General features: G+C 41.1%; 1 protein-coding gene across 1 annotated transcript; it reads left to right on the top strand.

The window, feature by feature from the left end:
* Positions 1–67,045: 67,045 nt before the first annotated feature.
* Positions 67,046–69,674, top strand: lim2.1 (lens intrinsic membrane protein 2.1). The gene is made up of 4 exons (XM_028596459.1): positions 67,046–67,220; positions 67,954–68,103; positions 68,271–68,405; positions 69,613–69,674. The coding sequence occupies exons 1-4, from the start codon at positions 67,046–67,048 to the stop codon at positions 69,672–69,674; spliced, it is 522 nt and encodes a 173-aa protein (XP_028452260.1).
* The last annotated feature ends 2,415 nt before the right edge of the window (positions 69,675–72,089 follow it).

Raw genomic sequence — 72,089 nt, 5'->3', positions numbered from 1 at the left:
CTCTTTCTGTTGTTAGATGTAGTGTTGTTTTCGTCTTCAAAAATTATGACTAAATATCGTCGTCATTGAACCTTTATCATGTGACGAAAACGAGACGCGACCTAAATGCTGGTCATGTGACGATGACTATAATTAAATGTGTAATGCAATATTGTTGACGAATAAAAGTGAGACTAAATGTGGTTTACAAAATAAAAACTATGCTAAAATGTCTCTTCATTTTCGTTGACCAAAACAAGACGAGACGAAATGTTATAACGTTATTTTGTCTCGTTTGCTTGTCGACGTTACGTCCTCAAGCCCTGTCACAGCATTATTTCATTTAGAAGATGCTGCGGTGAGTTAGAGAGTGAGACGAGTGTAAACAACAACAAACAAAATGAAGTCTGACACAGAGAAAGCTGGGACCGTGGCCGGCCAGCCGGAGTTCGTCTTTGGGAGAAAAAGAAGGTTAATGTGTCTCATTTTAATGTTAGCTTTAGACGTTAGCCACTGGAGCTGAAAACTCTGTGTGTGTGTGTGTGTGTGTGTGTGTGTGTGTGTGTGTGTGTGTGTGTGTGTGTGTGTGTGTGTGTGTGGGTTCTTAGTTCCTACCTGCCTGACTCCATGTGTACTAAGCATCCCTTGTTGGCCAACATTTTTGTTTTGTCTATACTACTAGGTACTCATAATATTGACTGGATTCAATAGAATTGCATTACTAAAAAGAGATTTTAGTAAATAAATACAATTTTCATTGACTAAAACTAGACTAAAATTTCATCAGTTTCTGTTGACTAAAACTAGACTAAAATAGTCATGGATAATTCTGACTAAAATAAGACTAAAATGCTCAGACCTTTAGTCGACTGAAACTGTGCTGTTCACCCTGTTACGAGTTGATGAACCACTGAAAAGATTTTGGAAACATTATTTTAAGGTACAACAGAATCTTTAATGTTGCTTTAAGACATTGCATTGGGACAAAATCATAAAATAAGCAACTTGCTGGGATGCGTAGGATGCTCACATCGTTGTTGTTATAGTTATTGTTTTTGGTGTGGATGGAACTAACATTTGGCCTATATATGGTCAGCCGATGGTGAGGGTGTCTGAATTCAAGTAGTCTTTCCTGTGTCCAGGCTACATAGCAAATATACATGGAGATTACATATCAAACACTTTGAAACAAAATGCAATAAAGTCATAAATCTATTACAAATGTGACTAGGGGGGCAGACAAACAGCATTAATTGACACTTATAGGGCGATATGAGGTCAACAATATAGATTATGGTTGCAGCACTGACATCACTGCAAAAAGTGAATCGACTACAGCATAAAACATTAGAGGCTATTAAGTCAACAACCATTAATGCATTAGGCAGAGATGCTTACAAGTCTCTGAAGTTAAGTCTAAAGTCCAAGTCAAGTCTCAAGTCTCTGAGCTAGAGTCCAAATCAAGTCTCAAGTCTCTGAGCTAGAGTCCAAGTCAAGTCTCAAGTCTCTGAGCTAGAGTCCAAGTCAAGTTTCTGAGCTAGAGTCCAAGTCAAGTCTCAAGTCTCTGAGCTAGAGTCCAAGTCAAGTCTCTGAGCTAGAGTCCAAGTCAAGTCTCTGAGCTAGAGTCCAAGTCAAGTCTCAAGTCTCTGAGCTAGAGTCCAAGTCATGTCTCAAGTCTCTGAGCTAGAGTCCAAATCAAGTCTCTGAGCTAGAGTCCAAGTCTCAAGTCTCTGAGCTGGAGTCCAAGTCAAGTCTCTGAGCTAAAGTCCAAGTCATGTCTCAAGTCTCTGAGCTAGAGTCCAAATCAAGTCTCTGAGCTAGAGTCCAAGTCAAGTCTCTGAGCTAGAGTCCAAGTCAAGTCTCTGAGCTAGAGTCCAAGTCAAGTCTCAAGTCTCTGAGCTAGAGTCCAAGTCATGTCTCAAGTCTCTGAGCTAGAGTCCAAGTCATGTCTCAGGTCTTTGAGCTAAGGTCCATCACCTGCTGTGTTCCATCCAGGCTGCTTAGTACACTGCATGGCTATATACATAAATAATGCAAAGCATGTAATATGTTATTATGACTCCTATCTAGCAGCATACTGTATAAGCTGTAAATAGGTGTTTGGTATATAGTCAGTGTAAACAGGCTATTGCAATATGATTAAAAAAAAAATGCTTTACTTTCAAGTTAACTGTATTTTTCCTTACACATGCAGTACAGTACAGACCACATATTGAGGTACTAAAGAAGAAAGGACTTAAAGAATTATTTGTTATTTACTAAGTGGCTGGATTAACTACCAAATGCTTAAAATTGTTCAGTGCTTAAACTGCGTCTATAACTAATGACAGCTTATAAACTACTGTAAGTCAACACATCCCCCCGACTCTCAAACCCAGTGTAACGTTAATTAAATAACAATAAACCTGTTTGCAGCCAACGTTAAGAATTAACGTCCAGCGGGACGTAAATGATTACATAAATCGACTACCACAATTTTGGCAAACAAACGCTCATTCATCTTTTCATAACTAGTGAACGACGGTCGGAGTGGACCTCCCGTCGGTCGTAGCTAAAGCAAGAAGCAAGCTAACATTAGATGGCCAATGCTGAGCTAAACATGTTTGCCTATCAGGGTGCATTTTCAGGTGCCTGATGAAATTAGATGCAGTTGAGCAAGAATCCTTTATCTTGATACCACATGCATTCAGCTGGCCGGCCACCTTAAAGCTGCGTCAATAGAACTAGCAGAGCCATGTGTGCCTTGATAACTAGAGTTATTCATTCATCTGTATTTTAATAACATAAAATGTAAAGCTTTCATGAACTTACTATAGACTGACTCACTATCATGTCATAGGAGTTGGCAATAGTAGCAAATCAGATGTTTATTTATATGGAAATATTATGAATTATTAGTTTTAATTGGGACTTTGCATTCCCTTCACACTCTCCCACTTTCTCTGCTGATGTCTTTCAGACAGTTCATTTGTGAGGCCATCGGATACATTATTGATGCACTATAAGTACCACTCTGCTTTGAAAACACAGCCATCTCAGTAGATAAATATGCAACGAAAGAAATCATTAAGCTGCCCAGCCAAGCTTGACTGCCACAAAGTTCAGCAAAGTGCAACAGCAGTCAAGCCCGTGTGTCTATAAAATCCCCTGGATCAATGAAAGAAATCAGAGACCAATCCCAATAGGAATAGCACTGCTGTTTGGCAAAAAGTAAGTCACTAGGGTGAAATTGATTATTTGACAATCCTGCTAAACTCTCCACGTCAAGCCAAGCCTTATGGATTATCTTTACACTCATGGACAATCACTCACACAAATAGTGTGCTGGGCAGCCTGACGATCAGTAACAGTTATGTCTACCACAGCAGATAACCACTGGTGGCCTACAATCTGATCTCTACATGTTAATTGAATCACAAACAACCAGCTTAATCCACAATATCAGCCTCCTTTCAGCCTCTCCAGTGCACAGAGCACATCCAGAGCAGTTAACAACTGAACAATTAACTTTACTATCTTTCTTTTGAACCTACATGGAACTGTTGTATGAGTTCCCCCAGTTTGCCTCACATACTCTCACAGAATCCATACCGCTTCTAAGACAAGTCAAAAATGACAACAAACAGACAGACAGTTGGCTTGGGTACCAGAATCCTGAACAGTTTTCTTATTTGATTACAGTATAGCCCTAACAGTTGAATACCAACTATGCAAGCATGTTTCAGTGACATGCGGGACAAGAACGGGACATGAACCTCCGGTCTCCTGGGTGAAAGTCCTGTGTTGTTTGACCCATCCATCACCCTAACCTGCCTCCTCATGTTCAAACAGATGAATATTTTCATTTTATTTTTCGCATCCATGTCCAATTTCATAAAAAGGTTTTCCTAAATTTCGGTTACATCCTATCAGTGTAATGTTTTCAGCTTTGCAGATATGGCTTGTACAATCAGAGATTACTTTACAAGGCAAGTTGGAGAGGAGAAGGTGAAACAGTGTACACATAGATAGATAGATAGATAGATAGATAGATAGATAGATAGATAGATAGATAGATAGATAGATAGATAGATAGCTTTTTATTGTCATTCAACTGTACATACAGAGTGCACATATGAGCGAAATGTTGTTCCACTGGCTCATAAATGCTGTATTTTCACTAAAAACAAAGTTTAAAAATAAAAATAAATAAATGTATAATAGTAATACATCATCTGATTATTACAGGCAGTTAAATAGTAATGAGATTTTATTTTAGTAATCTCCTAAAATTTTAAAACGTTGCTTGTTAAAAAGTGTTTGCTTGACACATGTGTGTGAATACAATCAGCATGGTAACCTACCACCTCCGCCTCATTTTGAGTCAGGAAAACCCTGGACATCCTTTGCAAATAGTTCCACTCTGTGAAGAATGAATGTGTCCGAGACAAGCACTTTCTTAATGGATGAAGGAGAAAAAGCTTTTTCATTAAAAACCACTTCATCAATGACAGCATGCATGCATCTTTAACGGTTTCTGCCTCAGTGAAAGGTCTCTTCTGTCTGGGCAGTGTCCAGACTACATGCAGGGATGTTATCATGGCTCTCTGTTGTTGATGTGAAAGCGACCACGTGCCACCTGACTCAGTTGGAAAGGTGCGAGCAGTCCCTTTATTCCTTCTCCATTCCTCCGAGTCCTCAGGAAAACTGGCAGAAAGTGAGCCATGATTTGACATGTAGTGCCTCTTCACATTGTACTCTTTCACCACAGCGATGCATTTGTTGCACAATAAACACACCGTGGAGGCTGGTAGTAAATAAATGTTAGTCCATTCGCTCTGGAACTGGCGATTTTCACAATCAACTATATGTCTCGTTGGCTTCGAGAGAGACATTTTGAAGCCTGTTGTTAGCTTAGCTAATGTGAGTTTCTCTGTGGCCCGCCAGCCCAGAGTACAACGTGAGGCTTGACTGAATGAATGGCAGGTGTGGAGCGGGTGTAATCCTGTTGCAGCCAATCACAGCACATACCTGTGTAACCTAACCAAACCAAACCTAATCCAATGAAGTAGCTCAGATACATGTGCGTTAGTTTTATTTATCATATCACACACATGCCAGCGTGATTTACAGGCAGCCTTTTGTGCTAGTGAATAGGCCAGCATTAGGCTATGTATGCTTCTGCATATTTCAGCTGTCTCCAGTGACACTGCATTGCTTACAGTTACTCAGCCTCACCTGTCATGGCAGTCACACTACAGACAGAGGCACATATGTCATGCAGAAACATTGAAAACTGAAAAATAAGGTAGCCCCTGTACTTCTTATGATTCATGCCCACGGGCCTCCGGGAGAGTAAATTACACTGTGTCAAATTATTTGCTTGTATGCCAAAGAAATAGTATCCAGCTATCTATTCTAGCAATTCTTCCAGCAGCATTGCTAGAGAAAATTGTTACAATATTTCAGAATTCTGGTTACTGTGCGGAAATCCAGCTGGAGAGAAAGAGAGGGATTGGATGATTTTCAACAGACAAGTTTTGTTGTGCACAGTGAGAAAGAGAGCACAAGATGAATATGCCAGCGGCTCCAACTCCAGGGACCTGGGGGAAGAGGATGGCATATTTAATGCCAGCATTTTCATGCATTTTTATTCACCACCAGCATCTTTTGTATTGCATACAAAGCGACCCCCCCAGTCATATTAATCCACATGTAAATTTCAGTGTCGGTTTTCTTTCATAGGGACTGCACTGGGATTTGCAATGACTCCAAGAAGAGAATGGTCAATGTGAGTGTAGGGAACTGTAAAAAAGATGTGTGTGTTTTGGGGATTTAAAAAATCCTACAACGCTGAGCTGGATAGCAATGTTTAAGTTGAACAGTTTAAGATGTACAATGCACCTGAGATGGAAGTTGGGGATGGAGGGATGGGATGGGGTTGGGAGTGTGGTGTTAGTGCTGCAGAGCAGAGGAGGGCTAGCTGCCTGCTAATGAAGCCCTGAATTGCCTTTGATGAGTTGACGGCTGCTGCGTCCTCATGCTGGAACCTTCTCCAGTCATAGTTTATCTGTTTTATGGTAAATGACGCTCCCACCCGAGAGATGGATGAATGGGCTGACTTTTTCTGACATTTAATTGTGTTGCTGTTTGGCATGATAATCACTGCTGGCCATCGGATATCAAATCAGACCTCACTGACAGCAAGGTCACATAAGGATTCATCAAAGCTCCAGCTTCACGTCTAACTAGATGTTTAATAATGGGACTGCAAATGATGACTGTCCTCAACTGAAGAAATTTTAAGTTTACTAACACTCATATGATTTTGTAACTAATCTATTAGTTGATTTAATCGACAGATCTGTGCACTTTGAGTGGTCGTTAAGACTAGAAAAGCCGATATAATTGCAGTCCACTTAACATCTTTAAAACTGAGTTTTTCCACAAACAATCATTCAAAAGTGCCCCCTTAAATTGTGTGTTTACCAGAGATGTGCTCATATGTTTCTGGGAAATAAGTCATTCAGCATGAATAAGCATGAAAAACGACGACTAAGGCCAAAATGACAGACAAGTTGACTAATCAACTCAGAGGGGGCAGCACTTACCTTAAGGCAGACAGTTCAGCAATATTCAAGTTTTGGCAAGCATTAACAAGAGCTCACAGGCATTGGCACTGCTGGCTTTCTTCATATAAGCACAACAAATCACAACCGGGACTAACAGCTGGAACACACCAGGCGCGTAAGTGTTGCGTAGCGTAGATACGTGCTTGATCGCGGCTCGACACTCTCTCTCAGATAGAAAAAGACAGGATGAGTGGGGAAAACTGTGGTAATTGTAGCTTATATGTGGCTGTGTGTGTGTGTGTGTGTGTGTGTGTGTGTCTCTCCATGTGCCTGATCGCGTGTCTCGCTGTGAGAAGTCAAGACAGCCAAAATCACCATGAACCTGGCTGTTTTATTTTGAAATGTTTTATTTTGTAAAGTATCCAGCAGCACTGTGGTCTTCCTGTATGTGATTATCTGCCTGGCGTGACACATAGGCTCGCGTCTGGCGCAAGAAATAGAGGAGACGCCGAAACGATCGCTGCAGTGGGCGGGCCGACGCGGACGCTATTGGATAACATGGGCGCTGAAATAAAAATAGCTGCGCTACGCTGCTATATATGTCCGGTGTGTTTAGGCTGTAAGGGACGGAGTTCAGAACTCATCCTATCCACTTACTGTAGGTGTAAAGGCTGTTTTATGGTTCTGCAGAGGCTCCACGCAGAGCTTTCGTCGTAGCCTACGTAAGTGGCCTGATGTTTATACTGGTGCACTGGTGTGTGCGTTGAGCCGGCATGTGTGTGTGTGTGTGTGTGTGGTAGAGCGAGGTAGAGAGACATAGTGACGGTGATTATCTTCAGAGTGAGTACCGACTCTATCTTAGTGAGAGAAACAAAGAGTCTCCCCTGTTCTTTCTGACCACGGTGGGAAACCTGGAGCAGGAAAAGTTAACCCTCTCCTTGATCTCATGTTTATGGAGGAGAACCAGGAAATGAGTCGGGGGGGAAATGCAACACTACCAAGCCACGGCCAAGCCACGACGTGTACGTCAGGCTACGGCGTAGGGTCCAGTGTAAGTTTGTGTCTTCACGTACCTACGTGCGTATCAAGAAGTATAAATCAGCCTTAAGTCATTGTTGTAGTGAGGACAGCTTGAGCTTATAAATGAAAGGTAATAATAATGTGGTGAAACGTGTTGCTATTTTTATGTCCTCAGGCATCAGGTTGCCTGAGAGGCCCAGCACACACATGACTAATAGACATTCAAACGCGTCTTCAAACTAGAGCTCTGCTCACAGAGCCCAAGGCGAGAAACCTGCGCTTTTACTGTTTTCAAGAGGAGATAAAAGAGGAGTAATATAGATTCAGGCCTATCCACAAACCACTTTAAAGTTTAAAAGTATTAATTTAAGATGATTTTTTCATTTGGATTCTTGTGAAGAGCCTCGCTCCTCTAAGGATAAAAACAATTTGTTGTTTTAACATTGCATGTCTACCTCAAGAGGATTTGTAACGTTCTAACACAATCTAATTGAAGTGATTTGCTTTTAAAGGATTCCCACTACTAATGCAATGAAAAGGTTTTCAACACCGTCACACTTCAGCCAGCAACTGCTGTCACTTTTGTTCCCTAAACTAAAGGCTATTAGTCAATTTTATTCATTTGGCCCCAAATCACAAATTTGTCTCAAAGGACTTTACAGTCAGGCGCCTGGGTAGCTCACCTGGTGGAGCGCGCGCCGATGTGGAGAGGCTTAGTCCTCGGCCCTTTGCTGCGTGTCATTCTCTCTCTCTCTCTCCCCTTTCGAGTCTAAGCTGTCCTGTCAGATGTAGGGGCCTGGAATGCCCAGAAAAATCTTTAATAAAAGGACTTTACTGTCTTTACGGACAGCATCTGTCTTTCAACCCTCGTTTTGGATAAGGGGAAAAACCTTACAAACCTTTTATTGTAAAGAGGAGACCTCAAGAGGAAGAGCAGCAGAGGAGGGATCCCTCTTCCTGGACAGACAGGCAATAGATGCTGTGTGTACACAGTAAACAGAAATAACAACAGTAAAATTACAATATGAAGAAACAGAATGACAATATTATATCATAACAATATAAAGAATATGTGTCTGACAGGACACAAGCAACCAATGTTGTGTAACTGCTACACAATCTCCTCTGTACCACAGAGATGTGGAAAGAGGACACAATCCATACAGAAGGACAGAGACAAGGACACATGTATTGAGTTGAAGTTTATTAAATGTTTATGCATTTGTACTGCCACTGAAAGGAGGGGTTAATGTGCTTACTATATAGGTACCCGTCTAATGTATATGAGAGTATTACTATATAGGTACCCGTCTAATGTATATGAGAGTATTACTATATAGGTACCCGTCTAATGTATATGAGAGTATTACTATATAGGTACCCGTCTAATGTATGTGAGAGCAGGTTTTGTGTTGCATGAGAGTATGTGTTGAGAGATGCTTATTTTCTGTATTTTGTGTTGTCTTTGTAAAGCTGCGGAACGGACCGAGTCCAAACTAATTTCCCTTCGGGAACAATAAAGTATATCTTATCTTATCTTATATACCACTTTAAAAAGCAAAAGTTTTGCACCAAAATGCTAAACATATACCAGCATAAAACACACACAAACACAAACACAAACACACACACACACACACACACACACACACACACACACACACACATATATATATATATATATATATATATATATATATATGATTTGGTGGAAATAAAACAAGATTTAAATAGAAGTTGAAACACAAATGTGATGTGTGTATTGTGATCTCTCTCTGTCAAAACCAGATTTTTCACTATTTATCTTGCCTAGCTAATTTAACCTCATAAATAACATTTTAAGCAACGTTTAGTTTTGATAGGCTGGTCATGCTTTACAGCACCACCATCAGGCCAGACTTTCATTAGTATTAGAAGTTTGCTGTGAAACATGCAGAGAAGAAGAATGCATAATTCAAAAGCAGGGCATGAAGGGCTTAATAATGTGTCGTTATCCCAAATTGGCCCTTTTGAAATGGCAAAATGTCAGGACCTTTATCATATTCTATATTTTCCAGCTTCAAGCTTTTCTAAAAGGATAAATAACGCAAACAATTAAACAGAATTCCCAGTAAGTAGCATACAGTACATGTTAAATGTTTTTCATACTTCTCTTTTTATGTACTCCTACCTACACAGTCTTGCACATTTAATGCAAGGCATATCAAGAGTGTCAATGCCTATTAGGGACCGTTCGGTATTTATGGGATGGACCACCGGAGGAAAATAAGGGAGGGTCATGTCTTTTTATTCTTTGTTGATGGGAGGGTCACCCAACATGTTTTAGTCTAGGGGGAGGGTCACCCAACTTTTGTATTCATGAAAACAGCAACATTTCAAAGTGGCTTGTTTGGTGCAAACTTTTCCCGCTGGCTGTCACCCGCCGGCTGTCACGTCAGACTGTGGAACTTCTGAACTCCATATTCGGACCAAATTTGCAATGGCCATCATTTTTTTGAAAAACGGCCCACATTTGAGCTCTACATAGTTGATTTCTCGCATAAAAAAGTGAATTTAAAATGAAATAGCAGACGAACAATGTATAAAGTTTCCAGTTGTAGTTCCAATGAGACAACCTGTAGTGGGACCAAAGTGGGAAAAGTTCTCGAGTGTTGAATTTCTGAATGGGTGGGCCAGCTGTCAATATGGGTTATTACCCAGTGTGCTTTGTTGAATGGTCTCAAATGTTTTATTTCAAATGAATACTAGTTTAGTAGAGGAGTGACTTAGTATAGTAATGCAGTAATGCAGGAAGTGTGCATTTAGTTTCCATGCTTATTATGTTTCCACAACAATGTTAGTGAGTAAATCTACTGAAATGGCCACCACAATAGTGGAGTGTGATGTGTAAGATGAGAAAGCAGAGGTTAAGTCGTGTAAATCATGGTTGTAAAAAAATGGTGGTTATCTGTATATCTTGCAAACTCGTATAGGCATAATAAGGTATAAGGCATCAATAAATTGTTAGGGAGGGTCATCCTTTTTTTCCCATTCATTTTGGAGGGTCATAGAAAAATGTATTGCTGGTGAAGGGAGGGTCAGGTGTGTTTTGACTATAGATCCCAAAACTCCTCCGGTAGCCCTTTAAATAAAAAATAAAAAAACAGTCCCTTAGCTCAGATTTCCATGTAAATATATGTGTGTAGTCTGTTGTATATGTGTAATCAGTTGATGAAATGAATATCGCTTGCTGTCCATGTGGAGTCTTTGCATCAGTCACTGTAAACTCGTGCTGAGGAAGATTAAAAATAGTGTGGGTACTGTCAAAGTACTGATGGTAGGGACGAAATGAGGACGGTGAATGGGGAGCCTGAAAATTGGATGGAAATGAGAAGCATAGATATGATTCATTATAGAGCCTGAATAAGATAAAATGCTGGCTAAGGAAGTGTTTGGACTGAGAATAATAAATGGTGGACAGTTGGGGGTCAAATGAAACACTGATGGATCGGATGCATATGTGATGGCTGGGTGGACTCATTCCAGGACCATTTAACCAACCCTCACTAAGTTCACAGACACTTTGGAGCTTCAGTTCAAATCAAAGTTATCCACAAATTCCACATAGGTTTGGCCCTATTCATACGTTTTAAATTGTGCCCCTACTTATACTGTTCCTTTTTGTGATCAATAATTAAGTTGTCCCTGCAAGTCAAATACTGTACCACTCAATGGAGCCATTAACAAAGGCTTCTCTGTTCAGAGCAGAGTATTACCATGTGCGTAATGGTCCTGCTGAATCCTAATGCAGGGACAACTCAGATCTATATGCATCAAATGGAAAATGAGCACAGTATTAAAAGCCTCCACCAACAGCGGTATAATGGAAAATGTTACAAACTGACATTCAGCAGTGAACCACAAGCTAATAGTGCTGCAACAATTTTACCTTTGTCATAATTGTAAATTTGGCTGTAGCTAGTGATGGCCCTCTTTATTTCCTCTCAAAACGTAAACCTGCATTGGAGCCAAGCTGTGACTTCAACTGGGACAGACTTTAGAACCCAAACCAACGTTTCCTCACATCAACCACTGCAACAACACAATCAAATATCCTGGCCTAAAACCTTGCTTGTGTTGGGAACAATTTTCTATGCAGCAAATATCTGGGTTGTTACTTTTAATTCACTGATTAACAGCTCAGAAGTCCTGCCCACACCTGGTGTTAAAATCCGTCCTGAGTGATCGGATCACAAGTGGACAGCTCTGAGTACAGGTGGGAATAACCCCAAGGGTGCTTTGAGGACACATTGAGATCTGATCACTCAGACCACATTCAGAGGTGGTCTGGACCACATGTGTCCACATTCCTATAGCAGTGTGTATGCGTACTTCTTCTTTTGGATTTCAGGCAGACTGGGTGCCTTGAAGGCTCAGGGATAGATAGATAGATATCAGCATTATACACAGGCTAACTACCCAGAGGCCATCATTCCCTGCCAGGGTCTCAGTCATGGTAAAACAAATAAATGTAGATTAAATTGACACTAAATTAACCACACGAAAATAAAACCCAGATTACAAAATGGACAACCAAATCATTAACAAAACCTTTAAAAAAAAAAAATAAACTAGGACAGGAACAGTTCAGAACACAGCCTTTGCACTGCTTAAGACAACAGTCAACAGTCAATTTAGGGCGCAAGGTGGCCTGCCGGCTGTTACTATAGCCTAGTACAGTGGTTCCCAACCTTTTTTTCCTTGGCGCCCCCCCTCTCATGTCTAGGAAAAGCTGAGCCCCCCCTTTTTTACCTCAACCTCAAACCAGATAAAGACTTGCGCACCCCCTGTGATCTTTGTCGCCCCCCTGAGGGGTGCCCGGACCCCAGGTTGGGAACCACTGGCCTAGTTATATTGCAGTTTGTGGCGTAGCCTACAACAACCCATAAATCCCTCTGTTTCAAAAGCATCATAGGCTATTTTTGCTGCAGACATGCTGCAACAACAGATTAATGCTTAAAATATAAATAATTTATTTCAATTAACACTCTTCTAAAATCGGCACAGAAAATAACGTGACATAACAAAAGTTAGTAAATCAGTCTACATTGAAGGCCATTCAGTATTTGCTGTCCACAGCTGCTTTGTATTGGATAAAAAGTTTCTGCTTCAGTTCATTTAATCCCGGAAGCATTTAAACCCAGCTGGACTGATATGGTGATAAAGCCCAAGCCTCTGAAGTGCCGCGTCAGAGCGCAGTGCCGTTAACGCACATTCAGACCCTTACACACAGACTGGTCAGTTATGTCCATATTCTGCTTGTTTATGAAGGCGGTGTCCAGTTACCATGGCTCAGCATAGCCTCTTTTCCAACGTTCTCTTTAGCAAAAGTAGTGTCTCACGTTTTATCCTTGACACACATTGTAGTGAAAACGCTGTTGTGTAACATTAATTACCGGTACTATGTGACCATGTACATGTACGTGCTGAAATACATTATCATTAGTATTTAATAATCACCACACCAGTGGATCTACAGTATATTCACCTTCACCCAGCCTGTTTGTATGTTACTATGTTGCACATAAACCAAACTAGAAGGTGGGCATGGAGCCTCCCTACAGTCTGTGGCCTAACCACCCTGTACTGGGCCTTTATTACTGTATTAAAACTAATACTAAGGGTACAACATTTTCAAATGATGCATGCAATGCATGTCTTTTCAGCCAAGCCAAATATCGTTTTGTTTTTTTCTTTGCTGTTGTGTTTTGACCTTCAGGGCCACCGTACTGTAGGCAGCGCTTTTTCACGTTTCTGTAATAATGCATGATTTACGTCAGAGTAACAACTGAAATTTACACACACACACATGCACGCGCACACACACACAAACACACACTAACAAAAATGATTTTCCGTTACAATATGTATTTTTCTATGTGCAAACAGAAATGAGACATATTGTCAAACAAACATTATGTAATTGATTTTCCATATTAGTTTTTCATATTAATAATATTAAGAAATTAATCTGTTGGTATCAAGTGGATCCCCCTACACTTCCACCTCATGTTAGACCTACTTGTTGCCTTCCCCTGTCTTTCCTGATCCACCATCCTCACACCTGAATGAAATTAACTCACTGTTAAATATAGCAGCCTAAATTCAATTCTTATGAGCGTAGTGATGGCATCAGATAAGACAACTATTATGCAGTAAGGTTGTGCTGCTGTTGAAATTACATTCCCATTTTGGATTTTAAAAAGTACAACATGGAGAGCCACTTAGCACGGACCTTTAAAGAGAGATGGGATGTGACCCTGTACTTACAGCTTCCATGTCACCCAACAGATGTATCTATAGCCTGTGTATGTCTGACAGCTAATGGTAAAACAAAATCTATTAATGATTCCATGGTAAACCAGAGTTATTGCATTTGCAAAGTTTATGTTTTCCAGCTTCTTGTCATTTATTGTGCATGCTACCTTATATTTACCAGTTGTTATTTTACCTTAATAAAATTGATGCATGGGATTGGTACCATAGGGTTTAGCCAAAATCTAAATGTAGTTACATTGCAGCAACATTGGTTTGCATTAAGCTAGCCGTAAACCCCACTTTAGCTGCTAGTGTTAGCAAACACTAGCTAGTCTGAGAACAGTCTGTTAACATGAATATTTGCAAGCCTCCAAGTTTGGTAGCAAGTATATGCATGATTCCATAGTAAACCAGAGTTATTGCATTAGTTGTTTTCCAGATTCTTGTCATTTATTGTACAAGCTACCTTATATTTCACCATTCACTTATTTAACTGTTGTCACATCCGTTGACATGTCATCTCCTTTTCTTTCTTTCTTTTTCTATTTTTAGCCCCCGACAGCTTTTTTGCTTTGGCCATCTTTTTCCATAGACGACAACTCACTACTCGTACCTGCTCGCTCAGCGCTCACGGCGCCCCCCCTCCTCCCCCCACTGACTATGAATAACTGGACCATTACAATGGGCTCTACTTGATTGCCATTTCTAATATCATGCTAGACATCTCACATGATAACTTGCTATTGTTCCTTAACAAACACTGACTAAGCAGGTCTCTGTACTTTATCTGCTGTGCAAATAAAACCACTAAAGAGCCACTTTTATTAAATTAGAGCATCATAGTGTACTAGTATTTCCACTATAACAGGAGCACAGGAGCAGTCAGTGCAGTGATTAGAAAACTGTCTGATGAGGGTGAAGGATGAGCCTCTAGACCTCCATCATGCGGACATGAATCCAGTGAACTTCATAAATCAATCAATATACTAATAATCAAATCATTAATCTAAATACCCTATTATAACACCTAAACGTGCTGTAATAAAAAAAATGCATAAAATTCTGTATTAGACCCAAAATATACTATAGTGTGCTTAGAGACAGATTATTAATTATGAAGAATTCACAACTTCATCTTCAGAGACTTTTTGAAATGTTGTTTGATATGTGTTTTGGGCTAATTGTTATCCATGTGATTGCATTTTACTTTAAGGTACAGTTCTGTTGTAATGTGTTTCAAATTACCCAATAATAGATGTGAGAAATAGCCTCCATAGCCTAATGTTACTGTGGTGACATTAGCCTTACCCCTCATTTCCACCAACTGCGGTACGGCTGCGGCTCGGCTCCGCTGCGTGTCGGCTCCGTGCTCCGTCGTCCGTCAATACCCACCAGGTCCGGATTTGTTGCGGAATGACTGACAGCTAAAGTCACGAGGACCCACGAGATCTCGCAAATTCACATAGAATAAAACCACAAAACCAACAACACTTAGTTTGCATCCAGAGGAGTAGAGGGGAAACAGCTCTGTGCTGTGTTTTTAAGGTGTATTGCAGGGAAATTTGATCCGCCGTGAGCATGCTGGATTTTATTTTGAAAATTAACCGCATGTTTTATTTTGCTTCTGTGCTCGACTTCCTGTCCCGCACAATCTGCCGTGTGCTGAGTAGCCTGCGGAGCTCTCCGGTGTCCGGCAAAAATAGAAGCTCTGCGTATATCTGCGTAGGCTAGACCTACTCTATCTGTAAAGTGTCTTGAGATAACTTGTGTTATGATTTGATACTATAAATAAAATTGAATTGAATTGAATTGAAAACCCAATCACCCAAACCCCCCGCACACCATACCCCACTGATCCAACCTGGGGACACTGACATGACATGATAGAACTGAAGCAATTGTCTTCAGGATTGCCTCATATTTCTACAAACAGAAATTTCTACCAACAGAATCATTTGAACATTCTACAATCACAACAGAATTCTTCATTCAGTAACTTTAGAACGCTGTAGTCAACTTCCAAATGTGGAACATTCATGTGTGAATACAAAAATGGTATAGTAGTTGTAAGCAGGGCCACCGACACCGGTTCAGTCGTCATGGGAGGGCCCAACATGGCCCTTTAACCTTTAAGTAATCTGCTGGAATAATTTGTCAAAAATACATATTTGTATAAGACTTTATATAGCATTGTGTGTCACATAAAAGCTGACATAGTGGTTGAAAACAATTTTACTTTCATTGCACATAATAAATTTTTTTTTTTTGTCCAGGCCTATTTAATTTCCAGCTGCAGGCCACATCTGGCCCAGAAGAAACCTCTGAGTGGCCCAGCAGAATCAAATATTTTATATCATATATAGACTTAACACGCTCAACTCACATTGAAACTTAGAAGACTTTGAGGACTGGGTGCTGCATCCTTATTTTGAATAATAACATATAAAGGTACTTTAGACAGCACTCCAATTAATAGTTTTTTATTGCCACACGGATGTTTCAGACTTTCATATAGCTATAATATAATATAGGCTTATTTATAGGCAGAAAGCACTTCCCGGCACTTCTGCCTCCTGTATCTACCACTACTGCATCTACATAATTTCTCAGAAATAGCCTTGTATCAGAGTTGTTTCTGATTGTGTTACAAATTCCACATATTTGTCAGTTTTGTTAAAGCCAGAGAGACGAGCCCCACACACACACACACACACACACACACACACACACACACACACACACACACACACACACACACACACACACACACACACACAAGCAGACAGACAGGTTTTAAATAGGCTGCTGAAAATGTCTGTCTAATATTCTGGCTTAAAACTGAATTTATATTCGAATAGCCCTGGTTTAGTCTAACAGTCATATAAGGTCTTCTTGTCCTGGGCATGAGCAAGAAACACGGTGGGCCTGGCTGTAGGTGTGTGAAGTTATGTGTGTGTGGGCTAATGAGGCAGAGTAATGTAAATGCTCAAAGAGACAGGCTGGGAGAATGTGAGTGAGGGAAGTGGGTGAATAGTGTTCTCTTTTCCCACATGAGCTGGTTTCCATTTCTCCCAGTGTTGAGGAAACAGTAAGCAGTGCCTTTACTCTGACAGGAGCCACAGAAGTCATCCTGACAGAGCAGAAAACTCACTCCTCAATGTTTGGTTTTCGTGCTGAACACATGAACTGATTGTTTCCTCGTCCTAATAACAATCCTACTAATTATGAAAAAAATGGATGTGGAAAATATTCTTTATATATATAAGTATTAAGGGTGTGACAAGATCTCGTTTTAACGAGATCTCGCGAGATTAAAACGTGACGAGATTTCTCGTCGAGGTGAAAAGTTGTCTCGTGAGGCGTTGTGATGTCAGCGTGATGGAGCGTGGAATTACTATTGAAGATCCCCCTGCCACTTTTAAATCATTTGTGTGGCAACATTTTGGTTTTCCTCATGAAAATAATAAACGGCGAAAGAGTGACAGACAAGACAAACACAATATGTAAACATTGTAAGAAAAAAATGCCGTATACCGCGGCTAACACGAGCACTATGCAAAAACACTTACAGCACCACCACATCTCTCTACTAACTACTGTACCCGCGACGAAAACATTAAAAGGACAAACAACTCTAAAAGCCTTTGCATCCGGTAAGTGCAAGAGCCACGGCAGTAACGAGGGACATAGGCGTTTTCATTGCAGCTGATATGAGGCCATTTTCTGTGGTGAAAAATGTCGGATTTCGGCGACTCCTCCACACACTGGAAACGAGGTACGTCATCCAATCACGCGCGCATTTAACTCGCACTGTAGTCCCAAACCTCTACAAAGAAGCCAAGGTCAGTTGAATAAAAAAACTATTTTCCATTCATATATTTCATCATTGAGGATTTCTTTACATTTTTTTTAAAAATCTCGTCTCGTCTCGTTCTCGTGAACCCAATCTCGTGATGTGTCTCGTCTCGTGGAGTAAGCGTCTCGTCACACCCCTAATAAGTATATAAGTCTCCTGAAATGTGCAATGCCTTAAACCAGCACTCAGAGTTCTAAAATGGAGAGTCATCCTTATCGAATCCTGTTCTCATTACACTAAAATGTAAAATTACTAATGTAAAATGTTTATTATCTGTAACACAACTGCCATATATATATAATTAAGAAGTGTTTCATGTCTGCATGCTGCATGCCACAGAATGAGAATAGACTATACAACAGCGAGTATTTAGTATAACAGTGGGGACTTGGCCATCGGGAGGACTGAGATTATTTCCAGTTCAGCCTGCTGAATGAGACGATGCAGAAAGAGCATTGTGGTAATCTGTCCTGTCTCTGCCAAGTCATTTGTGAAAATAATTGAAGAGAAGGACCTGCGGTCATAATCTTTCCTCATTTGACTACTGATGAGCCACACCACATTTGGGAGGGGGGCTGTTTATCTCTATAAACCAAGGTGTCAAGTAGGATTTACCTAAGGAAACTGCCCCACGTGAGCAGCGTAATGTACAATAAAACTGGACAGAAACAGAAGAGGTATGGTGGTTTTTAGTTCCATCAGCCGACAGTGACAAAGAAATCATGAGTTGAGATTGGTTTGGGAAGAATAGTGTACTCAAGTAAAAGTACTTGTGTAAAATGAAGAATATCCAAATCCCAAAATTATAAACCAAATACCTACTCAACGATCTAATATCTGAATAGTCCAGCCCTACTGATGCAAAGATTTGTACATTAGCAGGAATGTAGCACAACATGAAGCTGAAAGCAGTGCTCTGTTAATTTACATGTTTTCTTACATGTGCAATAAAAGTCTTTTGGCCCTAAAATCAATAAATTATCGTGGAAATTATCGTGATCTCAATATTGATCAAAATAATCATGATTATTATTTTGGCCATAATCCTGCAGCCGTACCTCTCCGTGATTCCGATTTGACATGTATAATCGGCGGGGCGGGCACTGCCAGCAGTAGGACTCAAATGACCCGTCTGATTGGTGGGGTGCTAACCCAGAAACGGGGAGTGGAATGAGCGTGACTAGAGTCTCTCAAAATCTGACGAAAATCTTTGTTGAGCTGAAATGAAGACAGATTCAGCAACTGCACAGCCTGTTTCTCGCTTAAAATGTTTTCAGAAACATGTTTCGGTGAACTATTTTAGTACAATATGAGATCATATTCTGAACAAGCTGCAATGACAGTCTGGCTTTGAATTTCCGGAGAAAACAAACCCACATGACGTGTTCGTCCAATCATCGTTTTCATTTTTGGGCGACAATACAGATTATGTATGTTATGTTGTTATGGAGACGTAACGTCTCGTCTCTTAGGTGTGTTCCGAGGCACTTTTTGGACCAACTCAGGGCGACTGATCAGCCTTTTCTCCCGACGGTCGGCCGTCTAGTCGGTGTGTCTCGATCATTAGACGCTTCGCTTCATTCATCAGTGGCCAAATTAGCTAGTAACTTTAAAATATCACCCGCCACAGTTCATTTTTAATTGTATTTGCCGGGTTGGTGGGTGTCAATGTAAAGCCCTGGGTATGGAGGTAGGCAGTGTAGGGGCGCCAGAAGTATCTTTATAAGAAAGGTGCAGCTGACGTGCTGCTGCAACTTTATTTCTAAGTGAAATGACGCTTGCGCCCATAGCGACACACACATTTCGAAAGTTCACATGAATAGGGACTCTCCAGTCCGTCTACCGCCACACACACACACACACCCACACACACACACACACACACACACTTTTGATCTTGGGATGGGAAGAGAGAGGACCTAGACTTCATACAAAGATGGGTGATGCAGAGAAGCTTCGGAGTGCTGAGCAGTAAAACTGGACCTGGATCAGTCGTGGGTCATTGAGTTTGCTCAGCTGCCGTGGGAAAAAATCTTTTATTGGGTTTTCTTGATTAAACAAATGAAGTTCTCATTTGAGAGTGCTGGTGATGTTGGAGACTTAAAAACTGCATGAATCTGCTGAAAACACAAATGAGCAATTTCCGCTGTACTCAGCACCTTTCCACTTCAGAGTTCAAAACTCAAAAAATCACAAGTTCTCCTAAACCTAACCTTGTCTTCTCAGTGGCTTCTGGGGGTAGTTCTAGTCCAGCGTTCTTGCTGCTGTTAAAGAGAAAGTTAATATTTAGCTCTTAGGTTGTCATTCTTTGTCTCTTGTGGCTGGAGAACATCAATCAACTCCAAAATGTAATTTGGTGAAAGAGGCAAAATCTGGCATCTCATTCAGCAGACTTGAAACTTGGAACCATAGCTTGTTTTTTGACAGTGAAGTGTATTCAACTTTTTAAAAGAAAAATCTAACCTCTATGGGTGGATGAGCAAATGAGTTTGTGCAGAAGTCAGCCTCGCACGCCACAGTTTGGATGTATATTGATCTCCAGCTTCAGTCTGTCTTCTACATGAGCTTTTCATTATTGGCGATGAGACCTCCAGGGTGCTAATATTCACAAAGCTGTAGTTTGACGGACAGCTGGCATTAGGTACAGTCACTGAAGTAAAAGGCAGCAGGGAGAGCATACAGCCATGATGTATGTGAGGTCACAGTTATGTAAAACTGCTTCATATGTGACTGATCCTGGATCTGATCCCCAGCTTCACTTCGCTTCTCTTCACTGGCTTCCAATTACATTTAGGATTCAATACAAGATCATCCTACTCATCTATACGGCTTTGAGTGGTCTTGCTCCAGAGTATATTAGTGAACTAATGCCGTATACCTCTGCTAGCCCCAGCAGGTCTCCTGAACAAAGCCTGTTGTTGGACCTCTTACAAGACTGGAAACACGAGGGGATTGTGCGCTTGCTGTCCTGGGTCCCAGGCTGTGGAACAGTCTCGCCCCTGGGACTCAGGTCAGCAAAGGTGTTTTAGGTCTCAGCTGAAGATCTCTTTACTAGTCTCGCATTGCCAGACCTTCCTACACAAGCGCTGTGAAGGAAGGTCTGGCTAGTCCACACAGCATTCAGGGATGGGAGAAAATCGTGCTCTGGTTTATTGGCGTTTCTTTAAACCAATCACAATTGTCTTGGGCGGCGGAAAGTGCCAGACGGAGCCACGGTGCCTCTGCTAAATAGCCTCAGGAAGGAACTTGTTTTGGTGGAACATGTGTACGTTCAAAAGTAGTTTTAGTCGTGCAACAGAAAACTCAGATTGGACAGATAGTCTAGCTAGCTGTCTGGGTTTACCCTGCAGAGATCTGAGGAGCAGTTAACCATAGTCCTCAGAAATCCACCGGAGGTTAGAACGCCAACACAAAGGAAGAGGAAGGGGACGGACAAAAAATATCAAGTTTTTGTGCTTGAGCCATGTGCTTTCTTTTAAGTAGGGATGCCTCGTTGTTCTGATGTAATGTTTGTGTTGTACTCGTCTTTTGTTCTTTTCACCTTTTTCACTTTTGTTAAGCACTTTTTACGCTAGGTTTTGAAAGGTGCTATAGAAATAAAAAACTTCATGTGACTTACTTTCTTACTTCAGTTGTTCTTTCAGTGGCGACTGAATGTGCTCATTCCCACGCAGTCTGTCCCACAGTCCTGACACCTGCAAATACAGATGAGTGGGTGTTCACCTTGCAGTGGACATTACAAAGTGTTCTCTACATGAAAGAAACATGGAGCAGGAAAATCAACGTATAAACGTATTAGCCTTCAAGAGCAATAAAAACAACCCTAAGGTAGAGAAGGAACGCACACTGTAATGTGAGGCTCTTGACTGCCCGGACTTGCTTCACTGGAGATAATCTTTCTCTACTATAGAAGTCTGCCTTCATTTGTTCTGGTGTATTATTGATAAATCCAGTTTCATGCAAAAAAGGTATGTGTTGTAAGGAAAAAGCTCTTTCCTCTTTGTTAACAAAAGGAACATTTCTCTCTACTCATTTTTCTCATTCTGGGTTTCCGTTGTGTTCTGCTAAAGCGCTGCCAGGGTTGTTGTCTTGTTATGTTTGAAACACATTTAAAAAGCCTAATGAGATGCCTCATTTGACTGTCTGTCTGGAAGGAGTGGAATATGATCTTTCTGACTGCAATAACAAATGCTAGCCTTTTCTATTCTTTGAGCATAATGAGGCAAAAGTCTGTTTATGTATGTATGTATGTATTTATATCTCGCTAGTCTGAGTATGTTTCTCTGTTGTCATGGAATCCATCAAGTCTGATCATTAATGTTCAGTTCATTCTGTTTAACTATTGTGGTTTTTACTAGAGATGGCCCGATACCACTTTTTTGCTTCCCGAAAACCCGATTCCGATACCTGAACTTGCGTATCCCTGTATAGATGTGATATTATTTCTATCTTTGTTGTCGGTCTGGCTCAGGTTAAACTCTTTGTGAAACATGAACAAACACAAACAATGAATGCCCCAGAACTTTCTTTTATTCTCCAGTTTGACAGTCAGTTATAACGGAAAAAGAACATAAATAAACTACTTCAACGTAGATTTTCTTCAGGGCTTTATTACGTGGTATCGGATCGGTGCATAAACTCCAGTACTTCCCGATACCGATACCAGCGTTTTAGGCAGTATCGGAGCCAATACTGGTATCGGTATCGGAACATCTCTAGTTTTTACGCTATTGTTTTTGACTTTATCTTCATTAATCAATGTCAAATGTATTTGTATAGCACATTTAAACAACTACGGTTGACCAAATTGCGGGTAAAGACAGAATATCAAATACACGTGATCACGTAAAAATGCATCTTTTACAAATAACATGAAACAACAAAGGCACATTTGAAGACATTTGACGCCCACACTCAGCTAGGACCAAAGGCCAGAGTACAAAAAGGTGTGTTTTTAGCAGGGACTTAAGAGTCTGCTCCTCTCGGATATACAGTGGAAGGCTCTTCCAGGGGATGGGAGCATCCATCACAAAAGATCGATCCCCTCTACTTTTCACACCCATGCCTCATTTCACAAGACGTTCCATATAATCTTACTTATTCTTTCACTAAAGCTGTTGTCACCCATTTTCTTCCCATGAAGGAGTCAACAGACGCTGTCATTTTCAAAGATTTGAGCTGTGCGCCCTCTGCTGCCCTCTTCCTGAAATAGCACCTCTGATGAGGCTTTGTCTCGGTGAATCACACCAACTGTGTAGCTCTGGGATTAGGAGAGAGGAAACTCACCTGTGCCTGTTTCGACTGGCAGGAATCAATTGATTTATTTCTATGTTTTTGCATAACGTACCACGATTTGATTGCAATGTGCATGTCTTGCGTGTTGGTAAATTGTCAAAAGTGCTGCTGAGATCACAGAAGGCTTGGTTTACTTTGGCTCCTGTGTCATATTTGCTCTTGAAATTAAGTTTTGACATTTCTGCGCAGTATGATCTTCACTGCTGCTAACCTTTTCTCTGCCCCTTCCTACGCCCCCCCCGCCTTTCCTGTTCAAAGTTGATGTAAACGTTATTTAACAGCAGCAGCAAGAGATTGTGAAGGTGGAATAAAGCCGTGCATATTTAGGCCATTTAGCATCTCAAGGGTATTTTTCATGCACTTTAACAGCAGCTTGGAGTTAATGGGAGCTGCGAGGCAGGCATAACTTAGAATAACGACTCGCACATGGGTTGAAATAGTAAACAATATTTCAAATAAAAGTAGACAGAGACATGATGAGATGAGGTAAACGATTTGTAATAACAGGATGATGCTCTTTGATTCCCAGGGGAAATAACAGGTGAAATGCCCTCTAAACTCAGGCTGAAGTGATGGGTGTCTGTATGTTTTGTTCTGTGGCACTATAACAGTATAGGGAAAATAGAAATATGAAATGAAAAACATCTATGAAGACTCTCTCTCTATCTCTCTCTCCCTCTCTCTCTCTCTGTCTTCCGTGAGCATTAGGTTGTACATTTGCATTCCTGTTCTCCAATCAAATCTCTTCACTCACGAGTTATTCAGAGATTTCTCTAAGCTTCCCATTACTCAAAAGAAATCCACAGCTTCCAGTTTTAAGCAGATTTTGAAATATTATTTGTTCAACGTCTCAAAGTTGTCTCCTTTTCAAACCTCCAGCCAATATCAAGATAAGCTATAGGAAAGAGAGGGATTACATGAAATTAGTAGATTTAAATTTAATTTAATTTAATTTAATAAGCACCTGCAGGAAACTGACTTGCTAAAGCAGCAGAGAAAAGAAGAGCATGACAAAAGTGAGGAAGACTAAAACATTTAATGAACCCTTTTGTTGTCTTCCTGTTGAATGAACTTGTCCTTCGGGGTAAAAATTTAACTTTTGGTGTTTTTTTTCTGTTCTTTTGATTCTTTTTAAAACGCTTTTGTCACTTTTTAATTCATGGTCAATAAACCTCATTTCTATGACATTCAAAAGTTGCCACACAATAGGCTACGCAGTGAGCACAACACCAGAGATATGTTGAGGAACAATAAACAGCTCAAATACAAAGGCATTGTGTATATCCTAAATCAAAACCGTTCTGTCAAGTTTGCTTTCAGGATGCCTACAATGTTCAGTCCGTGTTGACACCGTCATGGAGGCGTTAATTCAAAATGACGTGCTGTGGAGATAGGTCTGGCAATGCGAGAGTAGGAAGTCCGTAATCCACTTGCAGATGGGGCGAGGTACCTGCAGCTTTAGCAGCTTGCTGTGCAGACGACCGGGGAAGATAGTATTAAAGGCTGAGGTGAAGTGATAGGTGGTGGAGGCTGAGGTTAACCGCATCATCCACAGAGTAATAAAGGGTCCAGAAGGGTCTGTGATTGCTTTGAGAAAGAACAGGATGAGTCTTTAGAAGCACTTCAAGACTACAGATGTCAAAGCAATGGGTCTGTAGTCATTCAGGCATGTAATTCTGACCTCCTTTGGAACTGGGACAGTGGTGGATGTTTTAAAACAATGTGGCACATGACATTCAGAGATGGACTGATAGCACTCCATCACTGGTGAGAGCTGGGTGGCGCAGTGCCTCAGTGTGGCACCGTCAGCTGTGTGAAGAGCTTGTGGACATCCTTCTCTGTGAAGGTGAGATACAAAGGCGCTGGGGCGGGGATGTGGGCTATCATTGTGTGTGATGGGGACCTCTCAACCTAGTAAAAAAGATGTTAAGTTCATCAGCCAGCCCGGGACAGGCTGATTGCAGGGCTTATCTTATTTTAGTTTGTGATAGTTCTAAATCCATCTCAGATATCCATCTCATTACTGTAGTCCTGGAGGGTTTAGCAACAAAAACACTGGTGAATTCTCTGGGCAGATAATATGGCTGGCATCTTACATTAGAAATTCAACATCAGGGAAACATTGTGCCAATCAACTTTGACTATGTTTCAGCACCCAGCATCCACGATGCAAATACAGAGTCTGCCTCCCCTCGACCCACTTGAGTCCTGTGCTCTGTCAGTGTGGAACACACCAACCATGGAGCCAGGGCTCTGCATGACGTGGGCCCAACAGTCTCAGATCTCCTGTTGCTGGGCCAGCCCAATTCCTATTTTATCCATTCCACTTTCCTGCTCCTTCTCTGATGTTGAGAGTGCATCTCTTTGATTGGCCTCATGTACTCCAGTAACAAAGGCAAAAAGACAACAAATTAAAACAAAAATGTAGCAAGTTCATACTGGACTACATTAAACCTATATTGAGAGGTGTTTCTAATATTTTGACCATATGTATGTAAATAGAAAGGACAAATATTAGAAACATCTCTCAATATCATGTAGTCCAATAAAACACCACTATAACTATGACCTTAGTAATTAACATATATTTGAATTTACATATTTCTGACAAGGTCAGCCTCCTCAAAGTAGAATTGAAAGCTGAAAACAGAAATGCAAAAGGAAGTCTAACTGACAAAAGAAGGCAACACAACACCACTAGGTTATATGACCAGGGTTTAGCACTGATTATCTGAGCAGCTAGTCATTCTGATCTGCACTCAGCTTTTAAAGCTGTTTAATGTTTTCATCTGCATCTAAACTCACATTGTCACAAAACGTTCTATATGTGCAGAAGGGACATTGACAGCTTTTGTAGATGAAAATCAAGAGAGACGCAAAGCTATTTTCACCAGCCTGTAAACACAATATTAAGCCTTGGCCTACTTCTACTTTAGGCCTACTTTATTTACGTACAATAAACAATGGATCTGTATGAACATGGGACACATTGTTCAATTTGAACACAAGCAGTTGTTTTAATACACCAATTCATTTAATCTCAAGATACTGGTTGGCCAAAACTAAACGTTTTGTGTTGTCTGATTTTATTTGCTCTTGGGTTGGAGTCATAGACTGTATATTACTATTAACAGTCTATGACAATCAGCGATTGCAAGGATACTGCATTCTTTTATCCCAAAAAGATGTTGTAATCTATGCTGTATATAACATTGAAAACCTCACAGCAAATGGCAATTTCAAAACTCCTCCCCAATGATTTATGCTTCTGACCCCACTTGCATTTCTGGGGAAGTGCCCTTTAAAAGATCATGGCCTCTCTCTTTTATTAACACTACAAGAGGAAAGAAATTCAGAGCAGACGAGGGATAGAGGGATGTCACAACCCACACAGGTTTCAGGCCAGTTTTGAAACATTTCGAAAAATGTGCCCATGACCTTTAGAGACAAAATGTGTTACATGCAGACCCACCAGAATATGAACAGTACAGAGAATGCCCAACCAAAGGCATAGTTAGCAATATAGTAAAAATAAATATTGAATTTTATGCATAAGAGGAAACACAGATCTTGTGCATTTATACATACACCTGCTGTAGTTTGCAGCAGTGATTATTTGAAACTCTAAGCTGTTCCATAAGCAGTTAAGGAGCTTTGGAGAAAAAGACTTTTAGTGCAAAATGAAGACAAAGAAAGTGCAAACTCTCAGAGAGAAACGTTTGAAGGATGCGGAGGAGGACTGGGCCTTTATCCTGGCAGGGCAGCCGCGTTGAATCAGCTGATTCAACAGGCAGAGATTTTTACGGTGCATAAAGGCTTTTCTTATGATGCCCTTCTGTGTCCATCTATTAAGACTGTCAACCAGGGCTTCATTGCATGAATGAAATTGCTGAAAGGTTTCAGGAAAGGTAACCAAAATCTTTTGTTAGAGAATTGAGCTCACACACCGAGTACAGTAATGAGGATACTTCACCTTCCCAATTGCATCGCGTGTGACTACCAGGCTCTGGCCTGTGACAGTAGACTGCCCTCTACTGGTGTTAAAGGTGCAATATGTAATATTTCTGCATTAAAATGTCAAAAAAAAAGATGATACGCTCGAGAATTTGTAAATCATACAATGTCACAGAATTATACTCAGTATACCGTAATACAGCTTTTTTTCTGCCACACAGCATCATTTTGTCATTGATTACATGCTACTTTGCAACACAGTCATACAGCAGAGACCTAACTTATTGATATATTATTGGTATGATATATTATTGGTATAATAGTCCATGAGTAGTCTTTGCTTTCAGCTGAAACAGGTCCATTCCAACCTTTCTCTGCTCATGTGCTCTGTGGTGTGTTCTCATTGGCTCCTTGGGTCACTCATACCTGTGGCGCTGGCAAGTCTCACCACTCTGTACCAAAGCCTCAATGTCTCCATGCATGCACAGCCAGTCTATTACATCTCAGCCACATCTTTTGCACTTTAATACACAGAAATATCCTTCACGCACTAGTCTCAACATCTGTGATCTCACGGAGGTCAGGAAGACTATTTTTGTGCCTTTTAACATAACTTTGTCTAACACAGATAGCTAACCCTTAAAGAGCTGGTATGGCTTTTCCAGCTTCACTTGACCAGGCCAGTGGATCTGTTCCATTAGCCTACTCTCCTCACTCTTTCATCCTTCAGCATCTCTCTGGCTATTTCAGCCCATTTTCTGTCAGACTGGCTTCTATACTCTGTTAGTCCATGAATCTCCACATCTTCTTCTGTGGTGCTTTTTGTGTTGCAGAAGCTAGCCTCAGTCATTGTGTCGACCACTATTAGGTGCTTGCCAGACTTGAAATCAAATGGCAGGTCATACTTTTGGAGTCTCAGCATTTAACATATGCACGGCGGCGCTTCACACAGTGGTTTCTAAAAGAAGGCTATTAGTGGCTCATTATTATGATCTGTCTCCAGAATTACTGATTCCTTTAAACACCTCATTGTACTCTTTAACCCGGTCACTGTGTGAGGTGGTGTCTTTCTGTCCACAAGGTGTCACTTTTTCCTTATTTATGACGTGGACTCTTTAGACCTGGTCATATACAGGCCTTTTAACCCCGGTATAGCTTTTCTATTTCCCTCAACAAGTACAAAAAGAGCATTCACTTTTTGTCCATTGCAAGCCTAACTCCACACACTTCTGTAGTGGGTATAGGCTTGTTATATCATATGTTTTCAGATAGGCTATATCTTCTTGTCACATACCTTGAGCTTTTTTTGTCAGTAGTTGAAAGTCACACTCGTCCTCTGAAGCACTCTCTCTGTCTTTAATTGAGTCCACGTAGAGTATTTCCTCATCCTCACTGTCCCTCAGCTGTTCCCCGAGCTCAATTGTTCCCACGAACAACAGTGTCCTGTCACTCAGCTTTTCCACGAGCTGCACTTTTTCTTTTGAAAAACAGCAAGGAGCAAAGTGATGTTTTCCTCTGTATTTTCTGCAGTCCTTCAAGAAAGCTGGCCACGGTTTTGGCATCCAATATTTGAATTAACAAGGTAGTTGGTAGTGGCTTCAAATGCCAGAGAAATACACTTTTTAGCTGTTGCTCTTTTCTCTTTAATGTTGCCGACGCCCTCGTTTTTGGAATGCTAACCTGCGTCCACTTACACGTCCTCTTTCTCATTACATAAAGTATTCGGTTTCTGAAGACGTAGCTTTCATCGGTTTTACTCTTCAGCAGTAGTTTTCAACTTGTCCTTTTTACCTTCCATGAAGACAAACATGTTGACACGTCCAGTGCGCTGCGGCCTGCTAGCGTTAGCATCCATGCTATTTTCCATCGTTCATCATCTTCCAGTCCGATAGTGAGTGCATAAAGCTCAAATCTCGGTCTGAAGCTTTCAAGTTCTCATTGACGTCACCTGTAAACTTCAACTCGTCTGGTTGACGGACAAAATTTTCCATTTGTGTTTGATCCTAGTACCATGTATTGATTAGAAACACATCCTGCGGACAGTTATCTTAATCATACAGTTATCTTGGAGTTATATCATAATATGTATCGCTGATCCGCACATGTTTCTTTCAATTGAGAAACATTGAAAACACTGGTTTTATATCATCAAGGCTTTATTACTGCAACTCCATTTTCACCTGCCTCAGCAAGTCGTCCCAGGACCACTTGCAACTGGTCCAGAACTCTGCTGCAAGGCTGTTGACCAGGTCCAGCACGACGTCGCACATCACTGCTGTTTTATCCTCGTTACATTGGCTTCCTATCAAGTTCAAGATCCCATTTAAAGTTCTTGTTCTGGCTTATAAAGCCTTGCATGGTCAGGCACCTGTTTATATCTCTGACCTGCTCCATCCTTACATTACTAAGGGGTCACCCAGGTCTTCTGACCAGGGATTACGGGGGGTCCCACGCACTAAAAACTAAAGGTGACTGTTCCTTTGAAGCTGTGGCTCTGACTCTGTGGAACGCCCTTCCCATTGTCTTACGTTCTGCAGTCTCTGTTGATGCTTTTAAAAAGCAGCTGAAGACTCTCTTCTTTAAACTCACTTTTGTCTCATGTTTGAAACTTTGGGTTTTTAAGTCTTTAATATTTTATTTCCATTGGTATTTTATTTATTTTTTTGCTTGCTTCTGTTTGGATCTTACTGTATTTTAACATCATGTTTATCATGTGAAATACTTTGTGACTTTGTCGATAAAGAGTGCTATATCAAATAAACGTATTACAGTATTATTATCAGAATGACACATGTGGTTTTGGGTTACTAGGCCTGGCCTGTTACATTAGACTGCCCTCCACTGGTATTGACTGTATACATCATATCAATACACCCATAGCACACAATGGCACCAGTATTTTACCAGGAGACAGCCGATCAATACCCAAAAATTGTGTGTTTTCACTCCATTCACTCTAAGTCTTAATGTTTCCAGTCTCAGTGACAGGCACCTGAGAGCTCACCGAGCTGCTGGTGTCATTGCTATTCCCACTGGTCAGCAACAGGGCTTAATACAAATCTGTCAAAAATCACTCACCTCTTTGATTTTCACTTAGCAAGACACACTACAGGCCTGAAAATGACATAATTCTTCTTTTGGGAAATACACTCATGGGCTTTCTTGAGAAGGTTGATACCACTCTCTTTTCTGTATGCTAACTATGACTGCAGGCAGTTAGCTTTAACTCACCTACCAGCACCTCTAGAGCTCACTAATCAAAGTGCATATTTTTTAGGGGGTTATACACTGGAACTACTTCTCACCATGCTTTGGGTAGCCCTGTCCCCTAAAAATGACTTTTCCAAACAACTAAACTCCATTCTCAATTATGTTTCTAGGGAAATGTATTGTCCCCATAGACATATCACAAATAAGTTTCCAATTTATTAAAGTCTGCATAGGGAGGAGGTCAGGGTGGATGGATGGCTCAAACAAATGTAGGACTTTCACCCATGAGACCACTGTAACAAACATACTTATTTTAACCCAAGCTAACATCTTGGTATCTAAGTATTTTTGCGTCTGTAGCGTGTAATCCAAGAGAAAATACATTTCCCTTGAAATGTAACTGAGATTGCAGTTTAGTTTGTATAGATAGGTAACTTTTTAGGAGACAGGGTTGCTTAGGGATTTTGGATTTAACAAATGAGATATAACATGCTAAATAGTCCAATTAGATTGTCAATGTCAATTCTATTTGTATAGCACCTTTCATTACCCAAAGTGCTTAGATTAGATTAGAGGTGCTGATAGGCAGGTTTTGCTGCCTTTAGAGAGAGCCTGGCTAGCTTCTAATAGGGCAGTTGTCCAGCTTGTATTTACCTTCATTAAAGTGCTCGTTTGGCCTCTGACAGGCTCAGATCATTATTTTAAGTGTCTGACAACATTATGGAAAGGATCCCTTCAGAGACAGACCTTTAAAATCTCTTTGAGACCTTTCAGTTTAACCAGAAACAGCTCTGAAGTCGCTAGTGCTAAACCCACCAGACTCCTTATTTAAACCAAAACTAGAGTTGTGATGGTTGGAAAAGTGGAAAGACAACCCAAAATGGCTTTTCATAGTTTTATTTTGTTTCTGTTGACTTTAAAGTATATTTCAAGATGCTAAAATTATTGTTAATTTACATGGAGTCTGGTGGGTTTAGCAAACGCTAATGTTTTTATGTTTTAAAAAAAGGATCTTACTCTTTAACATTTAGAAATCCTTTCCATAATGTTGTCAGACACTTAGAATATTAATCTGAGCCTGTCAGTGGCAAAACGAGCACTTTTGTGTAGCGAAACAAGCTACAATGTAAGTTAATAGGGCAATTGTCCAGCTTGTAACTGCCCTATTAACGTACATTGGAGCTTGTTTCTCCTCTGCCGACTGCAGCCATCTTGCTTAATACTGTCAAAGATTGTTCTTTCCATCAGTCACTTAGACACAAAAACATAGGAACATAGGGTTGAAAAAAACAGTAGTAATACTTTAACATTCAGTCATCTTGCTATCTTGCTGGCATCAGAGCAGTCTTGCTTCTTTATTGTCTCCAAATGAATCAGATTCACAGACCTTTTTCACAGGAAATATTTTGACTTGTCGCAGCAAAAAAGGCTCAGGTTTAATTACTGTAATAACAATGATGGCTCCATTCCAGCAATGATTGCAATGTAATGAAGCGACAAGGACGTAAATCCCAGGGGGGTCGGGGTTGTCCCCCCTTAGAAAGATCATTAAAACAATGCTGTGTATTGTAATTACATAATTATGTATACTTAAACTATCTGTGTAAGTAGTAAAACAATACAAACCCCAAAAAATGCTTTTTAAAGTGATGGCTCGGAGTAATTTCACCCTGCACCATGACCTCGAGCCAAACACCCCCCCAGAAGCTTTTTTCACCTGGGTCTAACATTGGGAGAGTTAGCGTTATCAGCTGAATAGCTTAGCGCAGGAGCTAATGGATCCAAAGTGTCTCTTAACATTACCACACTAATAATGCCCGAAATGATACCAAACTTCTACACTAGTACATATAGGTTATGCACTCATAAAACGATGGATTGTAAAGTTTGTAAGTACACCAGAAGTTTATGTAAATAACACTTGCCTGTTGGCTTCTGCTCTCTGCTGTTGTTGTTGCTGCTGTGAGACGAGTGCTTAGGGACGTCTACAAATTACAACACCGAAAAGAGATACAAAAAAAATATTTATTAATTTTACTTATTTTTTAAAGTAAGTGCTGTAGAATAACTAGCAGGAGACAAGTTATAATTGAGGTAAGTTTGGAGACATTACCTTATTTAACCATTAAATCAATAAATAGTTTTGTTGCATCTCTTTTCGGTGTTGTAATTTGTAGACGGCCCTAAGCACTCGTCTAACTGCCAGCAGCAGCAGCAACAACAGCAGAGAGCAGAAGCTCTCATCAGGTAGTGACAGGAATGTAGTAAGTAGGCGGGTCAAGGCTGTTTTATTCACATTAAACATCGGAGGAAGTGTTTCTTTTCTCAAATAGAAATGATGCTGAGTAATTAATGAATAAGTCATGACAAAAAGGTTTGCTATGCTAGTGTACAATACTGTAACGTTACCTAGCTTGTTTAATAACTTGTTGGGTAGAAATGCACCAGTTGAGAGAGTCTCAGGGAGACCAGGGACAGTCAGGTGGAGAGTCTCAGGGAGACCAGGGACAGTAAGATGTAGAGTCTCAGGGAGACCAGGGACAGTCAGGTGGAGAGTCTCAGGGAGACCAGGGACAGTCAGGTGGAGAGTCTCAGGGAGACCAGGGACAGTAAGGTGTAGAGTCTCAGGGAGACCAGGGACAGTCAGGTGGAGAGTCTCAGGGAGACCAGGGACAGTAAGGTGTAGAGTCTCAGGGAGACCAGGGACAGTCAGGTGGAGAGTCTCAGGGAGACCAGGGACAGTAAGGTGTAGAGTCTCAGGGAGACCAGGGACAGTCAGGTGGAGAGTCTCAGGGAGACCAGGGACAGTAAGGTGTAGAGTCTCAAGGAGACCAGGGACAGTCAGGTGGAGAGTCTCAGGGAGACCAGGGACAGTCAGGTGTAGAGTCTCAGGGAGACCAGGGACAGTCAGGTGGAATCTCAGGGAGACCAGGGACAGTCAGGTGGAGAGTCTCAGGGAGACCAGGGACAGTCAGGTGGAGTCTCAAGGAGACCAGGGACAGTCAGGTGGAGAGTCTCAGGGAGACCAGGGACAGTCAGGTGGAGAGTCTCAGGGAGACCAGGGACAGTCATGTAGATGCTCTTCAGAAATGTTATGTTTATTGTCCCCCCCTACTGTTAGATCAGATTTACGGCCATGTGAAGCGATACTGTTATTAGTCATACCTTTTTGACAAGTGAAAATGTCTGTAGTGAGAAACTTCTTCTTTTGCAATTTCATTGGAGCAGCATTATGTAAACTTTTCAGTTTATTTCTGCACCCTGCCTCTTCCTCCACCCTGTACTGATTTATACTATCCTCCATCTCTCATCTCTCCAGCCTGACTCAGCCCTGCTGTTCTCCTCGGCCCACTTTCCACGCAGCCTCTGTGTGTAATCTCATTATCGACTTGCCAGTGGAAAGGGGATTTACTTAATGTATTTGAGGAACAAACTACCAGAAGCTTAAAAACACTGTCTCCGGGGGTTCACGGTGTTTCCTGGCTTCTTTTTTTTTGCTTTGTTTCCCTAAACCATTTCAAGCCAAAGGCTAAGCCTGACTCCCCTACTTTCAGCATCTGAGGCCTCTGTGGCAGCCACCAGCAAGTCATCGCAGGATGACAAGCAAAACCTGGAGAAAGAAATATGACACGATTAACTCATAGTCACTTTATTCCCAATCGAAGAACCTGCCAACGACTCCCATAAAGCCGCTTTCTGTTCTTCTCAGAGGGTTTAAACATTCATCTCACATTAGAGGAATGAAGTGACTCACATCCTCCAATGCAAAGCCTGTTTGACAACTGTCAAAGGACTGTTGTGGCAAGAGAAGATGAGCTAAAAGTTTCATTAGAGTGCGTGTGTTTGGTTGGTAGTTCATGGGTGAAAGGTCTGCTTGTTTCCAGACATGAGCGCTAGATTCCAGTCTCAGGCGGATCCGCAGCAAAGCAGATCACTGCAGAGAAGCCTTGACTAAGGCGATTAGAAGGAGAGGCACTGCTCGGATATCTTATCCCTCTGCTTTTAAACTGGATGCCTAATTGGCCCGTCTGTGTGTTTTCAAAAATGCATTCGTGGATTCACCATGTTTTTACAGTTGGTGGTGGGAATGTGAACTTTTGCTTCTTTTAAAGTAACAACATACGATAAACAGATTAATTGGATTGCAACACTTTCCAGAGGGAAAACTCAGTGGAAGTGATGTGTTTTATACAGCAGAAGAAGAACTGGAGCATGAGCGGTGACAAACAAAATAAGACCGCAAATCAGTAGAAGACGCCATAGTGCCTGAAAGAAAAAACACTCTGTAAACTAGATTTTCCACAGCAAGGAAGCACCAATGGAAACTATGGTTGAACAGTTCCCTGCATACGTGTATGCTGTATTTCAAAGTCTCCGTCATGATTTTAAATGTGCCACCAAAGGCTCACCGCACAAAACAATTAGGGAGGAAACTGTGAAATCCTGCAATCCCTTAATGATGCGTGAATATATAAATACATAAATATTCCTTATTCATTCTTCATGCTCTAGACTGCAGTAAAAGGAATTTAATAAAATGTATTTTACATTGGAAACTGCCTCAGAAATTGTAGGTATCCTACAAAAATATAGTTTTAATTTTCATCATTTTTTTTGGAACAATCTTTTAGGACAATGGAATCTAGCTCCTTATGTTATTGTTGCTTTATCTGATGATCCTGAAATACAAATACTTTCAGAAGTAATGAAAGCCCACCCTGCCTGTCTAATGAATTACATCTTCATCCTCTAGGATGGAAAGACCCTGGAAATATGTAACAGCAGGTGGGTTAAATATTCACTTAGATTAATATTGAATAATGGTCTTTACTTTAGATCTAGGAACTCTGAAGAGAAATGTTCCATTTCAGCTGTTCAGTGAATTGGGATTTGACTTGTTCCACTTTCACTGTTTATGCACCAGAGGGCACTCCTGCTAAAGCTTTGAAGATGGATGGACCAAGATCACATAAGGCACTCACAACCCATACCTGGGTCTACCTCATGGGTAAATGGACTGTATTTATATAGCGCTATATAGTCTTAACGACTACACAAAGCACTTTAACGCCAGTGCAGATACCATTCACCGTTCATACACATTCATACACTGTGGCCGAGGCTGCCGTACAAGGTGCCACCTGCTCATCAGATAAACATTCACATATATTCACACTCCGATGGCGCAGCATCGGGAGAAGTTGGGGGTTCAGTGTCTTGCCCAGGGACACTTCGACATGTAGATTAAAGTGGCAGGGATCGAACCACCAACCTTCCGATTGGTAGGCTACCGACCGCTCTACCACTTGAGCCACAGCCGCTCAAAAGGTCAAGGTCTGCTCTTGATCACTCTGTGTTCTCAATAAATATACACGCTTGTTTATGTAGTTTTTTTTACACATACATGCTTTTTTCTCAGAACAACCCCATTATCAGACAACACACTCCAGTCAACCCCTCAAGCAGTGGTGTAGTCTAATGTATTTTAGTGGGTATACTGTACTGTATATGTATGGGCCTATATATATGGGCCTTGGAGGGGGGGGCATCATAGTGGGGGGTCTGGCGTCCTCCCCCAGGAAAATTTTTTGCATCAAAGACTTAATTTCTTGCATTCTGACACACTTTTATGCATAAAACAACAGCCATGAACTTCTTTAACTTCCCTGTTCTGTAGTAATGGGAAGATTAAAACGGGCAGTGATCTCTTTAAAGCCTTGGTAGTCCCTCCAACACTCCCTGTCTTATCATTATTATGATTACCACCAGGACTGATGCAGGAACATCTGCTCTGAGGTTCTTTAATTTGGTAGAGAAGACCAATGCATACCCACACATGTTCCACATCCATCAGGGAGGAGCTACACTGTGTAAAGAAGGTTATGTTGTTTTAAAAGTCCAATGTGTGGGAATTTCTCCCATCTAGCGTTGACATCATATATCACAATCAACTCTCTCGCCACGCAGTTCTAAGTAGGTATTAAAGCTACGGTAGCCTTCACGCTTTTTTTCTGATGAAGCCGGTCTCTTGCTCTTTTTGATATCCTTTTTCTTTTTTCTGGGTGAAGATGTAGACTCCTGTTCCTGAAATTTGGATTTTGAATACGTGTGGTCCTCCATGTTTCCTTCTTCAAACTTGCCGGGGCCGGGAAGCTACGATACCCATTAGCAGCATTAGCAGCACCTGGGAGTTTATCATGTGACATCAAAAATATGAAAGGTGGAGCAGTATGTCCTGTATGTTCCTAACATATTTCAAGATGGAGCATGAATATGGAGCATCTACCCCAGTTCATGAGAATGCAAATGTTAAATTTCAAGCCAATAGGAATACTTGGAATTGATGGTGGAGGTAAATATTCATGAAAAAGGACAAGTTTGTCGGGCAACATAGATTTAGATAATGAACAACTAAACACATTACACACTGGACCGTTAAAGTTAGTGAGCATATATTAGGCATTTTCTCCAAAGAATACACCCACGCAGCATACAGTGAGATGAGTCACTGTTGTTTTATCTGGATTGGTTTATCTATGTTTATATGTAACAGATTTCTTAAAACATTCACATGATCTGAAATGAAACATAAAAGAACTGTATACTGAACATGAACATTAAATCATACACATTTAGGTGAACTGATATTTTCAGCATTTTGAAAGCATCAGCACTCACTGACCCTGGTCCAAGTCCGTCTGTGGAAGAGACAACACAGTTTTGACACGACTGATCAACAACAAAATCCAATAATCTCAACTTCATCATACACTACCCTGTGTTCAACAGGTTGATCAAAGTCACCCATTACCAGACCTTCCTCCACAGCGCTGCAGAGGAAGGTCTGGCTAGTCCACACAGCAATCAATATGAGGATATTATTATTATTTGTTGCAGATTTCTTTTTAAATTAAGTCATTTGCGATAGACTAGAGAACATAATATGAGCTGTTAAAAGATGAAAATGATCTGGTTTTATTCATTTGAATTTTGCATGGCAGAGAGAACAAATTGAAATGTAACAAAATACCTTACAAGACTAAGGGCCCTATCTTGCACTCAGCGCAATTGACTTTGTACATTGTACATGCATCATTCCTACGTTGCACCCGACGCACAGCAGACTTTTCCCTCCACAGACGCACGTCGGTAAAATAGGGAATGTATTTGCGCTCCCCCGGGCGGTTCAGCGAAAAGAGGAGGCGTGTTCCGGCGCAAACGTTCCCTGGTGCTATTTTGCAGTTTCAGAAAACAATTCCGCCACTGACCAGGAAAAACCTGGTCTAAAGTCAGTGGTCCTAGTCTAAAGTCAGTGGTCCTAGTCTAAAGTCAGTGGTCCTAGTCTAAAGTCAGTAGCGCGTTATTCAGATGCTATTTTAGGGGCGCATGCTTGGCCATAATGTAGCGTGTGCACAACGTGCATACACTTCTCTCATCTAAACGGACGCAGCAGTTCCCATTTTTGTAAACCATACATAATTACAAGGAAAAATATTACTGAAAATGCGCTTTAGGTGTTTGGATAGATCAGGAGGCACTTTACAGTACAGTCCTCAAAAAGTCCCAGCATTCTTTGTGGCTTGTTGTGATTTACACAACATTTCCATGAATCATGGATGTGTTGATGACATAAATGAGGAAATATTAGAGGACTTAAGGAAAGTGATGTTGAACTATGGTGGGATTGGACACTACGGCGGGATCTGGTCCGGGAGTAATGTGCGATGTGCTCCTGGTGGAGCGGGAGGCGGGGATGGAGTGGGGGGAGGAGGAAGGGGCACAACAGGAGCAGGTGGTGCGTTTGGAGGCCCACGCTCCATGGCTGCAGCAATCCTCTCCAGACTTGAGGAGATGCGCCCGAGAGGCCGCAGCAACATCGCCACCCGGCCAAGACGGGCATTTATTACTTTGCCGCATCCCGGAACGCTCCTGCTTGCGTGGCAAATCCGCCGTCATAATAGCAATCCGCTATGGAACAAGCGCACCTGCTCTTAAAGGGAATGTGAGATGACGCTCTGATTGGTTTATTGCACGTTACGCCCAAACCACACCTAGCAACTTCAGACCAACCCATTTAAGATTTGCGTCGGGCGCAAGACTCATTTATCCCGCCGGTATAATAGCAACAGCGCTCGAGATCCGCCCACAAAGCTACTTGCATTTCATGTTTGATACTTGCGTTTCAGATCGTTAAAATGGGGCCCTATGAGTTGCTAATCAGCTAAGAAATATGAAATATCGGTAGTTGTTACACTACATTACGTCTAACTCACTGTGGGTGCTGGACAGGCACTGAGGTTGCCACGAACATGACTGTGTGTCTACAGGAACAATTTTCTTCCCTTTACTTTAAAGTGTTCATATTATGCTTTTTGGCTTTTTCCCTTTCCTTTATTGTGTTATATATGTTTTTGTGCACGTTATAGGTTTACAAAGTGAAAAAGCCCAAAGTCGACCCCAAAGGGACTTACCATCTCCAACAGAAAACACTGTTCACCAACTGCTCCAAACAGCTCTATTGTAGTCCAGCCTTTACTTCAGAGACAAACGTGGTCACTTTGGAACACACGTTATAATGCTCACCTAGCTGCTAGCATGGCACGCCCTCATACTCTGCTTCTGACTGACTAGTAGTCCTTACCTAGGTACTGAGCATGTGCAACTCCCAACAAAGATAGAACAGAAGTGAGATGTCTCACTCTGTAGCTAAAACAAAGAGCTCAACACACAGGGTGAAAAGAGGAGCTGCAGCAATGAGCTGTACAACAAATATATGGTGTTTTCTGAAAATTAAACCACATAAACCTATTCTGGTACAATCTCTAAATAAAATTATGAACCTGAAAATGAGCATAATATGAGCACTTTAATATTTCACTTAAAACAGCTCTTTGATGTCTCTCTCTGGGCCAAATTCTCTGGGCGGGCAAAGCAGAGAAAGGGGAGGTAACCTTTCCCCTTATGACCTCATAAGGAGAATATTCCAGATGGGCCTATCTGAGCTTTCATTTTCTGAAAGGCAGAGCAGGATACCCAGGGCTTGGTTTACACCTATCACCATTTCTAGCCACTGGGGGACCATAGGCAGGATGGGGGAATGCATATTAATGTTAAAAAACCTCATAAAGTGAAATGTTCATGCCATGGGATCTTTAACAATTTTATCCCTAACAACTGGGGCTGAGTGTGTGTAAACATGCATACAATACCTCTTTTTTTTACCCTGAATCTGATTATGGTAAGATGTGTAGCAATTAAAGAAGCCTCCAGTGTTGTTATAGTTAGAGCTGATGATAAAAGTGTTTATGGAAAGAACATATTTTCACACAACTAGTACATAGTCTAGGAGGAAGTGAAGGTGAGTAGCTTTAATAGGCCCACTGCTTCCTCCCAACTGTGTGACTGATTGTCAAAGGACCATAGCAACATGTCGACAGCCTGCTTGAGAGCTAAAAACAATTCATGCAAAAAGATTCTGTAATGTGAAGCAGAAACAGACTAGGCTGTGGTGGTGGAAGGGGGTCGTCTGCAGTTTGTCGGGGTAGATGTGCATTAGGGCGGACTAAGAGAGCACTTAACAATACTGGGGGAGGGGGGCTGATCTGAGGGGGGGCTGGTCTGAGCGAGGGTGCAAAACGGTCTTGGAATAAGAGCACAAAAGCAGAAGAAGTGTCATTTTAGTGCTGTTCCTACCCTACATGGGGAGCCTTATAGTGCTTTTTCAGTTAGATGGATGATATAAAATGATCGGTCCAACAGGACCCATATGGATGTGGCCAATTAGACTGGAAGCCAAAGTTAGCAGCACAGGTTTTAATCCCTGGCTCTTCCAGTGGACAAACATAAGCCAGGCCCTGCTCCAGGTGATTGTGTTGCTGGCCAAGCCGCTCCAGTCTGGGCCATTACAGACAGCTCTGCTCATCCCCATGTGGGTGTCTGCAGCCTGTATCGACTCCTCTCCAACGCATAATTCCATTAATCAGTTCAATTTCCCTGTGGGCAGTGGTTTATTTCCGTCATCAAATGCCTGATGAAATCTTTAGACGCTGCGTATTAGGGAACAATCCCTACAAATAGCTGATAGTGTTAACCAGTCACAAGCTGCGCCGAGGCATCGCTCAGCTCTAATTTGAAAGGGAGTGAGGTGATAATGTGATGTGTCATCCTTTTGTGGGCGTGCATTAATGGCGCCAGCCAAGATGGCAATTGATGGCAAATCAACTTCTTCCAGCGGGAAGGCAACAGGGCAGGGAGGGGGCCTCGGGTTGGAGGAAAGCGAAAGAACATTGACTGGAAAACTGCAGAGCCACAGCGGCCTTTAATCCATTACTTCTCCTGATGGGGAAGGTTTACTGCATCTCAGCCGCAGATAGCATGTGCATTTCAGACTCCCTTTTCTCTCTCTCTCTCTCTCTTTCTCTCTCTCTCTCTCAGCTGCCTGTTACTGTGAGAGTTGAGTGGCTTGATGTGTGGTATCCAGGATTAATGCTCCTAATTCATTCTTGTTTTGTTCATTTGCTTTTCTCAGTGGAGTGAAGTTTGGAACTCTCTAACAGGGCTGTATGAACATGTTGAGGATATACAATCTTGGAAAACACTTCTTATACTATGTTGACACAGCAACGCAGGGGACGGGGGTTAACCATCTCCAACAAAAACTGTCTCCAAAAATCACCTGCCTTCCCACACCCAGTCGCTCAGACACAGAGCCATCCCACACAATAGCAAATGACACCGATCGCCCGCTCAATCAACACTCGACTAACACTGTTAACATGGAGAAGAGCTCACTTCAGCAGGAGTTTGGTCCCTTAGCAGCTAGCAGCTCTGAACAAACTGCCTCACTCATAATGTTGTGAGCTGAGACACTGGAAGAGGCATTGAGGTTTTTCATGAAGTTTTATTTTTATTTTATGTATTATTATTATTATTATTATTATTATTGTCTATATCTGTATGTCTCGGTGTTGTACTGGCTGTAAAAAGAAATCTCCCTCTGGGAAAATATATCTTAAGATAAATACAAGAACAAGCAACAAATGTAATCTTCATTGTTGTCAGACTTAAAATGACATTCATGGAAATGTTGACACATTTGACCTCAGAACTAAATCTCCAATTGGCTACCTGCTCTTGGCCCAAATTGCATCACCATCACCAATCAATCAATCAATTTTCAATGTGGACATTGACAATGACAGCCTTAGTATTGTTTTCAACTCACTACTAGATTCAATTGGTTTCAGTCAGTGTGCGCATAAGGCCTCTCACTGTTTTAACCACACCCTCGACCTTGTGCTTGCATATGGCATCGAAATTGAAGATTTAATAGTATTTCCGCAGAATCCTTTATTATCAGATCATTTTTTAATAACTTTCGAATTCTTACTACCCGACTATACAAAATTACATAAAAGCTTCTACACTAGATGCCTATCTGACAGTGCTATAGCAAAATTTAAAGAAGATATTCCAACAGCATTTAACTCAATGTCGTGCCTTAATATAACAGAGGACCTTTATGTTAACTTTAGTCCCTCCCAAATTGACAATTTTGTAGACGGTGCTATGACCTGCCTACAGACTACTTTAGACTCTGTCGCTCCCCTCAAAAAGAAGACGATGAAGCAAAGTAAACTAGCACCTGTATAACTCCCAAACTCGCAAATTAAAACAAATCTCACGAAAACTTGAAAGTAAATGGTTTTCCACCAAACTGGAAGAATCTTGTTTAGATTGGCAAGACAGTTTGAAAACCTATAGGAAGGCCCTCAGCCATGCCAGATCAGACTACTCATCATTAATAGAAGAAAATAAGAACAACCCAAAGTTTCTTTTCAGCACTGTAGCCAGGCTGACACAGCTCTACTGAGCCATCTATTCCTATAGCTCTGAGTAGTGATGACTTCATGAGATTCTTTAATGATAAAATTATAACAATTAGAGATAAAATTCATCACCTTTTTCCCTCAACTTCTAATGTTTCACCTTTAAATGCAGGATTGCTAGAAAGAACGACAAGACCTGACATATACTTAGACTGATTTTATCCTATAGACCTTAAACAATTAATGTTAAAGGTCTCTTCGCTAAGCCAACTTCCTGTCTTTTAGACCCCATCGCAACGAGGCTACTTAAAGAAGCGCTACCCATGGTTAACACTTCATTACTAGATATGATCAATATGTCTTTATTTTCAGGTTATGTACCGCAGTCATTTGAAGTAGCTGTGATAAAACCTCTTCTGAAAAAACCTGAGGTCTTATACTATAGACCTATATCTAATCTCCCCTTCCTCTTCAAAATCCTTGAGAAAGTAGTCGCCAATCAGTTATGTGATTTTCTACATAGGAATAGTCTATTTTAGGACTTTCAGTCAGGATTTAGAAAGCATTATAGCACAGAGACGGCACTGGTGAAAACGACCTTCTAACTGCTGCTGACAAAGGACTTGTCTCCATACTTGTCTTATTAGATCTTAGTGCTGCATTCAACCTTATTGACCATACCATCCTGTTACAGAGATTGTAACAGTGGTGGCTGATCTATCATGACTAAAATGTCCCCCAAATACTTGTCTCTAAGACTTAAACTTAACTGAACTGCATGTTTGAGACTGTCTTTTCCCAAAGAACACTCCCAGAAGTTGTTTGTTCAAGCAGCAAATACGACTCATATTAAATGTTTATTGTGGCGGCCTCGCATAAGTATTATAGGAGCAAAGCAGGAAGTAAGGTGACAAAGTTTAAGAGCGCCAAATTCCATGTAAGGATGGGGGGTGGATAGGTAAAACAAATACAGGACTTTCACCAAGGAGGCCAGTGTGTCCTGCTTAAAAAAGAAAAGTAAATGGTAAGTTTTTAACATAACTGTGACCTCTGCTCAACGTAAACGACGTGTTTAAAAACGCAACCTTCTCTGGTTCAGATATGAGGTCGTATTTCCTGCCACCGCTAGGGGCTCTAATTTATTAATGGTCCCATGACATGGTGCTCTTTGGATGCTTTTATATAGACCTTAGTGGTCCCCTAATACTGTATCTGAAGTCTATTTTATATAGACCTTAGTGGTCCCCTAATACTGTATCTGAAGTCTATTTTATATAGACCTTAGTGGTCCCCTAATACTGTATCTGAAGTCTCTTTTATATAGACCTTAGTGGTCCCCTAATACTGTATCTGAAGTCTCTTTTATATAGACCTTAGTGGTCCCCTAATACTGTATCTGAAGTCTCTTTTATATAGACCTTAGTGGTCCCCTAATACTGTATCTGAAGTCTCTTTTATATAGACCTTAGTGGTCCCCTAATACTGTATCTGAAGTCTCTTTTATATAGGCCTTAGTGGTCCCCTAATACTGTATCTGAAGTCTCTTTATATAGACCTTAGTGGTCCTCTAATACTGTATCTGAAGTCTCTTTTATATAGACCTTAGTGGTCCACTAATACTGTATCTGAAGTCTCTTTTATATAGGCCTTAGTGGTCCTCTAATACTGTATCTGAAGTCTCTTTATATAGACCTTAGTGGTCTCCTAATACTGTATCTGAAGTCTCTTTTATATAGGCCTTAGTGGTCCCCTAATACTGTATCTGAAGTCTCTTTTATATAGGCCTTAGTGGTCCCCTAATACTGTATCTGAAGTCTCTTTTATATAGGCCTTAGTGGTCCCCTAATACTGTATCTGAAGTCTCTTTTATATAGACCTTAGTGGTCTCCTCATACTGTATCTGAAGTCTCTTTCCCGAAATTCAGCCTTGCTGCAGAATTACAGCCACTAGAGCCAGTCCCACAATGAGCTTTCCTTAGCATGTGCCATTTCTGTGTCTGTAGCATTGAGGAGGAGAGGGGGGGGGGCAAGGTGGAGGGTGGGGGTGTGGCCTTGACCAACTGCCACTTCGCTCGTTTGAAAGCCATGATGTCTCTCTCTCATGGGTGGGCCCAAATTCTCTGGGTGGACAAAGCAGAGAAACGGGAGGTAACCTTTCCCCTTATGACCTCATAAGGAGAAGATTCCTGATTGGCCCATCTGAGCTTTCATTTTCTCAAAGGCAGAGCAGGATACCCAGTGCTCGGTTTACACCTATCACCATTTCTAGCCACTGGGGGACCATAGGCAGGCTGGGGGGACTCATATTAATGTTAAAAAAAACTCATAAAGTGAAATTTTCATGCCATGGGACCTTTAAACTCTCCTGTGGGTCGTAATAGAGAAAAGGTAGTCTCACTTTGCCAGACCTTCCTCCACAGCACTGCAGAGGAATGTCTGGCTATTCCACACAGTATTCTGGGATGGTAAAAAACTTTTAATGGCATTTCTTTAAACCAATGACATTCGTCATGGGCGGCGCCGCTGCAAATTAGCCTCAGGAAGGAACTTGTTTTGGTGGAACATGTGTACGTACAAAAGTAGTTTTAGTCATGCAACAGACAACTCAGATTGGACAGATAGTCTAGCTAGCTGTCTGGATTTACCCTGCAGAGATCTGAGGAGCAGTTAACCATAGTCCTCACAAATCCACCGGAGGTTAGAACACCAACACAAAGAAAGAGGAAGGGGACGGACACTGGTGAAAATACATGCATCCGGCAGAAATTCCTGCGGCAGCGGAGCAACCCTGGAAGTGAAACGTCGTGGATATAGACTAGAGAAAAGAACAAACAAGCAGTGTCAATCACCAACTAGTAATCTATGACAGTCAGTGGTGGAAGAAGTATTCAGATCCTTTACTTAAGCAAAAGTACTAATACCACACTGAAGTAAAAAGTAAAAGTCCTGCACTGAAAAAGTTACTTAAGGAAAAGTATATAAGTATCATCAGGAAAATGTACTAAAAGTACTCAATGCAGAAAAAGCCTCCCATTTTAGAAACTGGAAACGATTCAAACTGTTATGTCAATCAACTAAGTGTTTAATTGGCCAACACATTCTCACTCCCATCTCTAAAATACGGACGCTTGGTCAGGTGTCTTTGTTGTTGTTATTGACACTAAAAGTCTCCTTTAGCGTCATATAACGCGCTTTATCTAAACGCGCTTGGTCGGGACTTGGGGTTTAGCGTCCCTTTTGACGCAGTTAGGTTAAGGAAAAGCTTGTGGGTGGGCTTACGTTTCCGTGACTCGCGGGAAGAACGGGACAGTTAAAGAAGAAACTTTTGTATTCATGAAAACAGCGACATTTCAAAGTGGCTTGTTTGGTGCATATTTATCCATGTAGCTCCATGTAGCTCTCTAGGTCTCGGTCCCTATCGCTAGCAGATGGGTCCACCCCCGGTTTAGTCAGCCAGACAATTTGAGCTGTAGCTTTAGAGAGTGTGGGATTTCCCAAACTGAATAAATCCCGCTCGCACATATAAACACAAAACTGCTTTGCTAACTCCATCGTAATATAACTAAGTCATCTGCTGAAAAAAATATTTTATTCATTAGCGTGATTGCCAACTGTTTAGTTCAAAAACATCCAATCGCAAGCGTTTATTTTGAAAAGTCGAAGCTCGCGGACTGCACCAAGCCGGGAGGTCTCAAATATCCTTTCGGTCCCGGTGACTATTTGTGAAATTGTGCAAACAGCCTTTTCAAGGCATTTAAGAAGGAAGGAGTGGTAGCATGCAATCTCCCAAATTGGTCTCAATGTTTTATTATTTTATTTCATGTGAATACTAGTTTACTAGATGAGTAACTTAGTATTTGAAGTAATGCAGTAATGCAGGAAGTGTGCATTTAGTTTCCATGCTTATTGTGTTTCCACAACAATCTTAGTGAGGAAATCTACTGAAATGGCCACCACACCATAACAGAGAGTGTGATGCGTCAGATGAGAATGCAGAGGTTAAGTCATGTAAGTCATTGCTGTAAAAAAACATTGGGCATCTGTACATCTTTGCCAATCGCAAACCAGTACAGAAGGCATCAATAAACTGTTGGGGAGGGTCATCCCTTTTTTCCATATCCTTTTGGAGGGTCATACAAAATGTATTTCTGGTGAAGGGAGGGTCAGGTCTGTTTTGACTAAAGATCCCAAAACTCCTCCGGTGGCCCCTGAAATAAATAACGAACAGTCCCTAAATCCTGGGTAGATGCTGCTCTCCCCGGTACATTCTACCAACACGCTGAAGGGCGCTTCAGACGCTGACAGCCACTGTCCAAATGTCTGTATTTTACGAGTTCGGAGTGAGGTTGAATCAGCTAATCGTTTCAGCTGGACTTGTGGGCCTTTAATATTATTGAGTAGTTTAATTTATAATAAAGCATCATATTTTATAAACCACTGTCTTTTGAGTGCAGAAAATCTTAATTTGTAAAGTAACTAAAGCTATCAGATGAATGTAGTGGAGTAAAAAGTAGCGGATAGAAGTAGAAAATGGCATGTAAAGAAAAGACTCAAATAAAGTATGAGTACTTAAGTACAGTACTTTGAGTAAATGTACTTAGTTACATTCCACCACTGATGACAGGAGATTTCTTTTGTGTCTTACTGAGACTAACTGAGGCCAGGATCTGTTCAGCTCCTGCACACTATACATTTGGTGGCTGTGTGCCTTGCTGTGTGGGTAGCATATCATTTTAAGTGATTCATACCTCTCTAGAGGCTCCTTATCTACCAGCCACCCAAACACCCTGAATGGTGTTTTCATCCCAACTGCTGTCTGCTCAGTGTATCCAGCTCCCAGCTGGGGCAGCACACACTGATACACAACGGTGATAGCGCATACTGTACATACCAAGTGTGTACACATGTACACACTGTTTCCCAGTACACAAGCTATTGTCCTATAGTCTCCAGTAAATGTTTGAGCTACTTGTACTTTACTGATCATTTCCATTTTGCCTACTTTATACTATATACTATACTATACATTTGAGAGGTACATTTTGCAATTTGTAGTTTTTTGACAGCCATAGTTATTAGTAACATTTCAGATAAAGATTTCACACACACATAATATAATCTGCTTATAAAATATGATACCTTGGATTAATCTACCCAACAATATTAAATAATAAAATGGGTCCAGCTATGACATTAAAATGCTATTTACATGTTCACATATTAAAGGTGCAATAACAATACCAACAGCTAACGTTTAAAATCATAACTGCAGTCCAAATGAAAAAAACTGGAGAGAGTCGTCTCCCTCCGGCCCCTCCCCGCTAACTCGCGGCCCTCTCTATCCAACTGAGCCACGCTTTCTCGGCTTAAAATTAAGACAACAACCGCTAAAAACCTTGCAGGCGTCTGTACCCAGGTCACAGTCACTGTTTGTCGGCTACGGCCGCTAAACAGGCTACACGGTTGATTTTCCCAAGTCAAATTGCATGTTTCCATTATGAGGAAGTCAAACTTGCGGTTTCTGTCATATGTCTGACACGGTGGTGTAAACAGCCGTGGCCCTCTTGCCTGGTCCTCCGGTAACATTAGCACTTAGCGTGTGTTAGCATGGCGCTGTTAGCCAGCACCAGTCGAGACCACGTCACTGGCTGTGTGTCTACATTTGTTTGCAAGTAACAAACTTGAGTACTCTATATACTGTAATGTAATGCTAGTAAACAAATTTTGAAATGGCTAAAAATGCCCGTCCGTAGTAGCCGTGATAAATTAGCATGAAGCTCAGTGCTTAACGTTACCTGTTTAGGAGGACATTGTCTCCATCTTTTAAATGCATCTCCAATGTTTACCAGTGTTTTACCACGTCTCTGATGAAAAATGCCACGTTTTTTTATGTTGGGTAGAATGTTAATCCAGTTTGTTTGGTTGCTGCTACCACGACTGCCGCACATTGTTTTTGAGTGTTTGCGTTTCATGTCTGGCAACCTGGGTGTTAAAATTGGCAGTTGACAACAACACACGGGCCAAAATATAACAATTCCGCCTGGGAATGGAAATTTCAAAGGAGAAAATTGTTGTCAGACAAAAAACTATTTTAATGTTTTTTTAATATCTGGTGACATATTGTATTCAGTTTTTGATTGTTGACATCATTTTAAACTGAGAAAGGCTGGCTGTCAGCTGGGTAGAGAGGGCCGCGAGGTTGCAGTGTTTTTAGCGGTTGTTGCAGCAATTCTAAGCCAAGAAAGTGTGTCTGTCAGTTGGGTACAGAGCTCCGCGTGAGCACAGGCTTTTATGTCAATATAGCCAGCATCTACCGTTAGCTACTCCGCTGTGCTGTGGAGTAATGTCTGGCTATGTGAGACTAGCATCTAGCTAACATTGACATTTTTGGAAATTGGGTTTAGAGTCTGGGCAGGAGGGAACTAAGGACATTTTTCATTATTTTTAATATGGACTGCAGTAACCACAAGCTAGCTGTCGGTATTACATATTGCACCTTTAAATTAAAAAAAAAAAAAAAAAAAAATATATATATATATATATATATATATATATATATATATATATATATATATATATATATATCTTTCTTTTTATATATATTATATAGAGTTGACTTAGTACTATATGGTAGAATATGAACAGAGGGACCCTATTTTTCATCTCACATGGTTGAAATACTTTACATAGCTGCCAGCATCCTGATGAGATAAAGTATTATCCATCTGTTCTTTGTGATTAGAATTGGACAAGTCCAATCACAGAAAAATGGGACAACAAACTCTCAGAGCATCCAGACCTTAAAATCTGCATTAATACATACACAGCTTCTTATCAAAAAGAGCCACACTTCATACAGCTACCTCCAGCCTTTCCTATGTACACACTAGCACCTTATTTCCCTGAGAGAGGCATCTTTATAATAACCAATTGTTTCTCCATCATGACAAACGCAAAAACCTCGGCCAATAAAGGAATCTTTGAGTAACCCTACGCGCATTTCATCACACAGCTGCACTGAGTGTTCCCACAGTATACCATTTCTGATAGGCAGGCTTCAGAGATGAAGAATGAAAGTAATATGCACAGGTCTTGCCCTTAATTTGTACATACATTCTTCTGCATTTATACTAAAAGCAGGTGGGGGGTGCAGGCCGGGCTTTGCTAAGATTCTCCTCTTCGCCAGCTCTACACTGAGAAAGGCAACAGCTGTTCATTTCATGCCGCCTGTACCTTTGTTGACCCCATTTCCGTCTGTGCGGTCGCTGAGACAGTGGAGAAATTAGTTGTATTACCCGCTCCCTACCGCGGCAGGTCTAGCTGTGATTCTGCCCAGATTCTGTCCATTACAGTGGCCCCTCTGTCTGATTAGCCCCAACACACTCACTAACATGCCAAATCACTGCCTCACTCGGCCGCCACAAACCTCCGCTCACTGACAAACACACGGCAACTCCAAGGCAGATAGGCAGAAGTGTGGACGACAAATGTGCTAAATGCAGACAGCAGAATCAAGTTGTTTTGTTCCAGAACAAATGTCTGGAACACGACAAAAAACAGACACATTTGGCATATAATTGGCAATGTGTCCACAAAGAATTTTGACATATTAAGAGAATGTCATTTATAGAATCCAACAGCTGTTTCTTTTATCTTCAGGGATAATGTCTGGTTTAAATCTGCATTCATTTTTTTCAAAAGATGAACATGCAGAGAGTAAAAACCCACCTAAACTCTCTTTGAATGCATCATACTAAGGCCTCCTGCACACTGGCTGCGTGGCGTGAGCATGGCGTTTCTGTTGCGTGGCGGCTGCGTGGCGTTTTCTATGTCTTTGCACACCAGAAACATGTCTGACGCAGCGCTGCTGCTGCTAGCCTTGTCTGTACACATGGATGTTTCCCTTAAACATAAATATATACTGATTTGTACGGAGCCCCCCTAGGGTCAGCTGAGAAAAAAAAAGCTAAACCGTGTGCACAGAATAAAATTCTGCTCCCATAGTTTTATAAATTGTGGTCACGGATTCATAATCCGTGCTGTTACGTGTAAATAAACGTGTGTAAAATTAGAAAGATATTCACAGATTCCAACTTCCGGGATCAATTACTCTATAGCAAAATGTTATTAAATTCCAAACGGTGCATCTTTCCTAACGTAGTAAGAAATAACATTGGTCTCTATGAGCAGTAAGACTATTGCTTAGGGACCGTCTACAAACTACAACACCGAAAAGAGATACAACAAAAATATGTATTCATTCAATTATTTAATAAGGTAGTGTCTCCAAACTTACCTCAATTATAACTTGTCTCCTGCTGGTTGTCATAACAGCACTTACCTTTCAAAAATAAGCATAATATAATTTTGGGGAAAAGACCCTTTATGAACTGTATTATCAAGTATGCACTGGATAATTATACAAAAAATATTCTGCCTAAAAAGGAAATGGCCTGTGCTTATTATTGTGAATGACTGTATAATTATAAAATAAATAACAGGAGACGTTCTGTAGCAGCTCTATACATTGTGTGTACTAATAATGACTTGATATTTCCATTACTGTACTGTAAAGTTAAGCACTGTGGCAGTTAAATTATCATAACCTAAATCAAAGGCTCATTTCAAATGTTACATGCTGAATTAATTAGGTGGCTCTGCTTTTTTGTGTGTGAAAAAAACAGTACAGACAGAAAGGAACTGATAAAGGCTGTGGGGGTCAAGGGAAGTGTGGGGGGGGCTTCATGTCCCAGCATGTTGACAGTTTATAATGAAAACTGATTTTTATTTATTTTATTCCATGGCTGACATCTTTCATACTGCATTATTCTGATTTTTACTAATATTTTCAAGAAAACCCATGCAGATTCTACAAATGACATGTAGAACTACAGCACACAGTGTAGGTCTCCACCTCTGTCTACCCCCCATCCATTTTTCCATTTTTATTGACTTTGTGCATTGCACAAGAGACGTTTTAACTGAAGCAGCCTTTTTTAATATTCACTCTCAACACAACGGCAGCCTAAGTCATATCGATTGTGGCTGAATTAAAAGTACCTGATGCAGGGCGTCTCTAATCCGCAGGGTCTTTTAAGAGTCACCTGGTCTGACAAATGGGCCCTTTTAAAGAAGTATAATGTGTTCTTAAATTATTTTATTGATGGGAAGGGAACAGCCACTCCAGGTACCCATACAAACTGCCATAACACGCTGTGAAAGGGTCAATTTGGCCTCCATTTTCCATTTCTTCGTTATCTGCATTTAGAGTCATGCTGAGAGACTCGACGTGAGATGGGATGGGCTTTGAGGAGGTTTGGCAAATTTCAGCATTTGCTCGCATTTAAGAGGTTCTTCCATTGCACTAGAAATTTGTGTTTGCTGTGTTGTGGGCTTGATTGTTTTGACTTCACAGATCTACTTATATTTCATAATATATGCACTACTACCTTTTTAATTAATTGTGTCCCTTTCCCTCTGCTATCAAGCTCAGAATGATTTCTATGTATTTCTATAGAAATCAAGTTTCTTTAAACCTGAACACTGACACTTGTGACTGTTAAACTGTTGCTTGACCCCTCAATTCTCCCTGACACAATCCAAAGGCTGCCCTCTCCTCCAATAGGTTAACACATGACACAAAGCTTTCCCTCCCCGTGTGTATGTCTAACAAATCTGCACCGAGAAAGAGCCTCATGCAGCGGCCAGCCAGAATGACATTTTGTCTTTCATAAGCCTGGCAATTTCCCCCTGAAAACGAATGATTAATGTTGAATGAAGGAGAAAAGGTGTGTAACGCTTTTCAAATCAGCAGAGTCTGTAAAAGGGAGGCCGCTAATTACATTGCTGTTTGTATGACCTCTGCTTAAGTGCATGAAAGCCTCCTGCAAAAGACAGGTGAAATTGCATTTTCAAGTAACATTTTAAAATTCCATGTGGGCACTCTGCCTAATAAAGCCATTGACTCCTCTTTTAGACTCCATTAGGAAGTGGAGCAAGGAACATTTCGTCATAGGATTCAGAGTCAATAAGCATGTAATCAGGACGTTCAGAGAATGTAGCATCCAGTGAAGGGGATAATTAATGAGATTGCCTTATGAACTGCTTAATTACTGACTGTTGGCCTCCTCAATTGTCCCTCCAAGTGCTGCATTTGCTCCCTAGTTGCCATTATGCTCTGATTGACAGAGGTGGCAACCAAGGGAGAGAATCAAGACATTGGAGGGTCTATTAATTGGCTATTTACACATGGAAACCAGGCTGACAATTATTGTGTCCAGTGATTAATATTTCTGAAGAGGAGAAGTTAGGCTGCAGGGAAGAAGCCGTGCAGCTTTAACATGATGTACATGTGGTCAACAATGTGTCTGTGTCCAATAGATGAGGCATTACATGACAGAGATGTTAAGTGAGTTATGATATTGCATTTAAAAGCTGGAGCAATGACTGTTATGAAAGAATGTTTGAAGACATTTGCTATAAATCACATTAATAAAAAACGCTTTTTGTAGCTGTATGACATTATTTACAAGAAGGAATATGATGCCGGTAACTATAAATGGAAGTAACAACGGAAGAATCCATGAATGCTAAAACAAAACTGGAAAATAATATATGAGGACATGAGGTTAAATAAAAAAAAAAAGACAGACAAAAACTGTGCAATAAAACAATACAGAAGGAAACTAAAGTATACAGATAGTCCGTGGATCCCAAAAAGCCTGCAAAAAATAAAAAATACTATATATATAGAATTCATTAAGTATAGAACTATAGAGACAGGAAATAAATAGAAATAAATATAAAATAAGTTAACTAATATTATTATATATATTATTAAGGACATGTAAGAATGAAAATGTGTTTTTTAGAGGTAGAGGGATGAGGAAGGGTTAGTGGGATGGTAGTTGTTAAAGTTATAGATCAGAGTTTATTCATTTTTTTTTATGAAAATGTGTATATTGAGTGTTGGCTATGCGTTTACTGTTAATTTTATTTATTATTCTTATTTTGTTTTTTTGTTTAGTTACATGTTCGATTAATGCAATAAATCTAAAAAGTAGGTGCAGCTTATAAATGGAACATTATAAAACAAATACTGGTCTTTTTCCATTATTTTTACCATCAGAGGAGAACAATTACAGACTCATGATTCAAATTTTAAAAATCAAAAGCAGCAACCCGAACAATGTCCATACACGCACACACACACACACACACACACACACACACACACACACACTGAAAGTCAATTCACAACTTGGGGGCAGCAGCAGCTCAGTCTGTAGGGACTTGGAGTGGTAGCTGGAGAGGTGCCAGTTCACCTCCTGGGTATGGCCAATGTGCCCTTGAGCAAGGCACTGAGCCCTCAACTGCTCGGGGTGCCTTTAATGGGCACTGACATCTCATGAAATAAAGGATGAAAAATTAAGCAGGTACAACAAAAGTTTTTATTTCACGGTTACCTGGAAGACAACGCAATGGTTAAAAGTACAACTTCTATTCTTCTTATGGTAACTGGGAAAATAAAACAGCCACTGTGTCAACACTACACTACACCCCAGTGTGACACACACACACACACACACACACACACACACACACAAACACACACACACACACACAAACACACGCACAGATCATTTGGACACACATGTCTCTCTCCTTGTTTGATCATTTGCTTGATACCCAGGAAGGATGGAGAACATGTAGCAAGACTTATCAGAGGGGTTAAAGGGGGTTAAAACATCTGACTAGAGTCAGGGAGGAGAACCACTCCCAGGCTTATATTGGTGGTGGTGGGGGGGTGTTATTCAGCACCACATAAGTCCTGCACCTCCGGGGTCCAGGTCTGGGCTTTCTAAATCCTGGCCCACAAAAAAACAGGGGGGGAAAAGAAGGGAACACTGTGTGTACGCTCAACAGGGGTGGAAGTCAAAAACAGCCAACCCCTCCTCCTTCCAATGAACATGGCACACAAACACATACACAGCCTGTTAACGTGTGTGTGTGTGTGTGTGTGTGTGTGTGTGTGTGTGTGTGTGTGTGTGTGTGTCCGTTGACCCGTTATGACCTGTCCTTTCTGAAGGCAACAAAGGTGGGAGTGAAAGAGGCGTGAGATCACACACATTTAAATCAACTGGATGAGTGCTCTTATTCATGCGATACCCACCGGGGCGAACGCTGACAATGTGTAGCTTGTTCACTGGCTCCATATTGGTCCAGGACGGGCTGAAGTGGCTGCAGTAACTGCACACTGCTCATTCGATTCAATCATTGTTTTCACAATGTGGGCATCTTCAGTGTGTAATTACTTCAATACCTGTTGTGTAGACTGAACTAATTGACTGACTGAGTCGCCGTATGCCACTGTCCTGATCACTAAACTGTCCAGTCAGTGGACCTACAATATAACATTTGGAACCCTGTATTGGTTAAAGCGTAACTTTTTGATATTAATCAACGTCCATCTTCTTAAAGCTCACAACACTACTCAGAACGACTGCCCAACTTGGGAAATGCAAAATCCGTGGAGTATGTTGCTGCAGCGTTAAGAGGCAGGGTCATGTGCTTGGCTGAGAGGGCAGTGACAGCTACTGTCATGAACCTGTGACGTTACGAAATGTGAAATTATTAAATACGAAGTGGCATGAAGTGTTATCAGGAAAAATGTCATCATGAAATAGAAATAATTTCTTGCGATTGCTTGCGATGATTAATAATGACTTATTTTGCAAATGATTGCTTCATTTATACATTTTACACAATACATGCATGTGACTTCACATTTTTAAACCATTAAAAGTAATGAATTTTAAATGACACATTGCTTCATTGCTGCTTTAAAGTTACAATTTCAAAGATCTCCGTTTGGTTCTCTTTGGCGGGCATTTGTGTTTTGGGATCTAACTTTTAGAGATCCAAACTGTGTGCCTTCATCTGAACGTCAAGTTCCTTTCTTTTTATTTGGATTTACTCTTGTTTTTGAAGTTTCATCATCTGCAGTCACTCTTCTCTTTGTTTGTAGAGACAGCAGAGACAGAATCAACAGTACGGCGCTTCACACACAGGTGAGTGGAAGAGCGAGTGCGTTGCGTTGATCAAAAATGCTTCACTAACTGTGCATTGCCAGACCTCTGAATCACCGCCCATATTCCCGATTTGTTTAGCCATTTATAACCTCACTATAACCAGAGACCAGCTTTTTCAATTGTATCCACAAATTCTTTTGAAATGCTACATCTCACACCTGCTTAGTGGGCCACAAAGAGTACAGAGAACAAGATGCATTTTTAGATTTACCCATGTAAGCGTGAACATTGCCTTAGCTCTACTTTCCTAATTTCCGAGGCAACCCTCCCAGAGACAGGAAGTGTTGGACTCAGGGGGTGGCGTGCTGATTGAATGGGAGCGTTTGCACTCGGAGCCCGAGTCCCTGGCTGCTGCGGGGTTCCCTGCAGGAGCAGGCCGACGGGCCTAAGCCTGTCTTTTCTCACCCCCTCCCTGTGGATTAAATGGCTTTTGCTCGCCTCTTTTCCCTTCGCTTGCTGCCGACAGGAGTGGCATTTCACCTCTTCTTCCCATGGCCTCAGCAGATGAGGCAGCAGTTTTCTGTTTTTCTTCTTGCTCACTTGGAAGGAGCAAATGACCAGCAAGAACTCAATTAGCAACATGTCCCTCCTGGCCGGGGGGCCAAGCCGCCGCTTCTTCAGCCTGTTGTTCTGCCTGTATCAGAGATCAAGTCAGCTTAAGTGACAACAAGCGAGTGAAAAGGGTAAACGAAGTGCGAGGTGTGTGTGTGTGTGTGTGTGTGTGTGTGTGTGTGTGTGTGTGTGTGTGTGTGTGTGTGTGTGTGTGAGTGGGGGTGGGGGAGGGAAGCAGCATCTGCCCCCATACAGATTTGCTTAATTGGGTTTGACTCCCACAATTACAGGGTAATAATGGCCTTTTCAACCCGGCCATGTCGAAGTGAAAGGCAGTTGCTCTGCGCACCCGCATGCTGTCAGACGATTTAGAGCAGAGCGAGCGACAGAGAGAGCGGAGAGAGAGATGGGGGGAATTGCCAATGGACTTTGGTTAAGCAGTGGTTATTGAGTCTTTGATAGGACTCCAGGAGGCCCGGGCAGCAACAATGACAGAATTAATGGCCAAGGCACGATGAGAATGTCAGCCCAGCAGGGGGCTGCTGTGGCCTTTGAGCTGCCTTCTGACGCCTCTGGCACAGTGCTCTCCACAACACTGGGGAAAGGCTTGACCTGTTTGTTGGTGGATCTGGACTTGAAAGTATTTTTTTTACAGGCTATTGTGCTTATCATAGCACAATACCCTGGAGTTGCAATGAGGTCATGATCAAGTGGACATCATTTTGCTAATGCGTATACATTTCACGACGATTTTTAGAATTAATTGTTTTCCCTAGAATCAATATATTTGTATTTATTGTTTTTACCAATAATTTACCTGAATATTCCTAATGTTCCTACGGTCCTGCCGACAGCGACTACATCATATCCGTTTACAGCTAAACAAAGCTAAAAGCAGAAAAAGCTGAAAATCCATGTTATATTCTTCTTTACAAATTAAATAACTGACATGTGATGTGCATTCTTCTTAGAAAACTATTAGTTTTTTGAAATGTCTCCTGATATATTGTCTCTAAAAGTGCATTATTCAACTTCAAGAAATTCAAGAATATCACAATACTCAGTACTGTTGAATCTATAGGATCTTCTAGGATTGCAAAAAAATGAAAATTGCAATACAAATCCAACGTATCCATGTATCGGGAAAGAATGGAATCCGGACCAAAGCACATCGTCCCAGCCCTAGTATGCAGTCAGATAATGACACGTTTTTCAAAATAAGTCTGGGGAAATACACTCAAGCTGATAGAAAGGTGATGGCGCCATGCCAACTCAAGTCAAATCTGTGTGAAATAGAAGGATTGGGACATTTTTATCTTCAACTGGAATATTTGGAGAATAAAGGTTGGGATATTACAGGGAAAATAAACTCAGAATATATTGAATTTAAAAAGAAAAAAGTTGGAGTATTTGCTATAACTATAGCCTGCTGTGAGGAATAAAAAGAAGATTGAAATGGCTGTAGGGAAAGACAAACGCAGGTGGACGGAGAATTTGAAGATATATTTTGGTGAAGCTTAGATTTCCTCTAACAAGTTGAGCAGCCCTTGAAGGAGTGGAGCTACTCTTCCACACAGCAAAATGACAAATGTTGCTTTTTGTTGCAGAAACAATGGTATATAATTTATAACACTATTATCATCATAGATTAAACTTTCTTAGTGCTAAACATATAAACTCACTTCACAACATGGTTGCTTTGGATGCAATCAAACACAATAGACACTGAACAGTGATGTGTAAATTGCAGCTTTGGTGAGATTAAATACACTAAAAACATCAGAAACTAGCAGGGCACAGAGCTCCACCAAGGCATGCCCTAGCACACAATGTCTATGCGGTGTGAATATCACCAGTCGGGAAATCACTTGTCTGATTATTCTGACACCGCATGAATGCAGCACATGTTGCAAAACAATCCCTCTTACTGTCTATCGCTTTCTTCATGATGTTTCGGTCCTTTCGGTTCATGAATTAAATTTATTGTTCAGGATTATTGAGGGCATTTTGGGGGTTTAGGATCCATAAGACTTTCTGGAGTGCAATAACTGTGTAAGAAGTATTTTCCTGCTGAGTGTTAATAGTTAAAAGGCTGAATGTTAGAACATTATGTGATGGACTGAGGCAAAACATTTTATTTCTCAGTATTTTTTATTTTTATTGCCAGAAACAGAAAATGTGGGTAAAAGAGAGGTGTATGACATGCCACAACGGTTAACAAAGTATGGATGGATGGATGCATGGATGGATGCATGGATGGATGGATGGATGGATGGATGGATGGATGGATGGATGAAATTGTATTTTGACATGAAACAATGTTTTAATTTAAAGATTGTACTTCTGGTGAATATAAATGTAATGCTTCAGATATTCACAATGTAAAACCATGTTTGATTTAAAGCATTTTTGAAGGCAGACGCAAAATACCAGATTACTTTTGAGTCCTTTGAAGCTAACGATAGGGTGAGTAAGAAAAATTCAAAAAAACAAATCTCCAACATTCAGTGTGTGAGGTTCCGTGTGAGAAATTGGAGCACTGATATTGCCTCAATCACTGACTTTGCTGTTGCTTCTTTCCATTGGATACCATTATTCATTCACATTCACATTCACATGCACTGACTGAGGTCTAGTTACCGGGAATGTTTTTGTTCCTTTTTTTATATTTTTCTTAAAACTGTTCATCTTTACATTGAGTTTATAAAGGCCTAAATGTGACCCTCCTCTTGAGTAATATTTGGATCCACATTTGATACGAGAGAGTATCAGAAAGCATCAGGAAGCAAGACAGCGTTTCACTCTTCTGACACGCACACACAAAAAGTTTCCTATGTGGGCCAACTTGTATGGACTTTAAAGCACCCTGCTGTCAGTCATGATTAGCCCTAACGATGGGCCCATTTTGACACTTCAGAATCAAGTCTTGGTAAATAGCCCTGGGAAGAGGAGCCACATGCTACGAGATGGCTTTTCCCTGATATAATTTGTGGCTGCAAATTACAAAACAGAGGCAGAAATAATGTGTGAAGTCAAGTTTGGTGAGGGAGAAAATGGAAAAATTTAGGGCTGTGTGCCACTCTAATGGATATCCTTGTGGCTGGGAGAAAATGGGACTCAATAATGTGTCCTTAATGTCTGCCAGCGCTGTTTCAGGGAACGTATCAGAAGAAATGTCCCCTGCCATTTCTGCAAGCAATCACTTAATGGGACGGGCAAATCTCAACTAAATGGATGTACTGATCTATTTCTGGGCTTGACAGATGGAATGAATCCGTGGCTCTCGGAAGACAAAAACGAAAAAGGTAAAGGGCGAAGAAAAGAACAGGCTACAAACATGATAAAAACAAGCCTTTCACGATTCATTCAGCGCCGCAGCATGCCTGCAATGTCTGTGTGTGGCTTAAGTGCAGACGCTGACAGGAATTTCAATTATTTAATTAGGGAGGGGAAATGAAAAGACTTAAGTGTTGTGATTTCTGCAGTCTTTCATAGATCAATCTAATGTGTGCTCACATTGGAAATCAACCAAGATGGAAGAGGGGCAAGTGAAGTAGCGTCTTCTAAATCACGCAATTAAAACGGCAAATTAGTTTCTTGATATATTCATTTAAGTGGTTAAGTGGAAATGTTTCTCTCCCCGTCCACGCAGCTGTCTCATGGGTGGGTGTGGAGAGGCAGCGCCAGCCACATGCTCTTATGATTAGAGACGCCGTTCATTTGCTGAGAAAACGCTGAAAGCACTTGCTGCACAAATTAGCCATTTGAAGGCTTGAAAATTCAATTCCGAGGAGTTGATTTAAGTATTTAGGCAAAGCGTGGCTGTAACGTAAAGATTTAGAAGCATTTTGCCCCCTAATGTCGATAACTCTCAGAGGCCATTATAGGTTTTTGTGGCCTTGTGCCTTGTAAACAGCTCAGCTGGAAAGTACTAGCATTTCACACTTTTTTGCCTCATCTCCGTCACCTTCACACCTCATGTTCTATAGGCTTTTTTCCTGTTGAACAGCTTTGTTGTTGTTATAATTGGACATATGGACATTTTTTTTCCATAATGAAAAGGTCATCTGATGCTCAGTCACTTGTTCCATTAGCAGGAAGATGGATCGAAGCTTCTGATTGATAGGAGAGGATCTGTTAGTGGGGTCTATTTGGCAGCAGCCGTATACTGTGTGAAGGGAAATGGAGTGGGGCATTGAACTGAATGTAGAGACATGTAATATACTGACAAGTATAGAGGTAAGTAAGGAAATGACGCAGTCATGTGTTTGTATTGCCATGAATCTGAAGATATTTAATGCATGTGTCACCGTTTTTAAGAAATGATGCTGAATGTTTACAATTATTAGAAAAAATGAATCACAAAGGCACCCAGTGATTACTATAAACTGAAAGGCCAGGCAATGTTGGAACGTGACTTTATATGAACATACATTTATATTTTGATAATATAGCTTTGCGCAGCAGTTATCAGCAGACATAATAACTGAATCCCCTAAGTGGGTCGCTAGTCATCTATATTATAGGGTAATATTTGAACTAACAGATATCACCATGAAGAGATAATATTTTATTTTGTATTATAAGTTTTCTGAAATGTTCTGTTAAAAAATAAAAATGAAATTGACAGACAGAAAAAGACACAGTAGTAAAATAAACACCTAAATGTGTATTTTCCTCTAGTCTGAAAAAAGACATGTTATGGAAGGAAATTAGCCAAAAATCTCAAAATTGAGCAGTACATGAAAATTGTAGTGTCTCCCCTTTATAATGTATAAGTTTATAATATGTTTAGTGTGTAAAATCAAAAGTAAACCAGCAGGTGATGTGATGGAATAAAAAGTACAATACTAGCAGCATGAATTGGAAACACTAAAGTAAAGAACCTCAAAATTGTACTTGAGTAAATGCTTTCCACCACGGTTTAGGCAAACGTGCAGGCTGACAGAGACATTGCTATCATTGAAATGTCTCTCTTTCAGCCTCCAGCCACCACAACAAACTAAGCGTGGTTAGAATTTCCTCAGCGCGTAAAGCCTGTAATCCAGTAACTTTAAAATCAAGTGATTACTTTCTCAATGAGACAGTACTTTAAACCAGCTTACAATATGAAGACAAGGGAGTGTGTGGATCATCTATAACTCGGACAGCAGGTGCACATGTGAGGAGGATTTCATTTCTGTGTGCAAGCTTAGTGACTTTACCGCAACAATGTGGGCATGCCAGCCACACACTCTTTGTAATTACTCATGTCACATTACCTTCCAAAGTGCTGCACGAGCTCCTTACCACTGATGATACACCATAAATGTAGACTTTCCATAACAAAATTAATCTCTCAAAAGCTGGATGGATTCAAGAAAACATGGATTTGCTCTTCTGTCACAGAGGCATATTGTCCACTTTGATGATGGTGCATGGGAGGATATCAAATGCCCTCCTGGCTGCCACACTCCAGATGGAAGAAAATAGCCTGTGGTCTATAAAAATGAAGTTAGATGTAAGTACAGCACTCAAATGTCGGGTGGGGGGGGGAAATGCTTTTTCTGGGGCATTTTGTTGTTGTCAATTGGTCTGAGCAACTTGCTGTAATGCAGGTAATGGAGCTACTCTTCTCCTTTCATCTTTTGGGTTTGTGCGTGCGTGTGTGTGTGTGTGTGTGTGTGTGTGTGTGTGTGTGTGTGTGTGTGTGTGTGTGTGTGTGTGTGTGTGTGTGTGTGTGTGAGTGTGAGTGTGTGAGGCCCGGCTGGATATGGATGGGAAAGAGGCAACAACAGGAGGAAACAGCCAGATGATGGTCAGAATGAAGGAAACATCAAGCCAGAGCACAGTGAGGGGATCTGCACTGGTGAAAGCTCCTTTCCCGAAATCAGCGCTTTTGGAATTTTCACACATTTCAAATATTTCTGCATTTTACAGCATTGTATCACATGAATGAGAATGAATGGTCTCGATTCCGAGTCATCATTGAAAAACTACCAGCGTGATCCTTCACAGCGGCAGGAAGCCCATATTAACATTCTGCCTGTTGTAATGGTTACACTTGACCACACTTCAAAGGTATCCTTTTCTTCCCTCACCAAACCACAAAACTTTCTATTTTGGTGTGTGTTTGGTGACTATCCACAAATAAACATCTTTTTCCTTTTTGAAGCTGACTTAATACATTTTGGAAACACAATATTAATAATTACTTTATAAGTTATGTTATGGCGAATGTGTTCACACCATAGAAATAGAATGGATAGGAAGGTCACTCCCTTTCAAATCAACCTAGCTAAATGGTCAGAAAGGGCAGCCATTTTTATGTGCACCACTGCCATTCCAAAGTATAAACTTCTGTATAAACCGACTTGCGTCAAGTTGCCGAGCTGAGGTTTTGCGGTAAAGGACAAACGAGCAGTAATGTTAGGAGGCGGAGAGCCAACCGCTAGATGAGTCCGATTTAACAATGCAATGCTTCATCAAAGCACACTGTTATCACCAGATGATTGACAGCTTTGTTCGGCTCGTTTTCTGTGACAGCAGGGGCGTGGGGGCGCGGCAGAGTTAGCAAGCTAACATTAGCTAACTAACAAGTCGTCCACCGGTTGGCTGGCTGTTTCCACTGTGCTTTCATGCTGCAGTTCTGTAAATGCGCCGTGGTCAGCCCTATGTTCCCACAGCCCAATGGTCCCACAACCCTATGTTCCCACATTTCTAGGACATTTTCAAAATTAGGTCTTGTGTTGCTACATTTCTCTTCAATTTAAGCCCTATCCTCCGAACATTTTTTAGGGTTAGGATTAGGGTTAGGGGTTAGGGGAATAAAATTTGATACAAATTTTATGAAAAAGGAAATGTGGGAACATAGGGCCTAATTTTGGAAAAAGTTTGGAAAAAAATAGGGCTGTGGGAATTTTCAGTGAAAAAATTAATTTTTAGAAATGTGAGAACATAGGGCTGTGGGAACATAGGACATAGCGCTGTGGGAACATAGGGCTGTGGGAACATAGAGCTGTAGGAACATAGGGCTGTGGGAACATAGGGATGTGGGACCATTGGGCTGTGGGAACATAGGGCTGTGGGAACATAGGGTTGTGGGACCATTGGGCTGTGGGAACATAGGGCTGTGGGAATATAGGGTTGTAGGAACATAGGGCTGTGGGACCATAGGACTGTAGGAACATAGGGCTGTAGAAACATAGGGCTGTAGGAACATAGGGCTGTGGGACCATAGGGCTGCTCCCAGTGTGCCAGTGTTAGCCACACGGCTAATCTAACTGTCCCTCCTCCTCACCCCAGACGGAGAACGTCTCCCGAGTTGCGTTGGGCCACTCTCCTCCCTGCGAGCTGCAACACTCTTTACGGCCCCACCGACGCATGCTGTCTCCATGACCTTTCTATTTATTTTATGTCTGTGGTTTATTACCTCAATCCAACCTTTGTAAGTCCCATCAAAGACACTTTACATAAAAACATCTTAGATTCAGATTTATTCCACAGGAGTGTCCAACCTAATTTCTTAGTTTCTAGAAATACAACATAAACCCCAAAAGTGTAGACCAGTGCACCATTTCACTTTTTCTAAAGGTGAGCTCAAGGGTATCCGTGCAGTATGACTTGAATTGTATTTACAATTGTCTCAGTGTCTTTTTACGTGTGCCACACCTTACCCAGCTTAGGAAAATACAGACTGAAACTGGCTGGAAGTGTAAAGCACGACCACTCGCTATACCGAACCTTGCACATATTAAAGTGCCCATATTATGAAAAAATCACTTTTTCTGGGATTTGGGTGTTATTTTGTGTCTCTGGTGCTTCCACACACATACAAACTTGGAAAAATAAACATCCATGGTATTCTGAGTGAGATACGGTTTCTGAATGTGTCCTGCTTTCAGTCTCCGGGTGAGCTATTCAAAATCTGCATGGCTTTCTACGTCAGTAGCCGAAACAAGGGACTAACCGCTAGCATGCTAGCTCGTTCTCAATGGCAAAACACTGCTAAAACACACAAGAGTTCACCATAATCTACAAAAGAACTACTTTCATGTCCCTGTTCTGCAGGTATTCCACGCAAAGTTGGAAGTGCGCCCTTGTTTAGAAGAAGTCTCCTGTCTAATCCTGCCTTGTACAGGCTGAAGTTAGAGAAACAGCTAGCTGATGTGATCCTTACCTAGCTACTGAGCATGTGCAACTCCCAAGAAGGATGTGATTGAAGTGAGATGTCTCACTCTGTAGCTAAAACAGAGACCTGAACACACAGGGTGAAAAGAGGAGCTGCAGCAATGTGCAGTACAACAAATATATGCCGTTTTTTGAAAATTAAACCACGTAAACGTATTCTGATATAACCTCTAAATACAATTATGAACCTGAAAATTAGCATAATATGGGCACTTTAATGCTACGCATACATGCAGAGGAAACGACACCAGTATTTACAAGGAAAGTCTTCTCAGATGGTCGACTTGATCAACTGCACAGCTACAGTATGCAAAATAATGCATCGTTATCTTTATCAAAGGCTCAATACTTACTGCCATACTGACATGTAACACAAGTGATTGCAATTGGGATCAGTGCAGGGTTCTTACAGGGTGATCTTGACAATTTATTATTAAAATGAAAATCACGAGAAATAGAAATGAAACGGTGCTAAAAAAAAATTATTTTATCAAAATGGTCTTGCTGAAAATTGGGAGGTGTTCGCTCTGACTGAAATCCCAGCAACATAATCACAACATAAAGTGTTAGTGGTTAGTCAGTTTAAATCATCTTCATGCAATCATGTACACTGTTCTCAAAGAACTGCATTTACACTGTATAAATAAAATATAAGTGACATCATGCTGGAATTCTATCCACATATCTGCTGTCTCAAAGGTTGAAATTTCTTCTCCAACTTGTCCGATTCTCTCTATACGTATCTCCTCCGTTGTGATTCCTATAGACTAAAGTCAACTTTAGGGAAATCATGAATAGTGGCTTTTCCCTGGATTGGTGGACTTGATGAAATTATCAAGTGTACCCAATGACTTGAGCACACATAATAATAACTTAACCCTTGTGTTGTCTTCCTGTGGACCATGCAACCCTTTTGTTTTTCTAGGTAAGAATTAAAAAATTCTAACTTTTTTTTCAATATTTTGCCTGTCTTTATCGTCACTTTTATCGCTTTTCCCGATGTCTTTGTCAATTTTTTATCAATTATTCTTCAAATGCTATACAATTGAATAATACACCCACATTCAATGAAGCAGTGAACTGATCATTTATTAACTTGTGAAGCTGTACAAAACCATCCATGATAAAACATGTTGACAATTTGGTTGAAAGAAACCCAAAATTCTGATATAGAAACTTTTAAAAAATGGGACAAATTTGACCCGAGGACAACAGGAGGGTTAATATTTATTGCAAATGTAATTCAAATCTATTTGAACACATTTACAAAACCCCTCAATGTATTAAGTGTTGTTTACACTTAATGTTTACACTTAATAGGCATATTAAGACTTTCTAAACAGTGTGGCGATGTTTGCCTTTAAATGTAGACAAAAATCAGAAGCAGAGCAGCCAAAGACTGTGATTTCACGCCTGGCTTGCTCTCCACTAAAGCCAGTTCAGCCCTCTACTTTCAATCAAAACCATGAAGTCATCAGTATTACTTTCAGCTTGTCAAGCTTTGCTCATTTCTGTTTTTTCAGCAGATTCCCAAACCACAAAACTGGTGGTTGCTGATTGGCCAGCGTTGGGCCTGGCCTATTGTCTCAGCGCTGTGTTTGTTGGAGCCCCAGGTTCTCCCTATTCATCGCGTCAAGCGCCGGTGCTATTAGCCTGCTGGAAACCTGCCTGTCTTGGCATTGTAGGATCTTGTTGTGTTTTGTCAGGTAACCCTGTCTCCATAAACATCTTCATACAAGGAGTTGATTAAGGTAAGTTCATATTGAATGTTGTCCAACAACTCTTGGTGTTCATTTTTGTGTTTTCGTTTGTTTTTATTTATGTGTGCTATTTTTTTTTTTTTCCACATGTGGAGACACAGTTGCAGCTCTAACAGCTGCATGGGAAATGTTGCAAATATTAGACATTGCTGCATCAGAAAATGTACACACCAGTTTCTGCCTCACTTTTTTGTCTTTTAAAATGTCGTTATATATATATAACAGTCTCATAGGTTCCATAAAATGTATTCACAATGCAGCCAATCAGTTACTAATGTACAGATATGAAAAGCTTATGTGTTTTGTGTAACTGCAGTGTAAAAAATGAAAAGACATTCAAACCCAGTCTCCTCTATCGGCTTAAAATGATTGAAAACTACAGACACAAGCTTCACTCTCAGGAATATAAGAGATTTTGGGGAAAAGGTTGAGTGATGCGTTTGAGAGGAGCCAGTCAGCCTCGAGGTCAGTGCCAGTCACAACCAAGGCCCCTGTCTGAATTGAAAAGAAAATAATTGAACTGCTTGTTTTTCAGGAATTTTATCCTGGCTTGGAAAAAATGACTTCCTAAAAAAACTGTTAAATCCAACTTGCTGGCTGAATATTAAATAAAATGATAAGAATTTGATATATGCCACAAAACACTGACATTCTGAGACAATGTTCATTTGATTTACATGGTGGGGATCAAATGGATTCAAAAAGTGCTCTGGTTCAGACTACGGCAGCTGCTGGAACTTGCCAGAGAGGCTGCTCAGAGGGAAATGTGATCCTGCAGAAATACAGAGCTCTTCAATGAATACACAGAGCTCTTCAACGAGCATCCCGTTCAGCTTTCAGACATAACAAGATATATCTATCTATCATCCTTTCCCCCCCGAAAAGAAATCCATGACAACTCTCCACGCGACAGAGAGGATGGCTGCAGGATATTGCATTCAGGTGGAACAATGAGCTATAGATGTATCAAGTATCAAAGCATCGCTGGACTCGATAGAGGCTGGGCGCATATGTGTGTGTGTGTGTGTGTGTGCACTGGGGGATGGGGGTGTATGTAAAGCCCATCTTCAGTGACTGATCTCCTAGAGAACAAAGTGGAGCATATACACACAGGCGACCCCGCAGCTCAATCCATTGGAAATAATATGTTCATTACAACGCAATTACTGACACTTCGAGCCTCTCTCCCTGAAGTGCATGCGTGTGTGCGTGTGTGCGTGTGTGCGTGCGTGCGTGTGTGCGTGCGTGCGTGCGTGCGTGTGTGCGTGTGTGCGTGTGTGTGCGTGCGTGCGTGCGTGCGTGCGTGTGTGCGTGCGAGAGAGGGGCCCTGCTGCTGACCGCTGATGCTGAGTGACCTCTTATGTTCCTCTCTATGTGTCTATCTGTCTATGTGTGCATGTGTGTGTGCATGTGTGTGTGTGTGTGTGTGTGTGTGTGTGTGTGTGTGTGTGCGTGTGTGTGTGTGTCTCTCTGCAGGTTCAGGATGTACAGCTTTATGGGTGGAGGTTTGTTCTGTGCAGGCGTGGGGAACATCCTCCTGATCGTTTCCACAGCAACCGATTACTGGATGCAGTATCGGCAGTCCAGCAACTACATGCACCAGGGCCTGTGGCGCTACTGTAAGCCGGGGAAATGCTTCCCACACAACGAGAGCATCGGTAAGTGTGGCAAAGGAGGGTTCACGTAGATGACTGGGAAACTCCTAACTCTCAGTTAGCTCTACAAACATTTCTGAAAGATGGGGCCATTGCAGAGGCGGAGCCCCTTTCACTGGCTGGGGTAAAGCTCATCTTTACTTGGCAATGGAGGTAACTATGTCAAGCATTCAGCATGCTAGCAAACAAGCATGCCATCTGGATAGCAATAGGTTTTTATTCCTAATTTGAATTTGGAAGTGCCGTGGGCTAACTTGTTATCCTGAAGTGAAGTGGTATTATTCAGTGAGTAGCATATGGGCTAACGTCTCAGTCTAATTTTAGAGACATTTGTGACAAACACACAGCATCTTCATATCACATACTAGAAACATGGAGGCAATATTTGTCATTCCAGTCGCGGGGGGAGCAGCTCATATATATATATATGGTTAAACTTGTAAGATTGCCTCTGCCTCCCAAACAGAAAGTGTTAATAAACAACCTAACTTTATATTAGCGTGTGTCATGTGTTCCATCGCTTCTGTTAAAGATTTGGCTGATAGGTTCAGGATTTCTATCTGGCATTGATGAAATTAGAAATTTGGTTGTACTTCTTCTCCAAGATGTTTCCCATCCGTCATCAAAGTGGCTTGTTAACATGGTCTGAGCGGGGTCACAGCTCAGATCATTCACCCCTGTTGGCTTGCACTGACCCCCACCGGTGACTTCAATTGACCTTTGACCCTGTCCACAGCCCACTTAGACGCCACCCGTGCCCTCATGATCCTCTCTCTCTTGGCCTGTTTCATCGGCATCATCATTGGCATTATGGCCTTCATCCATTACTCCTCCTTCGACAGGTTTGACAAAACCTTTGCTGCAGGCATCTTGTTTTTCATCTCATGTAAGTAAATCCATTGTCTTGTGTTTGTACTTTGTTCGGTTGGTGTCTTTGCATCTGATATGACCTTTATTGATGAATCCACGGTGACAAATGAAATACCTAACTCAAAGCTGGTGTACAATCTACCAGAAACCTTTTCTTCACATGTTCCTTCTCTTTCTGCCCAGGCTTTTTAGTGTTTCTAGCAATGGCAGTGTACACTGGTGTGACTATTAACTACTACGGAAAACGCTATGGAAACTGGAGGTTCTCCTGGTCCTATATCATTGGCTGGGTGTCGATGGTGCTCACCTTTTTTTCAGGTAGACACGCAACTCAACAAACCAAACTGCCTCGGTCTGCTTTCACACAGCCTGCATCGGCCGCCAGACAGTGCGGCAGAAACGCGCGTCTTTCCATTCATTTTGATTGGGGGGTAGTGTGTTTAGGCTGCGGCTGGGGGGCTGACAAATAAAAAACCTTAGGTTCCCTCTCTCTCACAGTGGTGCTATCACATCCCTCCACTGTCAGGGTTCAAACTCACGGAGCGTTCAGTGTAAAAGTCAGCGACATTTGGCTGTCATCGTTTTCTGCTAAACGTTAACTTCTTTTTAAGCTCGAATCTTGAGTGAGCTCAGTCCAGTGTAGATGAAATCACTGCTCGTTATCATTCAATGTCGTATAGCATATACAATTGTATTCACTTCCACATGCTGTCAACTAGTAGCCTACCTAGCTAATGGTATTCATACTGCATGTACTATGTGTAATAAAGAAAACAGAAACTACAGTCTATATGTAATATTACACAGTGCAGTCGAAGCATACATGGGTCAGCCCATAGTCCAGCAGCTGAATCAATGATGTGACATTATCAGTAAGTGATGCTTGTAGTAAGTGCTCATCTCTGAATCCCCCAGCATGCCGTGCACTACCTGCTGTTCAGCAGGCTTTTCGCTATACTGAATATGAAAATGGTTTAGAGGTAAACAGCATCCAGATGCAGAAAATACCAGCTAAGTTACAAAGTAGTACACATATGTTAACTAATAGGTAGGTACTAGATAAAAACATCAGAATGATACATATTTATTTCAAGAGTATTAAAAATATATATATTACATTTGCATGAATGAATTGGATGCCAAAATAACAGCACATGTATCATGTGAAGCTACTGTATAGATGTTGTATGCACTACAAATGGTTTTGGTTTGTGACAATATGAAAACAAAGCTGCTGTGTATGGAATATACAAAGAATATTAAGAACTCAATTCAGTGGTATCTTTTTCAGAATGTCACTGAACATGGCCTGAAAAAAAAGAGCAATGTATTACCATTTTCTGGTGCTGTTGAATTAAAAAGACACAAATTACATCGTTGTGCAAATTGTCAAAAACACAAATAATAAATAAGCAATCAAACACATCGCTTCTCCTTTTATCGAATGGAAATGCAGATAAGTCATTGTAAGTCGCATTGCCATTCCCTGATGGATAACAACGACCTGCCTTTTCTATCTGTTCAGGTATATTCTATCTGTGTGCCTATCGGATGCATGAATGCCCCAGGAGCGCTAACTCTCACTAGAAGACCTGCACCATCACCCGAGCCATGAGCTATGGACTACGATCGCGAGGCTGCGTGTACATTCGCACCATCTTCAAGGATGCAGAGCTTAGCTGTGGAACACGAACGATCAAAGCTTAAATGGGTTCAATAAAAAGATTTGGGAGAACGTGGCTCTTCATTTTCATCCACAGACACCGTGCGTGTGTTACTCACTCTCTTCAAGTCTGCGTGATTGACGTATCTACAGTTACAGTTTTCTTTTAATAACGCTCTCTCTGATAACGCTTTTAGAGGCTGGTCAGCTGGCTTTATGTCACGTTTCGTTTTTATTTAAATTTTATTTCACCTTTACTTTTTTTTTTGCAGGCACGTCATTAAGAACAGGTTCTTATTTGCATTGGCGGCCTGACAAGGCAAAGGTAAGGAGGGCCAGAAAATACAGTAGCCTACATTAGACACACATACTGTTTAAAATGACATAAAATAGTATTTGAAATACTTCACAGACAGCAGTTAACACGTATACCGAGAGGACCACACAGGTACATGGGTGAGTAAGAGAGGGAGAAACCATGCAAATGTTTAGAAATTATGACGTATAGAGTGCTCCGCCCTTAGTCTTATAATACTGGGTGTCCATAACCATAGAGAGTTATTCATTAATTATACTGTATTAAAACAACACCCTGAAACTCAGATTACGAATAAAAAAAAAACTATATGCAATTATGACTTAATGCACATCTGCATATATAGCTGTATTCCAAAAGAAAATCTCAGTGAAAGGTGTGTTTTATAGTGGCTTATTATGACGTCTAGTTCTTCACATGTATGCTACTTTTCTGTTGTGCGTAAAAGCAAAAGACATGTCTATGAAAACTATATTATAGGCCTACTCATCCATAATGACGCAGTAAACGTTTTAAATCGCCATATTGTGGAGAGTGTGTCGAAAAAGTGCTTTCAATGGACGTGGATACATTTTGGAATTGAGCCTATTGAAAGAATATCTCACACTGAATATATAAAATACCATAAACCACGATGATTCGGTTGCTAAAAAGAAATTTAAAAAAAGCTAAAAAGCTTTAAACTGAACGGAAGCATTTCTATCTTAAACATTTCCATATTATAGTAATGCTCTAGGGATGGAGAGGAGCATATAGGACCTATGGTAGGCTCCTTGGATTATTATTTAGTTAAGCCCCAAATACCTGCCGGTGGGTGAACCTCTGCCTTAGAACACTAGAAGCCCAGGGTTACCCGGTGCGCTGTGGCAAACCTCGGATCCAAACGGGCCACTTAACGGAGTGACGCAGCGCCTGACCGGCTCAACATTTTACTTAATGAAATGGCCACAAAAAGCCGCTTAACCGCGCCTCAAGAACGGATCCTTAAGACGATTTCATCGCCATTTGTTTCATTTACTTTCTAATTTCCCCCTAAAAGCAACTTGTTATCATGGCGCGCTCCGTGAAAGGGATTGTCGCCCAGCCAGGTGCAGCCGGGTTACCTCCATCTGCTTCGGCCAGTCTTTAAAAGCTCTTTGCTTCTCCGATGATTCATTTCCCTTTACATAAAAAAATATTATGTATTGCCTATTTTATGTAGGCCTATAGTTTTGACTTCAAAACTAAATTATGTCACTTGTTTCCTGAATTTCTTTTCCGACTAATACTTGATGGAAACATAGCGACACAATATGTATCATCCGAGAGGAAGGGTGTAATGACTTTTTAGGAGCTGGTGCACATTTTGCAGCAGCTTTAGTCCTGGATGGGAGTTATTATTGAGTTGTTTGTCCCCGCCGTGCCAAAAGGTGTTTGATTTGCAACCCTCCAACTATGCTCATTTGCATTTGACGTCCATTTAACACAACTCTATGCAAACTAATGCAGGAGAACAGCACTTTTCCAGCGCAACTGATTCCCAGTAATTAATTTGTTCTCCCTCCATCTGATCAAATGGAAATCCTCTCCTCCAGCCCAAGGATTACAACTTCCGCTCTAACATCTCCCTTAATTGCCTAATAGCATTGCAGCGTGAATTCTGCCTACATTAAGACACTTTCACATTAACCGGCCTGATTGGAAATGTGATGACAACACCATATCAACAAATTACAGCGCACCGCTTTCTTTTGCAAATGGGCACAGGAGCGGCACTTGTACTCTCCCAGATTTTAATACCGACAATTACAGCCAATTTGGGCGGAATTACTAGACAGACCTGTAGCAGAACAAATCCTCCTGTGACACAGGCTACACGGCTTCATTCAAAAACTACAAGCATGAAGGAAGAGGGCAGAAGTTACCCGAGTCAATTTCCCGGACAATTGAAAATACTATGCATGTGCATGTTCAAGTTTCAAGAAAGTAAATCGTTATTCGGTATAGACTTAGGCCTAGCCTATATAAAGTCATTATAAAGGCT

This window comes from Perca flavescens, chromosome 13 (assembly GCF_004354835.1).
Source record: "Perca flavescens isolate YP-PL-M2 chromosome 13, PFLA_1.0, whole genome shotgun sequence".
Classification (NCBI taxonomy): Eukaryota; Metazoa; Chordata; class Actinopteri; order Perciformes; family Percidae; genus Perca; species Perca flavescens.
The sequence above is the reverse complement of the archived record's forward strand: the minus strand, read 5'-3'. Positions and strand labels throughout refer to the sequence as shown.

Bases quoted from the DNA above. Each gene is read 5' to 3' on its own strand.
- lim2.1 (XM_028596459.1), top strand. From the start codon at position 67,046: ATGTACAGCTTTATGGGTGGAGGTTTGTTCTGTGCAGGCGTGGGGAAC. The intron at 67,221-67,953 runs GTAAGTGTGGCA...CCCTGTCCACAG, and splicing joins CCCACACAACGAGAGCATCG to CCCACTTAGACGCCACCCGT. The intron at 68,406-69,612 runs GTAGACACGCAA...CTATCTGTTCAG, and splicing joins GGTGCTCACCTTTTTTTCAG to GTATATTCTATCTGTGTGCC.